Raw genomic sequence first — 72,089 nt, 5'->3', positions numbered from 1 at the left:
GGAAAGCGTTTCTGAAGAAGAAAAATTTGTTAACATCAAGTATAGATTTAAGTGTCAGGAAGTCGTTTCTGAAAGTATTTGTATGGAGTGTAGCCATGTACGGAAGTGAAACATGGACGATAAATAGTTTGGACAAGAAGAGAATAGAAGCTTTCGAAATGTGGTGCTACAGAAGAATGCTGAAGATTAGATGGATAGATCACATAACTAATGAGGAGGTATTGAATAGAATTGGGGAGAAGAGGAGCTTGTGGCACAAGTTAACTAGAAGAAGGGATCGGTTGGTAGGACATGTTCTGAGACATCGAGGGATCACCAATTTAGTATTGGAGGACAGCGTGGAGGGTAAAAATCGTAGAGGGAGACCAAGAGATGAATACACTAAGCAGATTCAGATGGATGTAGGCTGCAGTACGTACTGGGAGATGAAACTTGCACAGGATAGAGTAGCATGGAGAGCGGCATCAAACCAGTCTCAGGACTGAAGACCACAACAACAACAGATAAAACTACATTTTTAGAGAAAGCACTCATTTTTCCTGACTCAGAATTGTAATGGAGAGCGTGTATCGCACAAGAAGTGGGTAATATTGCTGAACTCCTGGCGTCAAGTCATCAAAGCAGTGCTCAATGTCAAGCTAAGTGCCTTCAATGAGGGATTCATTTGCACACTCCCTATGCACCAATAAAAACCTGGGACTGATGTCTTACTCACTCGACCAGCCTCACGGACAAAATATTGCCTATGTTGTGGACAGCGACTAACTTCGTCCTGATCAGTCCTGGCTAGGAACTACACTTACGGTATGTGCTTGCACCCTGGGAGCACAGTCGCACCCGACCAGTGTCTTCCCCCACCTCTGCACTGCATGGAGACGGCGTGAGAGTGAAATACACTGAGGTGACAGAATCCATAGGTTAGTGATACGTGTAACTACAGATGGCGGTAGTATAGCGTATAAGAGGGAAAGCGTTCGCAGAGCTGTCATTTGTACTCAGGAGAGTCATGTGAAACGTTTTACGACGTGACGTGGCAGTACCACGTGAATTATCAGACATTGAACGCGGAGTGACAGTTGGTGCTAGATGTATGAAACGCCCACTTCGGAAATCGTTGAGGAATGCATTATTCCGAGGTCCACATTGTCAAGAGAGAGCCGAGAAAAGGCATTACCTCTCAACACGGACAAAGCTGTGAACGACGGCCTTTGTGGCCGAGTGCCTTCGCTTATCGACCGAGAGCAGCGGCGTTTGCATAAAGGTGTCAGTTCTAACGGACAAGCAACTTTCCGTTGAAATGACCACAGAAATCAATGTGGGACGAACGGCAACGTATCAGTTAGGACCGTGCGCCCAAATTTAGCGTTAATGGGCTATGGTAGCAAACGGCCGATGCGAGTGCCTTTGCTAACAGCACGACATCGCCTGCAACGCCTCTACTCGACTGTTGACCATTCCGGTTGGACCCTAGATGACTGTAAAACCATGCCCTGATCAGATGAGTTTGATTTCACTTATTTGGAGCTGATGGTAAGTTTCGAATGTGGCGCAGGCTCCGCGAAATCATGCACCCAGGTTGTCAACAACACACTGTGCAAGCTGATGGTGGCATTATAATGGTGTGGGCTATGTTGACACGGAATGCACTGGGTCCTCTGGGCCAACTGATCCGATAATTTACTGGAAATGGTTGTGTCCGGCTTCTGGGAGATCATTTCCAGCCATTCATGGGCTTCAGTTTTATGCATGACTATGTGCAGTGTTAATGGGCCACGACTGATCGCGATTGGTTTAAAGAACATTCTGGACAGTTCGCACGAATGATTCGGCCATCCACATCACACGATATGGATCCCATCGAACATTTGTGGGGTACAATCAGGAGGTCAGTTCGTGCGGAAAATCCAACACCGGCAGTACTTTCGCAACTATGGATGGCTTTAGAAGCAGCATGGTTCAATACTTGTGCGGCAGACTTCCAACGACTTTTTAACTTCGTATCACTTCGACTTGCTGCACTATGCGGGGTACAGGAAATCTGATGCGATATTAGAAGGTATTTGATGACGTTTGAAACCTCAGTGTGGTTTTATGCTGAATGCTGCGGCAATCAGGAATCAGCGAAAGACATGCATACAACATAATCTCTACGTTTACAATCTCTACGTTTACTTAGGATCTCCAGTATCGTTTAGGGTGAACAGATTGCGCAGTACCACTGCTACTGGTTGGTTGTGTAAGCTGTCCGGTACCGACCACGGACAAGCGGATTTGAATGCCGGATTTGGGGCTCTACATTAGATTTTCGCTGCGTGTAATCGCTCTACTGCATTTAAGCCGTGATTACGGTACCAGGCTGATTCTTGAGTTTTAAATTCTTTGTAATTTGGCTGATGAGTTTTTGTTTAGAATGAAGGAAAGGAACAAATATTATACTCACCATGTAATTATTCTACTCTTTTATTGAACATAATGTGAGTTTATATTTATCGGATGGAAAGACAGACTCGAATACTGACATATTTCCTAAATCAACAAAATCAAACTGATTGCCAATAATCATGTATGCTTCATAGCTGGCTAATTTGTGAACTACTGTGAACGCCCTTTCCTTTGGTCGCAAACGCTCCCGTCCATAATCAATTGTTTGTGACAAAACATTCGCTAATTCTGATCACAGGAATAGGTTTGTGCCTTTACTCATTCACATTCTTCAAATTCATCACAACGATGTTCTCCAGAGATCATGTCACCCTAGTTTCCTTAGTATGCAGGTCAAGGTCGAATATAATAAAACAGTCTTTCTCCCAATAATAGGAGTGGATTAGGTTTTTGAACAATTTTCTTGATCGATCTCCTCGTCGATCTCATCCATTACGTAGTTACTGATTACCTCATTTCAACGTGCTGAGTAAGCTGGAACAGCTTATTTACAGTCACCAGAAAACCAATACTCTGATTAGGAGTAACATATAAACACGACAGTGGATCTCTGAACTCCAATTTAGAGTCTGATCTTTGAGGAACTTGCGTCGTAACTACTGCGGTTATGAATGTAGTTGAAGAAACCAATGAATTTCCCAGCCAAAAGGGTGTAAAACAAGGTGACTCTACATCTCCAAACTATTTTCAGCAGTCCTCGAAAAAGCAATGTCAAAATTGAACGGGAAAATAAAGGGAATTCAAAGGGAAACAGATTAAATAAATTGAGGTTCGTTGACGATAATGTATTATTTGCAAATAGTATAGAAGAACTTCAAATATTGGTTAGTGACATTTTTTCAGTCTGCTCTTAAGTTGGTCTAAATATAAATTACGATAAAAGCAACATCACGATGAATGAATGGACACCAGAGGAAACAAAACAGCATAGGGTCAGGTTGGTCAATTACTAAGTATGAAAGGACACCTAACACCAGAAATATTTCAACGTGTTAAATTAGGCTTGCAAGATTGTGGTAGATTCTCTCCAATTCTGAAGTCTAAGACGTCGGCCGAGCTGAAGAAAACAGTTTTTTACCAATGAATACTACCGGCAATGACTCATGCGTGTCAGATATGGACAATGAATGAGTTCATTGTTAGAAAGCAAACAGTATCCCAAGGAGGAATGGAAAGATCAATGTTGAGCTACACGAATAAAGACAGAAAGGAAGCGGTTGATATCAGACAATAAAGGTCAGTGACGTAATGGAAAGAGTGAATACTTGAAATGGCAGTGGGCTGGTCACGTCGCTCGAAGAAAAGATGGCACGTGGTCAAAACAAGTACCAGACTCGAGCTCATTTACACTGACTTCGACCAATGATTCTTTCTTTCAGTGTCGACGTACACCATGCCTGATCTCGAGTAAGGGGCTTATGGGTAGGTATCGCTTCATCAGTAGTGAGTAACAGGCTGGGAATTTGGGTCAAAAGGCAAGAGTGCTCGGATGACTTACGCAGTTAAGGCGACTGCTCGCTTAAAGCGAGAAATCGGGGTTGAGTCCCGGTCCGGCACAAATTTTCACCTGTTACCATAGGTACATTTCAGTGCCCAAATGCGCCAAACCTTTGAACGCAAGCAGCAGTATTGCAGAACGATATACTGCAGTCTAGATAGCAATGATTCTGTCACTGTCCAGTCTGCCACTGTCTAGTCCCCTCCTTACACGTGGTATTACACCATCTCCTCACAAACGAGCAACATTCAAATATAATTTCTGAAGGCCAATCTAGCTGCGTGATCTTTCCTTACACAGAATGTCCCAAAAGGAATGGGCAATATTCTTGGATATTACGAGAACGATCATTCGAAGCAAAATAATCTAATCTACAAGGGCTCTAAAACTCACACCTTAAGAGGTATGTGCACTTTTTCATCTTCAATAATGTGAAATAAAGCTCTTCTATTGCAAGCTGTTTCCTTTCCATTTTCTGAGAGGTGTTAGCATAGACCAAAACAAGAAAAAAGTCCAGTAAACGGGAGCTCGATAGTGCACACCTTATGAGCAATGTGCGCTTTCTCATCTTCGCTACTGTGAGATATTTCTGCTACTGAACAAATACTCATAGGCCTTAAGGTACGCATTTTACAGCGCATGTTTATGTACTTTTTGCTTCGTGTGAATGTTCCTACCATATTCCTGGATATTGACCATCCCTCCTTCGACACCCTTTATAAAGAATGTAGAAAGAGTTAATCGTAACTGATCTATGCGGTTGTGCTGAAATACTAATCATTTGCATCTACAAGTATGTAGTATATTTCGTGCAAAGTTGATGTTTGTTGCATGCCGCCTTCATGGTGCCACACTTTTCATGGCGAGCGACTCGCCGCTTCGCCGGAGTCGTTTCTCCAGTAAACAACGTTGTGCCACGTGCACTGTGGGCCGTGGTACCGCGATCGCATCAGCAGAGTGTGCAAACACTGTCGTCACGGAGCGAGCGCTGCCGCGGGCTCGTTACACGCGACATGTCAGTAGAGGTGGGCACTTCGTCTGCTGAAGACCCAGCCGCACCACAGGCATGACTGCCGACCACCAATCGGTAAGACATTCTCACTAACAGTAGCGGCTAAAACTAGCTAGTATTCATCACACGCAATAGTGGCATGACAGCTGTTCGCACTACATTGCTCACTACGTCTAAAAAAAATTTTAAAAAAGTAAAAACACTTGCATATCTATATATGAAGGTAGTATCTGTTCCAGAAAGAACAGATTCCATTGATGACCGTGCAGCTTTTCTAGAATGAAATGATAATTAAATCAACACCTTAGCTGCAAACAGGCGTTGATATACATCATTGGGGAGATGTTGAAAATGTGTGCTCTGACTGGGACTCGAACCCGGGATCTCCTGCTTACATGGCAGACGCTCTATCCACCTTTTTTTCCATATGTTGACAAATAGTGGCTGATTAGAAAATTAATTAATTAAGGAAATGAATAAAACTGAAAATGCCCTAATGAAAGACATGAAGGCATTGCGGATAGTACAAATACAAAAGAAACATGCTCCTGTAGCAATGAAATGAAATTCCTGTCGGGGGCGACACCTGCTCACGACCCGACGTTCGATAGCGCAAGAGAGCCATCTATCGACTTGTTCTCCAGACGTTGGTGTAAGACTGGGTCGTCTTCTCGAAATTAACTAAGGGTCCGTAAGTGTGATCGATGTCTATCTCGGCTTCTTCGTCTATCTCATCTCTCACCCGTCACACCCCATCTGGCTGGCAGGTCGGTAAATTTAAGTCGCAAGTAATTAGCGATGTCTTGCCCATATTTCTTATGCTGTTGCAGCTTCGTGTGTCCATCCAGGAGAAAATGCGAAAAATCAATTATGTCCTTTTCCGATTCGTTATACACGTAGCCCACCACCATTCCCCGTACCCATGTCACTGCATTGGTTTTTTGGACCGGAAAATAAGATTCTTGGGGGAAAAAAGGTGTGTCTGATGAAATTGTGTGAGGGGCGGAGCGTAACAGGAACGCCAATATCTGTTGTGCCAAGTGCCACACTGTAGCCGTCCCATTACATGCTAAACGATGTTCATCAGTGTCCACTGTTGCGCAGCCTAAACATAGTGGAGTGTCTGCCAAATAAATCGCGTGCCGCCGTTGATTCGTTGCGAACTTCCTATTTACCACCACATACCACGTTGAGCGTACCGACGTTGGGAGGTAAACGTTCCGTATAACGCGCCACATCTGTCGCCAGTTCTTGTCTGGGTACTTCTTTTCCAGGGTATTCCTGGGGCACCGGCGCAGTAAGAGTTGGATCTAGCGTCGTCGGTAGTAGTGTTGATGGGAAGGAATCTCTGACATAGCTAAGCTCCAAAAAAAAAGACTTGAAATGTGACAGCTTCGGTGAAATATGGCCCACATTGACGGGGGGCAGCATTGAAGTGGGCGCAAGTATATTGGCCAACGCACCCGAGATATTGCGAAATTGACCGCGCCACTGTCGGAAAATCGTACTGGCGAATAACGCCCGTGCCTTTTCATACACGTTCACTAGACCAAGTCCACCCTCTCCAGGTGGTAGCGTAAGCGTTGTGTATTGGATCTTAAACAGGTGTCCCACACTCACGTAGGTTCCGAAAGTTGCTTGTATCCGTGATGCCATTGTGCGCGTTAAAGGCAGGACATGCGCTACGTAAGTGAGTCTCGGTGCTAGGTATACGTTAACATAGGTAACCCTCTGAATCATATCCAACCCTCTTAATTTCTGTAACAGCACCGTTGTCCGCATCAGCTTCAATACGCGTCGGTAGCTATCCGCTGCTGTCCGCTGCACATCCGTGTGGAACGCAATACCTAGACATTTTATGGTCTTAACTAACATGAGCGGGCCTTCCTCTCCCGGTTGTAATCCTCGACCGACATTCATGCAGCGTGATTTCTGTAGATTAAGCACGCTTCCTGCCGCCATCCCGTATCGCTGTATCCATGCCAACGCCGTACGTACTTCTTCGCCTGTCCTTACCACCAGCATCACATCGTCAGCATAAGCGCGGCAATGAAAGGTCAGTTGTGGCAACGGCACTCCCTCCAACCGTCTTCGGAGACCATATAGGCAGGGTGCCAAAGCCATTGCAAACAAAGATATCGAAATGGGGCAACCTTGACGAACTGAGCTTGAAATAACAATGTAGTCAGTGCCCCGCCCATTCACCGAGACCTTTGATCGCACGCCGTGTAACAGTCACATGATCACTAGAATGAAGGCCTGTGGGATTCCCAATCTGCCCATCACCGCATTCAAAAAGGTATGATCCACTCTGTCGAAGGCATGATCGAAGTCAATAGCGACGAGTGCCCCACGCACTTGGCATGCCGCTGCTAATGCGATGATATCTCGGTAGTCACCGAGCGCCGTATGTACGTTACTCTTACCGCCGAAGCAAGTTTGATCTATGAGGAGTCTATCAGAAATTGAAGACCGCAGGCGATCCCCAAGGATGTGCGCGAAAATCTTATAGTCGCAGTTCAAGAGAGTGAGTGGTCTATAATCTCCTGGCCTTCTGCCACCGCATGGTTTGGGTATTGGGATGATGATACCCTCCGTAAATTCGGCAGGTATCTCCATCTGCGGTAACAGGAGTTCGTTGTACATCTGAATCCAGGTCCGTCCCATGAGGTATGCAAAGGCGCGGTAAAATTCAATTGGGAAGCCGTCCTGTCCTGGGGACTTGTTCGGAGCCCCCCTGGCAATGGCATCTGTCAGCTCGTCCTCTGTTATCGCTGTGATGAAAGTCTCTGCATCCAGTGGTGGTCCTCTATCTGGCATTTCCGAGATGACATCATGTAATGTATCGTGGTTCACTTGTACAGGTCCATATAACTGGCGGAAACAGTCAGTAAACACATGCGCAATATCACGCTGGTTTACAACTTGCTGGCCAGTTTCAGAGATTAGTTCCCTGATCAATGTCCTGCGTCGTCGTTGGCATTCACGTACTACGTGGTGCATGGAGGGGGTTTCGGCAGCAATTGTGTCCGCCAATCTCGCCAGGACCATTATACCTTCCATTCTTAGTCTCGTCAGCTGTAATAACTTGGCTTTTATCCTGCGCATGGCTGTGTGCCTTTCCGGCGATGGTTGTTGGGTCATCAGCTCCCTCAGGGCTGTAAAATAAAAATCAGTCGCCGTGTGGTTCCACTTCGATTTGTCCTGCCCGTATCGTATCAACGTTCTCCGTAACGTTGGTTTTGCGCATTTGATCCACCACTGGAGAATCGAGGTGTATGCTCGTTGGCGGCGAACGCAGGTCTCCCAGACCGCCTCTATCGACCGGCGACATGCAGCGTCACGTAAAAGTGCACTATTCATTTTCCAGTGGCCCTTACTCCGCCATATCTTCTGGCGCGTTAGTGAAATGGTACAGACGTACGCCATATGATCCGTAAAAGCCGATGGCCAGGTTTCGGCATCCAGTACCGCCGTCCGTAGAGCTCGTGTCACATACACTCTATCAAGTCTGCTCGCCGAGTGTCCCGTTACAAATATATAACCCGGTCTGTCGCCATGCTGCAGTTCCCAGGTATCCAGGAGCGCCATTTCGCTAATCAACGCACGCAGTTCCATGAATGGCACATAATGAGGTACTTGGTCCTTTTTGTCGACGACACAATTAAAGTCGCCGCCCACTATATAGTTATCATAGCGTCCAGCGAACAACGGTGGTATCTCTTCGGTGTAAAAGGTCGCCCTTTCTCTTCGTTTTGTGGAGCCAGATGGCGCGTATAAATTGATGAAACGAACGCCGTCGACAGTGATCGCTATGCCACGTGCCGAAGGGAGTGACATGACGTCCTCCAGTCCTATTCCTTCCCTGGTGAGAATCGCCACACCGCATCCACTTTCATCGTGCACTGAATAATGTGCCTCGTAGCCGCAGAACTCTGGCGGCGATGTGAAACGCACTTCTTGTAGGAGTACAATATCCACGTCCGCAGCGCATAACATATCTTTCAGCATTTGAATTTTAAGCGGTGTCCGAATGCCGTTAATGTTTATCGTTGCAATGCGGTACGCCTGGCGTGTGTTCATCAGTTGTAGGGCGGTGTCATTAAGCGTCTATCTGCACCCCCGGCGCTCCTCACCACACTAAGTTGTTCAACATTTCCCGATCCCTCCCGGCCTCTAGCCAGGGCTATACTCAATCGTCGCGTTCGTATTTTCATTCTGTTCCTGTTGGTCCATTTCTTGCACCCAGTCCCCCAGCATATTTCCGGAACTGGTCGAAGGATGGGAGGCAACGTTGTCACCGCTCTGATGTTGGACAGTTGTCATCTCCACTTCTGCCTTCCGGTCACCAGAAGGAGAGTTCAAGTTATCGTCGCTGTGTAATTCCTGCATCGTCATCTCGGTATCTGTTGAATCCAGTGGTCTCAGGTCGATACTGTCGTTGTCGTCCACTGTCCCCTCGGGACTATGGCTATCGTCAGCAGAAGTCAGTCGACGCTTCTTTCTTCTCTTCGGCGAACGCTGTTTCCGTTGCCTTGCTTCCACATCGGCTGTTTGGGTTGCGTATCCTCCGTCTTGGTCCTGGCCTATCACGCTCTCCGTGGAAGCACTGACAGCCACCACGGATGAGCCTGGAGCGGCCGTCAGCTGCATCTCTTGTGTGGTGGCCTGTGTGTGCTGTGGTGGAACCGGTGGTCGGAGTTCCAGTCCGTTGGTGTCCATGTTCTCTATAGGTGTCAGCTGCTGGTGCCCATCGGAAATCTCCCTCACGTCTCCTCTCAGGGCTTCCACAAAGGTCAACGGTAAGAAAGTCATCTGTTGTGGCGCCTGAACGTCATCCCGTGGTGTTTGCACTAAACGTCGCTGGATGCATTCCGAGCGGACGTGGCCTTCTTTCCCGCACCTCGAGCAAGTGCGAGGTTGCCCATCATAGATTATAATCGCTCGACAACGTCCTATGTACAAATAAGAGGGGACGTGCTTTCGCAGTTCTATCCGTATTTGTCTCACCCCATTTAAAACGGTGTACGTAGTAAAACTCGTCCATTTTTCGGCCACAAGGGATAGAACTGTACCGTATGGTCGAAAGGCGTCGTTAACAAGTTCAGACGGGACCTCAAACGGAAGTTTGAAGACTCGTATAGTGCGGATCCCCATTCGCGCGTGATCGACTGTAACCGCACCAACATTCCCGTCGGCATGACAGAAACGATACCCGTTGGGTGATCGTTGTAGAAGTCTTTCGCAAGCAGCCTCGTCAACAAGCTTGACATAGACGACGCTTGAAGCGATCGATAAACTGATTCCCACAATTTCCTGTGGATCGATTTTTACCTCTTCTCTTAAGAAGCGTTCAATCTCGTGTGCCTTTGGTCGTGTATAGTCGCTCGCAAAACTGAACTTCAAAGTCGTTTTTCTGTACGAGTGTGCCATCTCGTTCTAGACTCACAACACCGCACACGCGAAGCTGCTCCGGCGTAAACAAACAGGCGCGTGCACCACAGCGCGGCCGGCAGGCAACACAGTCCGCACTGTGTCACTGCCGAAGGCAGACTGCCTGAGCCACCGGGAGCACAGAGGGTACTGCGCTTGCAGGGACTTATCCCTCGCACGCTCCCCGTGAGACCCACATTCCCAACATATCCACACCACTACATTCGTAGTGCACCTAATAGATGTTTGACCTTCTAGTGCGAATGCACATGGTATGTCCCAACTCGTACGGGACTTGGTAGATTAACCAGCCACGAGTAATAATTGTGATGGGCAAACATCTATTAGGCGCACTACGAATGTAGTGGTGCGGACATGTTGGGAATGTGGGTCTCACGGGGAGGGTGCAAGGAATAAGTCCCTGCAGACGCACTATCCTATGTGCTCTTGGTGGCTCAGATGGATAGAGCGTCTGCCATGTAAGCAGGAGATCGCAGGTTCGACTCCCGGTATGGGCACACATTTTCAACATGTCCGCAATGATGTATATCAACGCATGTTTGCAGCTAGGGTGTCGATTTAATTATCATTTCACTTGCACATCTGCTAATCTATGTAGGTTAAGATTCTACGTGAGCAAACATTAAAAAAAGGCATTATAAATGTTAAAAAAGAAATAATATAAATGTAAGTAGGCTGTTTAAGTTTTCTTATGGGTAACGCCACCTCTGTATGAAAATCAATGGCTGTGCTGTGTGCAGTCTGTGGCTAGTTTGCATTGTTGTCTGCCATTGTAGTGTTGGGCAGCGGCAGCTGGATGTGAACAGCGCGTAGCGTTGCGCAGTTGGAGGTGAGCCGCCAGCAGTGGTGGATGTGGGGAGAGAGATGGCGGAATTTTGTAATTTGTCATGAACTGCTATATATATTATGACTATTAAGGTAAATACATTGTTTGTTCTCTATTAATATCTTTCATTTGCTAACTATCCCTATCAGTAGTTAGTGCCTTCCGTAGTTTGAATCTTTTATTTAGCTGGCAGTAGTGGCGCTCGCTGTATTGCAGTAGTTCGAGTAATGAAGATTTTTGTGAGGTAAGTGATTTCTGAAAGGTATAGTTTAATGTTACTCAGGGCCATTCTTTTGCAGGGATTTTTGAAAGTCAGATTGCGTTGCGCTAAAAATGTTGTATGTCAGTTTAAGCACAGTCATGTACAATTGTTCAAAGGGGACGTTTCATAAACACTAACCAAAAATAAAGGCAGTCTGTTTGAAAGTGAACATCTTTGCTGGTCGCTGTGGCCGAGCGGTTCTAGGCGCTTCAGTCCGCAACCGCGCTGCTGCTACGGTCGCAGGTTCGAATCCTGCCGCGGGCATGGATGTGTGTAATGTCCTTAGGTTAAGTTAGGTTTAAGTAGTTCTAATTCTAGGTTACTGATGACCCCAGCCGTTACGCCCCATAGTGCTTCGAGCAATCTGAACCATTTTGAACATCCCTGCATAACGGTGGAAACTTCATTTTAACATTATTCTATCATCCTCTGCTTCCTGTCCACAAGGTGGTTGAGACGTCACAACTCAAGCGTGTCCCACTCCTCCACGGCGACCATCCTGAGACTAAGCTTGTGGCGAATGCTCCAGCGACGACGTTCTGCTAATTTCAGTGTTACGAAGCGTGCTCATTTGGATTAATCTTAGCTGGTACCGCAGGCCATTCCATGCCCTTGAGCCTGCCTCCTGAGGGAAATCGTTCACTGGGTGGCGGGGCACGCCCATGCAGGACCTTCTTGAATATAGAATGCTGTAGCCAGAACGTTGAATTTAGAGCTGGTGAGTAGGGTGGAGAATCGGAGAATCTTGTCCGATAACATAGAGCTACCCTCGATAGCGATGGGATGCGTCCGCCGTCCTTGCTTAATATCGCCTCAAAAAACGATTGACAATATGGACTGCTGAACCGAAGTAGCCTCTTTCAGATTCTGAAGCGCGATCCTGGCACATAGCCCACCCCTCTTGAATTGCCGCAAAGAGAGCCGTTGAGCTTAAGGCCTTCATCATACTGATGGATCTCCATGATCAGTAACACGTGCCGTCATGCCGTGATGAGGTTTAAAACTTAATCCACTACTTCGACCCAAATTCTTATGACTAGGAACTTTACTCCTGCCCCTCTCCCTAGTTAATTACTGGCTGTGAACATTTACTCCGCCGCCAGGAATCGAACTAGCTACCTACAAATCTAGTGCCATCGATTGGACGAGCTTCTGTGACCCTTACTGTGGAGGATGGCCTCTATCTGGTAGTGACATGCAGTAAAGCATTTCTTCCAGTGCTCCATTCAACTGAAATTAATAACTAAAATCCACGTAAGTCCCCCATGATTATTATTAATACAGACAACACCTTCATTTTTTTTCGTAATAGACAATATCAGTTGGTTTGACCCAGACTCTACAGGGAAAGGAATGAGTAATTTCGAAACAGATAACTACAACAAATTTAGCTGTGGTCCAAAGTAAATCAGATCTATGGAAAAGAAACATTTCTGCAGCTGGAACAACTATTCCGTCTGTTTCTCCCTGATTTAAAATGCCACACAAGTCCATTCAATATAATTAATAACTGCATTTCATATCAATGAGTTGAATAATGTAATAAATCCTGCTCCATAATGGTAGCTTTCTCATATGCCATTAAATAAATGTACCGCCACAAGATGTAGACTTAGACATAAAAATACCATGCTAATGTGTCATGTAACTACAGGTACAGGGGGCGTAACCGCACAGCCAAACCTGCATCGAGAGCAGAACCCTTAACACACAGCACATCGGAAATTTGGGCAGTTAGTTAAAAATTACTTTTTTCTTTTTTTTTACTGATGTCACAGCTGTCTGTAAAATGACGCAGGAGATCCTGGTAAAGAAAATGTTTTCGGATGTCAAGAGTTATACTTTATTACTCTTCTAAACCGTACCATTAAAGTTTACATGAATTTCCTTTAACACAATTGCAGATAATAATCTTTAAATTGTTCCTATAATTGCAGGGAGGAGTTCTTCGTGGGAATGTGAAAACTAATGGATGGACTGCCATTCCATGGAAGTTCCTGAAAATGTTGAAAAATTACTGTCTAAATACTACTATTCATGGGTTACGATATTTTGTAGAAGAAGATCGTCATATTGTCGAGAGGTAAGTTATTTATTACATTGATTCGTAAAATTAATTGTTAAAAAATATTACCAGCAACATTTTCTAACAAGTGGATCCCACACAGCAGGATCTTTACAATCCTAACGACAGCAGTGATTAGCACACTGAAAGCATGCACCGTAGGAAAAGTCCTTCGATCCCTTTCCGATGATCCTGATTTATAGGTCAACAATTTCCCTGAAGCGAATTCAAGTACTTCTCCTTGCCGATCGCTGATTGATTTGCATCCGTAACTAACTCTATGCCTGTCGATGAAGTCTTTCGCGACGGCACTGTTGCGTAAAACATTCTCGGACTTCTTATCGCGTTAGTTACTGATTTTCAGTTGGTCCTGACGAAGGCGATGGAGGTAATCGTCGAAAGCTAGGGGTTTTACCCTGAACTAACACTGCGAGTGGCCTGAGAATCTTTCAGACAGTTTCCTCAACAGTTTATGTTGAAGTGAACAAAACTGTTAGGAAATGTTTTAGGAGGATGTAGAGAGATACAATGAAAGTTTGGTGAGGGAAACAACCGTGGAAAACAGTGCTATGAAGGAAGGCACAGTAGCAATACAGGGTGGTTGCAATTAAATTTTCGGTACTTGAGTCTGTGTACTCTGAAAACGATCTGCCATACGAGTGCTCAACTTCATAGGAATGATGCTCAGACTGTGCACTACAAAGTTTGCGTAGTCAGTGGTATTAGTGTCGTGACTCGCCGTTAGACGCTGGTAGTGGCAAGGCGACGCAGGGTTGAGACGCAAGCGTCAGTGTTCATTTAGACTTGTAGACAGTCAACTAGGTCTGGGCAACGAGAACACGGCTTTACTCGTATAGCTGTTTCACCATAACAAAAATGATTGTGTGAATTTGTAAGGGACCAAACTGCTTAGGTCATGGGTCCCTAGACTTACACACTACTTAATCTAACGTATGCTAAGAACAACACACACACACACACACACACACACACACACCCATGGCCGATGGAGGACTCGAACCTCCGGCGGTAGGGGCCGCGCAGTCAGTGACATGGCGCCTCTAAACGCGCGGCCCACCGTAAGAACGACAATAACACTGCTGTTCTCCGCAAGGGTCGACGTAATAAAGGGATACGGAAAGGTCCTCTTTGCGCACCCGTGGTTGGAGAATGTGATTCGGAAGTCTGAATTAACTGGCGTTTTGAGAACTGCTCCTGGGTGAGGCCGACAACCAGATGGTCATGGCTGAGAGTGGTGGATACAAAGGGCGATATTCTAGCAGTACGCGAGCTGTGTCGCGAACGCTCACCATTCCATGGTCCATCATTCGAAAAGTGCTGCAAACAATTGTAAAGTAGTATCCGTACAAACTTCTAGGCTGTCGTGGATGCAAACGGTCCCCACAGAGCAACGTTGTTAACCTGGAACGTAGAAGTGACACGCAGTTAACAAAATTTTACCCTCTCATATGAAAACTAAAATGTATTCGTTTCAAAGGTTTATTCTTTATTTCTCTTCCCAATTTCCTTGCAAATGCTCACATGGTTTCAATATCCTACGATCACTTGTTTTTCACGGGGTTCTACTTCACAATAAATGAGACATAAAGAAATATATAGACCTATCAACCTCTTCCGTACAACATAAATAGTAAATTGATAAAAAGGCTTGGAATACCTCCTGATATCGTGTCGGACTTCCTTTTGCCGGTGAAGAGCAGCACCTCTACTTGTCATGGGCTAAAAAAGTCTCTGGAAGTCCCCTGCAGAAACATTGCGCCTTGCTGCCTCTATAGACGACCATAATTGCGAAGTGTTGCCGGTGCAGGACTTTGTGCACGAAGTGACCTCTCGATTATGTCCCATAAATGTTGGATGGGAGTCATGTCGGGCGATCTGGGTGGCCAAATCATTCGCTGAAACGCTGAAACTATCCAGAGTGTTTTCCAAACCCATCGTGAAGAACTGTGGCCCAGTTTCATGGCACATTGTCATCCATAAAAATTCCGTCGTTGTTTCGGAACATGAAGTCCATGGATGGCTGTAAATGTTCTCCAAATAACCGAACATAACCATCTCCCGTCACACATCGGCTCAGTTGGACCAGAGGACCCAGTCCATTCCATGTACATACAGGCCATACCATTATGGAGCCACCACCAGCTTGTACAGTGTCTTGTTCACAACTTGGGTCCATGGCTTCGTGAGGGCTGCGCCACACCAGAACCCTACTATCAGGTCTTACCAGCTGTAATCGAGACTCATCTGACCAGACCACGGTCTTCCAGCCATCTCTGGTCCAACCGATGTGGTCACGATCCGAGGAGAGGCGCTGCAGGCTATGTCGTGCTGTTAGCAAAGGCTGCCATAGCCCATTACAGCTCTCGGTCGGTAAGTGAACGCCGTCGGCCACTGCGTTGTCCGTGGTGAGAGGTAATGCCTGAAATCTGGTACTCTCGGAACACTTTTAACACTGTGGATTTCGGAATACTAACTTCCATAACGTTTTCCGAAATGTCGAAATGTAGCTCCAACTACTATCCCGTCTACAAGGTCTGTAAATTGCGTCGTGCGGCCACGATCACGTCGGAAACCATTTCACATGACTCACATGAGTACAAATGACAGCTTCGCCAGTGCTACTCCCTTTTTTATCTTGAGTTCGCGATACTACCGCGTCTGTATACGCACACATCGCTATTCCATGACTTTTGTCACATCAGTGTATTGTCCAAAATTTGTTAAAAGTGACACTATATTTGTAGAAATCAGTGATCTAGGATTGGAAGTTCGATAAGTTGTTGCAAATTTCTATACAAAAATAGCAATACCAGAAGGCTGTAAGGAATTGCAGGAGGATCTGCATTCAGTCTGGAACCGCGCGACCCCTACGGTCGCAGGTTCGAGTCCTGCCTCGGGCATGGATGTGTGTGTTGTCCTTAGGTTAGTTAGGTTTAAGAAGTTCTAAGTTCTAGGGGACTTATGACCTCAGCAGTTGAGTCCCATAATGCTCAGAGCCATTTGAACCAACCATTGAGGATCTGCAGAGGATTGATGACTAACGCTGGGACTGGCAGCTGATCCTGAAAGTAAATAAATGCAACGTATTGCATAAAATAGACGAGGAAACCACCCACTGTTCGAATATACATCATTCATGACGAACCACTGGAACAGGAACAACAGTAGATAACCTTCCGGAGCAGTATAAAGTGAAATAACCACACACATTACAGGAAAATCAGATGCTAGGCTGAGAGCTTTTGTAAGAAAATGGAATTCATCCACAAAATAAGTGGCATACGAAATACTTGATAGACCGATTCTTGAGTATTGCTCCAGATACTGATCATCGCTATGGCACATTGCCGTTACAGAGGTGCCCAATAAAATCCACTTACAGACGCTGAAAGAGAGGCGTTATGCATCGCTGTTTACTGTTGACACACAGACAGAGAACGTTTCTGTGAGAGTTCGGCACTTGTCACTTCCTCTGACATGCATGTCACGAAATGACTATAACGAGAAAATCGGAGAAATTGGGCTAAAATGAAGGTTAACGAACACTCGTTTTTCCAAATGAATGGGGAAAGCGGAAAAATTTGTAGGATGCGATGTATGCTTCTCCAAACACCGTAAGGTTATTTGCAGATGCATACCAATGGACGTAGTTGGATTTAGAAGTGAATACAATACAGTAATCATTTCTTACATGCCTTTCTGAAAGAACAGACACTATTGACGATCCACACTCTAACAAAAATGTGTGTGAAATCTTATGGGACTTAGCTGCTAAGGTCATCAGTCCCTAAGCTTACACACTACTTAGCCGAAATTATCCTAAGGACAAACAGACACACCCATGCCCGAGGGAGGATTCGAACTTCCGCCGGGACCAGCCGCACAGTCCATGACTGAAATGGTTCAAATGGCTCTGAGCACTATGCGACTTAACTTCTGAGGTCATCAGTCGCCTAGAACTTAGAACTAATTGAACCTAACTTACCTAAGGACATCACACATATCCATGCCCGAGGCAGGATGCGAAACTGCGACCGTAGCGGTTGCTCGGTTCCAGACTGTAGCGCCTAGAACCGCACGGCCACTCCTGGCGGCCCAGTCCATGACTGCAGCTCCCCAGACCGCTCTGCTAATCCCGCGCGGCCACACTCTAACAAAGTAATTCGAAATTAATTCACTGAAGGTGAGTTTCTTGACATCAGGTGTATTAGGTATATATAGGGTGAGTCAGGAGGAAAGGTACATGCTTTTAGGGGTGAATCTGAACAAAAAACTTCGTATGGACGTGTGCCCTATTCCGAATGGTTTCCAAGATAGAACACATTTAATATCAGTTTTGTAGGTTTCTCTTGAATAACTCGAAAACCACATGTGGTTGGCAAGAGAGCCAACACCGTTTTACTAAAGGAGGCCGAAATGCACGCGATTTAGCTCACGCAGGCTGGCGTGAGGTCTGGAACATTACAAGGAAATTAGAATTTAGAAAAACGGTCGTAGCTGATGGAATACTTAACTTTAATCCATTAATGAAGAACGTCGGTCTTGACGGTACATGATTCACAATATCAATAGTAACTGATAATGGCGCCTTGCTAGGTCGTAGAAAATGACGTAGCTGAAGGCTATGCTAAACTATCGTCTCTGCAAATGAGAACGTAAGTAGGCAGTGAACCATCGCTAGCAAAGTCGGCTGTACAACTGGGGCGAGTGCTAAGGAGTCTCTCTAGACCTGCCGTGTGGCGGCGCTTGGTCTGCAATCACTGATAGTGGCGACACGCGGGTCCGACGTATACTACCGGACCGCGGCCGATTTAAAGGCTACCACCTAGCAAGTGTGGTGTCTGGCGGTGACACCACACCACATCCTTTAGCGAAAACGTGATGCAGTACAAAATTAAACTATATTAAATTTTGTATAAAATATGGCGTCTCTATTTTTTCTTTATAAGTAATTGTTTTTGCGAAGAGAGCGCGAGAATGTTGAAAATCTCGTTCGATGCCCATGCGCTGTAGCTTACGTAGTTTTTGTAGGCCTATTTGAGGTAGTTTCCCGATTTGATAGACTTCAAGTGTCTCGTATGAAACTGTTCGTCTCAACTTGCTACCTCAATATGCTACCTCAAACTGGCCTACAAAATCTACGTAAGCTACTGCGCATACGCGTCGAGCGAGTTATTCAACATTCTCGCGGTCTTCGCACAAACCATTACTTCTAAAGAAGAATATGAATAGGACCTTTTTTTGTAGGAAATTTAACATAGTGGTACGCTCTGTAACTACGCCACGGTGCTACTACTAATCGAAACTTCATAATCCATTCACTAAGACGTGCCATTTTTAACGCTCAGACCATACGCGGATCTTCGCTCGCAAACGAAAGATTAGATCGTAATGCTTTTTTTTTTATTCGGGGTGGTTCTTAGCTATACTATGTGATCAAAAGTATCCAGGCACCTGGCTGAAATGTTTGCCAGCGCGTTCTCTTGATATATGCCACGTAATACGTAAGAGCTACATTAGGTTATATAGTACTTATTGTGTCTCACTTTTTAGAGGCACAAAACGCGTGGGTGTTTTCAGCTCGTTGCTAAATGCAAATAAGTAGGAGGTCGAGTTGATAGGAGCTGAAGGAGTCCAGGTTGCAATAATATGCGGTACGGCACACTGTTACAGAGAAAGATTATTATTCAAGAAACACATAGTACAATGAAATTACTTATCTTCAGTAGTTTGTAGGACTGCAGCTGCGGCTATGAACTGACAATCTCGTAACATGGAATACCATGAACTAATACAACATATTCTCAGGGACTGAGCCTGATGGGCCCTCCTCAGAAAATCAATGCAAACATTGCAGAACTAGCTGAGGGCCGATTATGAAAGCGTGTCTGTCTAGGTTGAAATCTAGTTAAGAAGTGAACGAGGCACACTCCAGTTCCGTCGAGCTGCACAGCCCGCTAGAGTGCGCTGTGCTCGGCACACGACGGGCTGCCAACCTTGTGTTGGCGTGGCGTTGTAGTAGTATCTGTGGCGATGATACTACATTACTGGATTATAGAGCACAAAATAATATAAATAAAATCCGCAAGGACATATGTTTATCCTATGCGGTTGACCAACGATGATGATGTTTGTCTTCTGAAGTACCAGTGTCGGCACCTAAAAAGCAGAAAGATGGCGATTTTTTTGTAGCTGTTTTTGATGTCTGTAGTTCAGTACTAAATCAAATGATTCTGCCGTAAGAGTTTAGGGAGCCTATTGTAAGAGAGTGCAATTGCAGCCCATTTTATTCGGACTTGATTTATAATTATAGCCATTGCTCATTGCTTATGTTACCTAAATTAGCTAAATATATACAAAACGTAGTCAAATAATATATGTGTGAATTAAAAGCCGCGCGGGATTAGCCGAGCGGCCTACCGCGCTGCAGTCATGGACTGTGCGGCTGGTCCCGGTGGAGGTTCGAGTCCTCCCTCGGGCATGGGTGTGTGTGTTTGTCCTTAGGATACTTTAGGTTAAGTAGTGTGTAAGCTTCGGGACTGAGACCTTAGCAGTTAAGTCCCATATGATTTCACACACATTTGAATATTTTTTGAATTAAAGAAGAAAAACGTACTCGCATCTTAAATTCGTGTTTCGTCCCTGAAAGTATTTGTGTGAATGCGGGGCTAGAGTGTTGTGTTCATGTGCTTCGAAAAAGTTTCAATATAGACACAGCCGTCAACGACGGCTGCCCTCACGGGACAGCACGTTCGGGTCGCCGCATTTGGTCACGCCTGGCCGCATTCCACGCTCCGCGCGACTCGCGGTATAATGAGATGTGAGTTAGTGCGCTATCGTCAAACCGCTGTAGCACATCGCCTCGTAAGTTATATTAATGCGTGAAACTAAGTTTGTACGTGAATATGTAAAAATATGATGCAAAATAAATACACTCCTGGAAATTGAAATAAGAACACCGTGAATTCATTGTCCCAGGAAGGGGAAACTTTATTGACACATTCCTGGGGTCAGATACATCACATGATCACACTGACAGAACCACAGGCACATAGACACAGGCAACAGAGCATGCACAATCTCGGCACTAGTACAGTGTATATCCACCTTTCGCAGCAATGCAGGCTGCTATTCTCCCATGGAGACGATCGTAGAGATGCTGGATGTAGTCCTGTGGAACGGCTTGCCATGCCATTTCCACCTGGCGCCTCAGTTGGACCAGCGTTCGTGCTGGACGTGCAGACCGCGTGAGACGACGCTTCATCCAGTCCCAAACATGCTCAATGGGGGACAGATCCGGAGATCTTTCTGGCCAGGATAGTTGACTTACACCTTCTAGAGCACGTTGGGTGGCACGGGATACATGCGGACGTGCATTGTCCTGTTGGAACAGCAAGTTCCCTTGCCGGTCTAGGAATGGTAGAACGATGGGTTCGACGACGGTTTGGATGTACCGTGCACTATTCAGTGTCCCCTCGACGATCACCAGTGGTGTACGGCCAGTGTAGGAGATCGCTACCCACACCATGATGCCGGGTGTTGGCCCTGTGTGCCTCGGTCGTATGCAGTCCTGATTGTGGCGCTCACGTGCACGGCGCCAAACACGCATACGACCATCATTGGCACCAAGGCAGAAGCGACTCTCATCGCTGAAGACTACATGTCTCCATTCGTCCCTCCATTCACGCCTGTCGCGACACCACTGGAGGCGGGCTGCACGATGTTGGGGCGTGAGCGGAAGACGGCCTAACGGTGTGCGGGACCGTAGCCCAGCATCATGAAGACGGTTGCGAATGGTCCTCGCCGATACCCCAGGAGCAACAGTGTCCCTAATTTGCTGGGAAGTGGCGGTGCGGTCCCCTACGGCACTGCGTAGGATCCTACGGTCTTGGCGTGCATCCGTGCGTCGCTGCGGTCTGGTCCCAGGTCGACGGGCACGTGCACCTTCCGCCGACCACTGGCGACAACTGCACATACGGTTCACGTCCACGCTGTCGCGGCATGCTACCAGTGTTAAAGACTGCGATGGAGCTCCGTATGCCACGGCAAACTGGCTGACACTGACGGCGGCGGTGCACAAATGCTGCGCAGCTAGCGCCATTCGACGGCCAACACCGCGGTTCCTGGTGTGTCCGCTGTGCCGTGCGTGTGATCATTGCTTTTACAGCCCTCTCGCAGTGTCCAGAGCAAGTATGGTGGGTCTGACACACCGGTGTCAATGTGTTCTTTTTTCCATTTCCAGGAGTGTAGTTAACTCTGTTCCTTAACAATGTTGGGCTAATTAAGGACGGATTCAAATGGCTCTGAGCACTATGAGACTTAACATCTGCGGTCATCAGTCCCCTAGAACTTAGAACTACTTAAAACCTAACTAACCTAAGGACATCACACACATCCATGCCCGACGCAGGATTCGAACCTCCGACCGTATCGGTCACGCGGTTCCAGACTGAAGCGCCTAGAACCGCACGGCCACACCGGCCCGCTAAGGACGGATTCGTTTTCATGTTTTATATAATAAGTAACTGTAAATTCACTAGCTACTCTGAGGTGTGGATGCAGGACGCGCAGTCCTGGAGGAGACTTTCCCAAACAGAAGGGGCTTATACCTAGCAATAATGAAAGTTATGCTGTTCTAGAATGAATAGCTGCTGTTTACTTCTTTTATTTATTTTTTCTTTTTATTTACGTAGCGGTCTCCCAAAATGACGACGCATGGATCAAAATGTTACTGCTTACATTAGGAGATCAAAGGGGAAAACCACCGTTTGTTTTTTTTTTTTTTTAGTTTTTAGAGGGTTTTTGTGTCAGGATTCTTTTAAATGTTTAATTTAAATTGTATTCCGTATGCCCTGCAGTCTTCGTACAGCCGTCTTCTGAAATCTCTAAGCTACTTATCGATCATCCTGTATTTTGTGCCTGCAAAATGGCTGACTGTCACTAATTATTAAAGTAGAATAATCCTTTATTTCCAAAGTGAGCAAAAGCTAGTTTTACTCTGTCCAGACACGACTGGCATTAAGTCTGCAAGCACGTCGCTGCTCTCACGGTGCTGACTGACATCGTCTGCTGCTTGTCAGGGCCTTCTGGCTGGTGTGCGTGGCCGTATCGTGGGTGTGCGCCGTGCTGCTGGTGCAGGAGGCGTGGTACGCGTTCCGCTACAACCCCATCAACTTCGTGGTGCAGCCTGCCGAGCCCGGCTCCGCCACGCCGTTTCCCTCGGTAATCATCTGCCCAAGGGACAACAGGCCTGTCATAAAAAAATTTGCGAAAAGGTATTACATCAGTCACTACTTCTAAAATAGCCTAAATGTTAATCACGATACTACCTGTGTGAAATATTTGATCAGAATAATAAATAAGACAAACAGAAATTGAGGTTCAGTTTCTGAACAAGGTGTCATTTAGGTTACGAAACGAGGCAAAGTAACCACTAGGCGTATTACGTACATTAGAACCCAAACTACATCTGATTATTGTAAATTGATGCTATTCAGTACACACACACAGACACACACACACACATACACACACACACACACACACACAAACGCACCAAATGTTTATGTCAAATGCCATAGCATAATCACTACAGGGTTATTACAAATGATTGAAGCGATTTCACAGCTCAACAATAACTTTATGATTTGAGATATTTTCACAATGCTTTGCACACACACACAAAAACTCAAAAGGTTTTTTTAGGCATTCCCAAATGTTCGATATGTGCCCCTTTAGTGATTCGGCAGACATCAAGCCGATAATCAAGTTCCTCCCACACTCGGCGCAGCATGTCCCCATCAATGAGTTCGAAAGAATCGTTGATGCGAGCTCGCAGTTCTGGCACGTTTCTTGGTAGAGGAGGTTTAAACACTGAATCTTTCACATAACCCCACAGAAATAAATCGCATGGGGTTAAGTCGGGAGAGCGTGGAGGCCATGACATGAATTGCTGATCATGATCTCCACCACGACCGATCCATCGGTTTTCCAATCTCCTGTTTAAGAAATGCCGAACATCGTGATGGAAGTGCGGTGGAGCACCATCCTGTTCAAAGATGAAGTCGGCGCTGTCGGTCTCCAGTTGTGGCATGAGCGAATTTTCCAGCATGTCCAGATACACGTGTCCTGTAACGTTTTTTTCGCAGAAGAAAAAGGGGCCGTAAACTTTAAACCGAGAGATTGCACAAAACACGTAAACTTTGGTGAATTGCGAATTTGCTGCACGAATGCGTGAGGATTCTCTACCGCCCAGATTCGCACATTGTGTCTATTCACTTCACCATTAAGGAAAAATGTTGCTTCTTCACTGAAAACAAGTTTCGCACTGAACGCATCCTCTTTCATGAGCTGTTGCAACCGCGCCAAAAATTCAAAGCGTTTGATTTTGTCATCCGGTGTCAGGGCTTGTAGCAACTGTAAACGGTAAGGCTTCTGCTTTAGCCTTTTCCGTAAGATTTTCCAAACCGTCAGCTGTGGTACGTTTAGCTCCCTGCTTGCTTTATTCGTCGACTTCCGCGGGCTACGCGTGAAACATGCCCGCACGCGTTCAACCGTTTCTTCGCTCACTGCAGGCCGACCCGTTGATTTCGCCTTACAGAGGCATCCAGAAGCTTTAAACTGCGCATACCATCGCCGAATGGAGTTAGCAGTTGGTGGATCTTTGTTGAACTTCGTCCTGAAGTGTCGTTGCACTGTTATGACTGACTGATGTGACTGCATTTCAAGCACGACATACGCTTTCTCGGCTCCTGTCGCCATTTTGTCTCACTGCGCTCTCGAGCGCTCTGGCGGCAGAAACCTGAAGTGCGGCTTCAGCCGAACAAAACTTTATGAGTTTTTCTACGTATCTGTAGTATGTCGTGACCATATGTCAATGAATGGAGCTACAGCGAATTTATGAAATCGCTTCAATCATTTGTAATAGCCCTATATTCTTCATGAATGTTTGTTTATGCCAAGTCCTGTACTGCCTAATCATCAGTAAATATCACCTCTGTCTTTGTATATAATCCAGAGGGAATGGGAAAGTAGAAACATTCTGGAGGTAGCTAGATACTTTCTAGCTACCACAAGGGGTATGCAGAGTTTAAATTGTGTAAGTTTTTTTCCAATCAGTATTTACACAGGTTTGTAGATATTTCATTTTTTAACATTTTTTCACTCTATATTATTACTTCTGAATGCAACAATCAACCACTTCCTTATGCTGAAACAGAACACATTTTATGATTTCATACGCATTGGACAGCACGAATTTAATATACATCCTACTTCATCGTCAACAGTTTTAGAATATTATCTATTGTAAGCAGTAGGCTGTTACAATTTGAGTAAATATTTTAAATACCTCCACCACCCAGCAAAGTATTGACAGCTGTATCTGCTTTAATAAAACAGAAATGACAGCGCACTGGATTTTGTGGGCCTTAAAGCAACTATCAATCCGTTTGTTACACTGAAGCAGAACCACTTCAGTGTAACTGACACTTTTATACTTCTCATACACTTCAAAAGCAGTACAGTGCTCAGAATCTGTAAAGCAGTCCTTGAGACACTGCATATTTTCACATTCACTGCTGAAAAAGCATTTAGATCGGTACCAAATCCGATGACTGTATATGTGAGTACAAAATATTCTCAAAAATTAAACGCAGAGCCACCACAATATTCTTTTAGACATTGAACATTAATATCTCATTTAGCTGCACTGAGTGAAATGACAATTTTATGTACACTATTTTTGTACTACGCAGATATGTAAAAATAATGGTTCATATCACGGTTTTTTCGAAGCCAAATGTATCCCTGTTATTTACTCCTCCATGAAAGATCGTGCTCCTGTTGCCACTGCGGAGAATGTCGAGTACTCCATCACTGATAGTTGCAAAACTTGACTCTTGATATATGTTTTAGTCCTTCAGTTAAGCCGGCACTTACCGCTCCAGATTTGGTGTTGAAGTTATCTTGCACTCAAGATTGTGTACCGCTCGCTGAAACGCCTGGTTAAATCGCAGGACAGAACAGGTAGTTGGAATCGTGGAAAGGGACCAAAAATGACCGGCTGTCAGTAACACTCGAACACACATAATTTTATTTAGTTGCCCAACCGTTAAAGCACAAATTTCCGAGCTTAGCTACCGATTAAATATGTCACACAATCTTATGGCTTAAGGGCACAACCTCTTTAATTTTTAAAACGGCTGAAGGCCCATGATTTAAAACACAACTACAATAAATTTTTACAAGGAAGAAAGCCCAAGGCTTTATCCTTAAATAATTTTGAAAAAGGAGGCTGAAGGCTCAAACAAGGCCAGACTTGACAAGGAAGGAACTTTCAATTTTACACGGCCGAAGGGTCATTATTTAAAACACAACTAAAAGCATACCAATTCAAACCATCGGCTATGAGCCATTAAAATACACAATCAAACACCAATAAGAAAAAGCAGTACAGCCAGCGGCGCTCAGAAGTTTCCGGGGCTCGGTCTGCACTTGAAATCATAACGTTCGCTTAGGGGAGACAGGTAGTCGGCACAACTATATCCGATCCGCAGGCGACCCAACCAAGAGACAGTCAACGGACCCACCGATAAGACGACCTGCTACCCACCCGACCAGTACGCAAGGAACTCCAAAGCCAAAACGTAAAAGGCGTACCCGCCCACAACCAAGTATGCATAAGCTGTCAAAACTACACACAGCCGGCCGGAGTGGCCGTTCGATTCTAGATGCTACAGTCTGGAACCGAGCGACAGCTAAGGTAGCAGGTCCGACTCCTGCCTCGGGCATGGATGTGTGTGATGTCCTTAGGTTAGTTAGGTTTAATTAGTTCTAAGTTCTAGGTGACTGATGACCTCAGAAGTTAGGTCGCATAGTGCTCAGAGCCAACTACACACATGTGTTGGACAGCGACAACACGGTGAGGAAACGACACTGCCTGAATTTTATGTCAGCGGCCAGGGCAGGTAACTGGTACGCTAACGGCCACAAGGCAGAAAAGTCCGCTGGTGCACTTGGACTTCAAATAACCAAAATACAGTTAAACTCCACCGGATGGTGCCCAAACTTTTGCCAACTCGAACACTCACTGTTGCTCACGAGAATACCCACAACAGCCAAACATGAAAACCAATGGCACAATATGAACAGACTAGCTTCGGAAATTAAATCACCACTCAACTTTTATGTCCTGGACCGGTGAGCCACTAACCACGTAGCAATCGGAACAGCTCCAACACACTCCGACACTGCGTAGAGACCTCCATCGGGTCCGGCCCACTGCACCACGAGGAAATTTCCTGGATGATCCACACCAACCGACCGACTGTAGCACACCGCCTAGCCGGAAACTATAAGCACCAGACCAAAGATAGCACAATGTGCGAATATCGTTACACACCACTGTTGCCTCACGTAGAAAGAGGAAGAACCACGGCATAACCGCTATAACAGCGGGAAACCAAACACAGAGTAACAGTCAAGGTTTAAACCAAGGCATAAGCCGGGGCCAGCACGGCTCACTCCCCTACTACTCGAACGTCTAAAATCTTTCTGATCATATTGTGCTTCCACCATCACCCAAATGCTTGAAGGTCTGAAGCACGAAAGTAGCAGAATCCCTGGTTTCTTGAATTACAAGAAATAAATTATAGACAAAATAGTTAGTAGTAGGATTAGAGCATAATAGACTTAAACTTTTTCTATTTTGATGATGCACACACAGAGGACAACTGCAGCAACAATACCAATAACTTAATTCTCCTAGCAGTTGCTTGTATATATAAATACTCACCTGCTCACGCAGCAGCGGCTTCCGTCTCCTTCCGAAAGGTTCCGATAGGAAAAACTGCTTAGTGAACAAGTCAGTACGTCTCGCAGTCTCCTGGCGTGTTGCATCTCACCAACTTGACAAATCAGCACATGTTGTGGCCTGCAAAATACAACATCGTGATTTCTAACTCCTTCATCTGTATGCAGCGGCTGTTGTACAGCAGTTACATGTTTTATTTTGAGTATTTCTTGGGTATTTAGCCTGATGTCATTTTACAGAAAGCTTGATAGTACGGCAAGGCGATTTCTTCCCATCTTCAGGCGTTCCTGATGACTCGCTACCTTCATATGCTCTCCCATTCATCCACAGCCTCGTCTCTGGGCGGAGACCTAGTGCGAGGATGGGGAAACTGCGTCAACAGGGAACATTCCTACGCCCACATTCACTCTACCGCCAGCGTCGGATGAAGGTCTGTGCAGACGCAGCGAATATCCGGCCTTTTATTCTTCAGTTGCCATGACAGCGACGAATTTCCGCGTGTTGGATCTCAATCCTTTCTTATCTGAAAACTCATTTCTCTATTTATTAGTTCACCATGCAGTCCAATCTTTACAGCCTCTTTTAGAATACAGTCCGAGAAGGTACTGGACTGTTGCTACAACTTGCCCCCTCCCGTTATTCAAAACGTGTCTGTGACAAAAGTAGTGCTCTTCCACAGTGGACTTTGTCAGCTGTTAGTTGTATGTGTGGCGTTTATTTTCAGTGCATCTCTCCTGTACTGTGAGGGTAGTCTGGCGTACATGCATTTTGTCACACTAGCAAGGGATGTGGTAGGCTTCTAGTTTCCGAAGTGCTATATCATCCTTAATTGATCTCAACATGGATTTCGTCTTCGCTGAATCAGGTGGTGCAGAATGTCTTGTAGGTCAGATTACGGACCTATCATATGCATATCGAAAAAAGCACCAAGGCTTGTAGACTGCCAACTCCAGGGATTCTTCTTCACATGACCCAATAAACGTATTGGCCACCAGTGGTCATGGACAGCCCATCACCACTCTTGTAAGAAAATTAAATGCCTATAGCCGTTCTTGTGGTCTTATTTATTGTGTAGCTACCAGTTTTGGCACTTCAGCGCGCCACCTTCAGGCTGTAGTCGATACTGAAGTGATTATCGCGATCCATATATACATTGCATCAGTGGCTAACACAACTGGTTTGCACATACTATCTGTAACTGTGGCGTCACAACAATCAACTCCCAACTGACTGGAGACACATTCAGTATACAACATTCAAGAACATGTGTCGTTGATCTGTATTTCGAATGTTTCTCCAGTCATTTGGCAGTTGAGGGATGAAGTGGTGACACCACAGTTACAGACACTCTCCGTCAACCAGTTATGATGGCCAGTGATGCAGTGTATATATGGATCGTCATAATCCCTTCAGAATCAACTACGGCCTGAATATGGCTCAATGCAGAGCCGAAACTGGTAGCTATATGATAAATAAGGTCATAAGGAAGGCTGTAGGGGTTCATTTTCTTACAATGGTGAACGGCCGTGGCCACAAAGATCTCCAGTCAAAGGGATGGACATACAAAACATCAGCACTCTGCCTGTTCATTCATAGTAATTCCCATCAAAGAATTGGTAGACTGAAGTAAGCACGAATTAAAACATTTTTACGATATTGCAGCACGCTGCAGATAAAAAGAAGATCCGCAATTTGTTCTATAAATGAAATAAATGGTTGTAGCTCCTTTATAAGTTGTATTAGCAAGTACCTTTTTTTATTTCTTGGTGGTGACTAGTTTCTGGCGCCTATGTGCATTTTCAAACCTCGCGTCGAAGATAAAATGTTTGCTGACTAAACAATATATTGCCCGCCCAGCTATCTGCGCGGTCTAACACTGCTTCCCAAGCTGGAAGGCGTGCCGGTCCCGGGCACGAACCCGCCCAGTGGATTAGTGTGTCGGCCAGTCTGTGGATGGTTTTCAAGTCGGTTTTCCGTCTGCCTTGGCGAGTGCGGGCTGGTTCCCCTTATTCCGCCTCAGTTACACTATGTCAGCGATTATTGCGCAAACACTGTCTCCACGTACGGGTTCACCGTAATTGCACTACCACGCAAATATTGGGGCTACACTCGACTGGTATGAGACGTTCCCGGGGGGGGGGGGGGGGGGGGGGGGGAGGGAGCACTGGAGGCCGAACTACACTATAACTGTGTGTTCGGTGTGCGGCAGCTGTGGGGTGGGTGGACTGCTGTGGCCTGTTGTGGCATTGTGGGCCACTGTGGGCTACGGTAGGACAAAGCCTCTCCATCGTTTCTAGGTCGCCAGTGCAATACACAATACACACACAAACAATACATTCACCTTTCTTTCATTAACTTAATATAGTCTAGAAAACCCTACAACGCAAAGGTTTGTTTTTATGCGAAAACCATTCATTGGTCCCCAGTGAGTCGAATTACACCAAAGTGTTATGCATTACGTCATGACATGTCGCCATCTGCAGGAGACACTACAGTTTCGTGAGCTGCACTCAATACTGTCATGCATTACACATAATTTGCGCCCTGACCCCAAAATGTTACAAGTCTTTACAACAGCTCAAAATCAAAAAGAGCGCGAGCACCCCGTTCCAAAAATAAATTAACGTGCCAGTTTACAATAAGACTGTCTGCCAAGAAAATCATCTCAACAATAACACATTATTTTACATTGACTCCTCTAATGGAGAAAAGAAGCGTCTTACTTTAATATAGAATGTAGTACAACAGTTTCACATTCAGTGAGCAGAAATTGCATTTGACTATAATAACTTAAAATCGCAATATACTGCTCTGCACACAATTACTAAAAGGTAGAAACAAACAGCCAGCATACAGTAAATCACCGGCAGACAAGCCATTTGCAACGGAGTATTATTAAGCCACATAATAAGTTTAATCTGCTAAAAGAAAGGATTTGCTACTTTTATTATATACTTTAAAGATTTTTAAATACTTCAGTTTTTACTCATCTGGATTTTGTCAATCGACAGTTTATCGTAACCTAACTACATTTCAATACAGCAGTTTGCTCTCGCACCAGTTTGCGCTGAGAATCTAACATGAGTTGTATAACAAAAAGTTTACTCCTTAAAAAGAAGGATTTGTTATCTTTATGACATAATTTAAAACTTTTTAAGAAATCCAATTTGCGTATTTCTTACAGTCTTCGCCAATCGATGGTGCTTGTTGTTACACTACTGGATGTGCTGTGACATGGTTGCGCTATGCATTTAACAACAGAACTGTACATTTTGCTCGTTAGAGCACAATATATAAAATTAAGAACATCTGTGATAAATGGCTTGCCTGTGTATGATTTACTGCATGCTGATTATTTGTTTGCACTTTTTGGTCTTTGTGATTAATACTGCGTGTTGTGATATTATTATTAAATGTACACTCCTGGAAATGGAAAAAAGAACACATTGACACCGGTGTGTCAGACCCACCATACTTGCTCCGGACACTGCGAGAGGGCTGTACAAGCAATGATCACACGCACGGCACAGCGGACACACCAGGAACCGCGGTGTTGGCCGTCGAATGGCGCTAGCTGCGCAGCATTTGTGCACCGCCGCCGTCAGTGTCAGCCAGTTTGCCGTGGCATACGGAGCTCCATCGCAGTCTGTAACACTGGTAGCATGCCGCGAAAGCGTGGACGTGAACCGTATGTGCAGTTGACGGACTTTGAGCGAGGGCGTATAGTGGGCATGCGGGAGCCGGGTGGACGTACCGCCGAATTGCTCAACACGTGGGGCGTGAGGTCTCCACAGTACATCGATGTTGTCGCCAGTGGTCGGCGGAAAGTGCACGTGCCCGTCGACCTGGGACCGGACCGCAGCGACGCACGGATGCACGCCAAGACCGTAGGTCCTACGCAGTGCCGTAGGGGACCGAACCGCCACTTCCCAGCAAATTAGGGACACTGTTGCTCCTGGGGTATCGGCGAGGACCATTCGCAACCGTCTCCATGAAGTTGGGCTACGGTCCCGCACACCGTTAGGCCGTCTTCCGCTCAAGCCCCAACATCGTGCAGCCCGCCTCCAGTGGTGTCGCGACACGCGTGAATGGAGGGACGAATGGAGACGTGTCGTCTTCAGCGATGAGAGTCGCTTCTGCCTTGGTGCCAATGATGGTTGTATGCGTGTTTGGCGCCGTGCAGGTGAGCGCCACAATCAGGACTGCATACGACCGAGGCACACAGGGCCAACACCCGGCATCATGGTGTGGGGAGCGATCTCCTACACTGGCCGTACACCACTGGTGATCGTCGAGGGGACACTGAATAGTGCACGGTACATCCAAACCGTCATCGAACCCATCGTTCTACCATTCGTAGACCGGAAAGGGAACTTGCTGTTCCAACAGGACAATGCACGTCCGCATGTATCCCGTGCCACCCAACGTGCTCTAGAAGGTGTAAGTCAACTACCCTGGCCAGCAAGATCTCCGGATCTGTCCCCCATTGAGCATGTTTGGGACTGGATGAAGCGTCGTCTCACGCGGTCGGCACGTCCAGCACGAACGCTGGTCCAACTGAGGCGCCAGGTGGAAATGGCATGGCAAGCCGTTCCACAGAACTACATCCAGCATCTCTACGATCGTCTCCATGGGAGAATAGCAGCCTGCATTGCTGCGAAAGGTGGATATACACTGTACTAGTGCCGACATTGTGCATGCTCTGTTGCCTGTGTCTATGTGCCTGTGGTTCTGTCAGTGTGATCATGTGATGTATCTGACCCCAGGAATGCGTCAATAAAGTTTCCCCTTCCTGGGACAATGAATTCACGGTGTTCTTATTTCAATTTCCAGGAGTGTAGTTTTTGGTCTCTGTATGTAGAACTGTTTTACTACATTCTGTATGAAATAACTCATTTCTCGTAACCACTGAGGACTGAATACAGACCATTGGATTCCTGTTGAGATGATCTGCTCAGCGGGCAGTATTCTTGTAAATTGGCAGATTAATTTATTTGTTTTGGAGTGGAGGCTGCCACATTTCCTGGTTTTGAATTGTAGTGAAGACATGCAATTTTGTTTCATTCTTTATTGTAATTTCATGTCCCTGCCTCATTTGGGCAGGGAGGCAGTGTCACAGGCAGTGTCACAGTCAGCCACTCTTCAGCCAAGTGGCTTTGCAACAAATATAAAAAGAGGAACTTATACATAAAAAGGGAGAAAAAAAGGGGGACATGAAAACACAGTAAATGGAGATAATGAAAATAAAATATACACTAATACGGGGACATTCACTGGGGGACAGTTAAAAAGTCGACATAAAGTTAAAAGAACACAGCTGGCAATTCGTGGGGAACTTAAACTACACTGGAGTCAAACACAAGTTAAAAGCCGGCCATAGTATAAAAAAACACGCACAGCGAGACGCTTAATAACCACTGTAAACGACACTTAAAAAACTACTGTAAACAACAGCGTACACGTGAAGAATAAAAACCACTGGTACAGACCTGCCAAGGGATGGGTTGCCGGAGAGGAGGGAAAAAGAAGGGAGGAAGGTGGGGCGGGAGAGGGACTGGGGAGTGGGAGGAAGAGGAAAAAGAAGGAGGCAGGTGGTGCACCAAGAGGCAGGAGACGGCCAGGGCGGGAGATGAAGAGGGGAGGCAGGAGGGAGCACAGGGACACAGAAGGGGGACACAGAAAAATAAGTGGTGAGACAAACCGCCCAGAGGAAGGGTAGGGGAGAGAGAGCCCTGAGGAGTAGTGGGGAGGAAGGTGAGGTTAGAGTTGGTAGGAGAGGTGGTGGGGGGGGGGGGGGTGGAGATGGAGAGATGGCAGGACACAATCGTAAAGACACAGCAATGGGGTGGGGTGGAGTGGAATGGGGACACCAGGGGGTGAGGAGGATGGAGTCAACAGACGATGTACAGGGTGTAGATGTGTTCAAGGAAAAGAAGATAGTACAGCAAGGGGGTTAGGTTGTAGAGGATGCACATGGGGCCCAGAAGGCAGATATGGAAGGCGAGGCAGACTGCATGGCATTCCAGGATGTGGAGGGCCTTTAGAATCTGGGAGGGGCGGAAATCCAAGCGACACTGGCATAACAAAGGATGTGGCAGATCAAGGATTTGTGGGTGTGAAGGATGGTGCAAGGACACATTCTCCATGTCTGGCTGGGCAGGCGTCTCAGAAGTCAGAGTTTATTGTGGGCTTTGTTTTGGATCATAAGGGGTTGGGGAGTCCAGGTGAAGTGGTAGTCAAGGGTAAGGCCAAGGTATGTCAGGATAGGAGTGAGAACCGTAGGTAGAAATCACTGGAGATGGAAGGAGCGGATGGTGCGGCCTATGATGATTGCCTGGGTCTTGTAGGGGTTGCAACAAGTGGTGAACTGGTCATGGTGGGTTTGGAGGGTACGTTGGGACCTTGAAGGGTAGGATAGAGTGCTAGGAAAGTGGTGTCATCAGCAAATTGGTGGAGATAAACAGGTGGGAGAGAAACTTCCTGGCAGATTAAAACTGTGTGCTGGACCGAGACTCGAACTCGGGATCTCTGCCTTTCTCGGGCAAGTGGTAGAGCACAGTTTTAACCTGCCAGGAAGTTTCATATCAGCGCACACTCCGCTGCAGAGTGGAAATCTCATTCTGGAAACATCCCCCTGGCTGTGGCTAAGCCATGTCTCTGCAACATCCTTTCTTTCAGGAGTGCTAGTTCTGCAAGGTTCGCAGGAGAGCTTCTGTAAAGTTGGGAAGGTAGGAGACGAGGTACTGGCAGAAGTAAAACTGTGAGGACGGGGCGTGAGTCGTGCTTGGGTAGCTCAGCTGGTAGAGCACTTGCCGCAAAAGGCAAAGGTCCCGAGTTCGAGTCTCGGTCCGGCACACAGTTTTAATCTGCCAGGAAGTTTCGTATCAGCGCACACTCCGCTGCAGAGTGGATATCTCATTCTGGGAGCCGGCCCGGGTGGCCGAGCGGTTCTAGGCGCTACAGTCTGGAACCGCGCGACCTCTACGGTCGCAGGTTCGAATCCTGCCTCGGACATGGATGTGTGTGATGTCCTTAGGTTAGTTAGGTTTAAGTAGTTCTAAGTTCTATGGGACTGATGACCTCAAAAGTTGAGTCCCATAGTGCTCAGAGCCATTTGAACCATTTTTTTCTCATTCTGGAAACATCCCACAGGCTGTGGCTAAGCCATGTCTCCGCAATATTCTTTCTTTCAGGAGTGCTAGTTCTGCAAGGTTCGCAGGAGAGCTTCTGTAAAGTATGGAAGGTAGGAGACGAGGTACTGGCAGAAGTAAAGCTGTAAGGACAGGGCGTGAGTCGTGCTCGGGCAGCTCAGCTGGTAGAGCACTTGGCCGCGAAAGGCAAAGATCCCGAGTTCGAGTCTCGGTCCGGCACACAGTTTTAATCTGCCAGGAAGTTTCATATCAGCGCACACTCCGCTGCAGAGTGGAAATCTCATTCAGGTGGGGGAGGTTTGTGCATATCGGCAGTAAGACATGCAACTTGTTACGGACTGCGTTTACGGTATGTGTAATGTGTTACCTACTGAGCCTAGCTCATGAAATTGTAGGTTTTGTACAGGTAATGTCATATCATGATGTAACAGAAAAAATAGTTTTCAAGCATACAGTAATGAAAGAAAAAAGAACGTATTGTTCAGTCAACAAACCTTTATGTTCAAAGCGCGCTGGTGTCAGCGGCCTCTAGGATTTTCCTGGTAACCACTGGTGTCTCAGTACACCTTTTCTCCAATGTATGTCCTATATGGTCTGTTTATTGTTGCTGCGTGGGATTAGCTGAGCGGTCTAAGGCGCTGCAGTCATGGACTGTGCGGCTGGTCCCGGCGAAGGTTCGAGTCCTCCCTGCGGCGGGTATGGGTGTGTGTGTGTGTGTGTGTGTGTGTGTGTGTGTGTGTGTGTTTGTCCTTAGGATAATTTAGGTTAATTAGTGTGTAAGAAGTTTAGGGACTGATGACCTTAGCAGTTAAGTCCCATAAGATTTCACACACATTTGAACATTTTTGTTTACTGCTTACTGTTTTTGTACATACACTTCCGCCTCTGTTGTCAAACTTATGATACGCTATGCAGCTGCTAAGACAACTCAAAAACCTAAAAATCGTGACAAGTTTGTGTACTTTTGATCTATATTAGTGTAATATAATACTACTGCAAATATATATGCCTCGTTTGTATAAAATCGTAATGCCTAGTTCTCTTTGCTGAATGGTTTGAAAATGGACGTGAGTGTCCGAACCTAGTCACCATCAAGAATTCAAAAACATGCTTCCTAAAGCAACTTATGACGTAGCTACAACCATTTATTTCAAATAGTTGTGTTTGCGCTGGCACAATCTTTTCTCTTTTGAGGCTTACGGAGTGTCTTATGGATACTCTTGTAAAGAGAGAGACCATCATATCGAGGCTCATCCTGAGGTCTTTTTAGCCCAGTCGGAGGTTCTGATAGTTCTGCACGGAACGTGCCGAATTTCTTATGTTATGCATTTGCCCATAAAGGGTCTGAGCATTGGCTGTCATCTGTTTTGCTAATTTATACGTTGGTATGCCAATTTTGCTAACAATTGGGTGGAGTGGCATTTCTTCTTTGTGGTCTTAACTTAATCTGCAAGTAAAAAATAAATTCATCCTGCAGCTACGTAATTTCCGACTAAACCGAGAAGACCTTATAGGAAGCTCGGACGTAGCATCTTTCATTACAAGAGTATCTCTAAGGAACTCCATAAGCCTCCTAGGAGGGAAGTTTGGGTCAGCATTCAAGAATCAGACTGATATTTGAATTAAATACAGTCTTGATTGAAGTTTGTTCATTTATTGGCTACGCATTTCGCCTTCGTGGGATATCTTCGGATTATCTTAAAACTTCCCTCATGATTTTCTTAAGGTCTGACAGAGTCGATCTCTTTCGACGTGTACTTCAGTTTAGCACAGAGCTGAATAATGTTTTTTTTTTTTTAATATAAAAGGAAAAGGTCTCTGCGGGTTCACCTGAATCGACACGTGCTTCAGTCTAGCACAGAGACATTTTACGGTTTTTGATACAGTGTAAATGGAAAATTGTAAGATAATCTGAAGATGTGCCACAAAGCTGACACGTGTCGTTAATAAGGGAATAAGCTGCAACCAACACTGTCTTCAATTCACATATTCTACATACAGTTGCTGTATCAAATGGCATAATGGAGTGGAAAATATTTTACACAACCATCATTAATACCTACACTTCGACACCCGTCTCTCAGTCTTTCTATACAGCCTAATCACCCATGGCCATTGCATATGTAGTGATGAGCGGTCCCTCTCGAAATATACCGAAGCCTTCAACCTTCTACAGAAACAGACCTCCCATACTTTATCTCTCCAGTTTCACGCCACCAACCTAAGTTACACTATCCAGGCCACTAAGGAGCGTTCCCCTCATGACTCGGTACCACCCAGGACTGAAGCAACTGAATCACATTCTCCACGAGGATTTCGACTACCTCTCATCATCCCTAAAGTGAGGGATGTCCTACCCACTATCTTTCCCATCCCACCCACAATGGTAATTCGCTTCCCAACGAACCTACACAATATCCTCTTCCAGCCCCAGTCCACCCCTGCTCCCAACCCCTTGCCTCATTGCTTGTATAGTTGTTACAGACGTAGATGCAAGACCTCTCTCATACATCCTCTCATCACCATCTACTCCAGTCCATCCACAAGCATCACCTTTCCCATCAAAGACAGGGCTACCTCTGAAAGCAGTCAAGTGATCTATATGCTAAGCTCCAACCACTGTGCTTCGCTCTACATGGACATGACACCAAACAAACTGTCATGCCAAAAACCAGATGGACCACCCAGTTGGTGAGAACATTGCCCATCACAACGTCCTTTACTTTAATGACTGTCTCACAGTCTGCACCATCTGCATTCATCCTACCAACAACAGATTTATTGAATTGCCCTGGCAATCTTCCTTAGTCACTGTTCTTTATCCACCTATACCTTTCCCTGTTTCCACTCCAGCACTATACAGCCTTCTGTTCTACCCCTGCACCCACAGTCTTTTTACTTCTCACCTTTCTTGCTACCTCCCTTATCCTGCCCTCCATCTAACCTCCCGACAGCATGTAGCTGTCTTACCCTCTCCCCAAGATATCCCTGTATGATCCCACAAGCAGCACTTTACCGTCCCACACCCCTAACCTTCTATCCCTCCCCTTCCCAATCCCAGCCTCCTACTTACCCCCACTACCCAGAATACTTCTCCTATTATGCACAGCTGCTTGTAGTCCAGCCTCGGTAGCCAGACACATTGGTCATATGTGTGTGAGCTGTGTGTGCATGTATGTTTGTGTGTATGTTGTCTCGTTCAGAAGGAAGCATTTTGGCTGAAAGCCTACTTGTTTAACAGTCTTCTTGTTGTGCCTGACGGCGACTCGACACCTCCACTATATGGTGAGTAACAATCTGTCCTTTTCATAATATTGTCATTACTGTATCCTTGATTTTCCATTGGTTAATTCTGACAAATAGCTTGCCTTCCATCCCAAAGCTCATTGCTGTTTTCCTTTGATACTATTTTCAAGCGCATTACCTTACTCAGTGTCCGCCATATTGTTTCATTTCTTTCCTATCTTTTATATGTCGCCTTCTAAACTGTACCACACACTCTGGCTTATGAGTCACACTGTGTCACCCGTCTCACTCGCGCACAACACACTTTTATGTGACCACTTTGATTGTTGGTGCAGCATCTCATAGTCCATATTACTCCCTCTGAAATCATAAATCCTAGACCTTGAAACAGGTCACTCTTCCTGCGTCACTCTCGCGAATTTCCTCGAGTTATTTTCCGTACCTTCCTGTGCCACCTAACCTTTACCTCGTCCTACCAGCCCCCTCAACCAAAACTCTTTCTCCTCTCTTGTTTCACTATGCGCTTACTAACCTCACCTAAGATAGTCGCATCTGCTGTCCCCTTCTTCATACTTACGTCTGTGCTCACCGACGTGTAACCCCCAATATAATCTGTTTATTCATTTTTTTCTTTGTTCTCGTTGAGTTTCCACGTCGATTTCTGTTCGTTTTCACCTTTCATAATCGGCCCCTCTCCCTCAGGTTTCATCATGTCTCCCCATACTTCATTCATTCCGCCCTTTTTGTGGTTTTTCCCACGTAGTTTTGCATAATTTTGTTAATTTTTTCACACATATTTTTACGCTATTTACGTATTTTTACGTATTGCACCAAATTCGATCATGTTGGACTTGTTAAAGACCTTCATTCCTTCTCCCATTCCCAACAGTGGAACACTTTTTCACCACCAGCCCTATCAGTCAGACTCAAACCAAAAACTATGTTGAGCACTGCTTGATTCAGTTCACTCGTCCATCCAACTGTGATCTACCCCCACTGCTTCCACATCACCCTCTGTTAACTTTCTAGAATTTCTTAACGTCGAACCTTATCTCACCATCATTCGCCAAATCTCTCAACATGCAAGATAACCTTACATCCTCAGAAAAACCGCAATCCCTAACTTAATAATTCTACCTGCTGACAAAGGCTCTATCACTGTGCCTTTGAACTGCAAGGATTACCTGGCGAAAGGACTTTGCCAACTGTCAGATTCTTACACCTACAAACACTGCCACAGTGACCCCATTCCAGATATTCAGTGAGATATCCAGTCTCTTCTCAAATCCTTGCTCCCATCCCAGAACCACTCTCCTAACTCTCTCTCCTCATCCCTACCCCTCCCTGCACTGCTACCTTCTACATGCTTCCTAAAGTCCACACAGTGGCCCCATTGTGGTCAGTTACTCTACCACCACTGAGAACATCTCTGCTTTCATAGACCAACATCTCCAGCCTATAACCTGAAGTTTGCCCTCCTTCGATTCTGTTCCTGTTCCTTTACTACATGGTGAAGTGCTCATCATTATCGATGCCATCTGCCTTTACATTAACAACCCAAATGCCCATAGTGTCACTGCCACTGAACACTCTCTTTCCCTAAGCTGGATGGACCTAAAACCTGACCACCATGACCACCTATATCCTCACCCACAATTATTTCACTTTTGAAGGCATCAAATGCAATAAAATCCATGGTACAGCAATGGGCACTTGTAGAGCATCATCCTATCGAATATGTTCATGGGCCATCTATATGAATCCCTCCTAAGCAGCTGGAATCCTAAACCTCTCACCTGCTTCAGATTCATTGATGACACCTTCATGATCTGGATCGTTCCTCCAGAACCTCAATACCTTCTCCCCCAGTCACTTCATCTGGTCCTCCTCAACCAAACAAAACTCCTTCCCCAATGTTGACTTCCTCTTCAAAGATGGCCACAAATGAGCATTCTCCCCATGACACAGTATCACCTGGGAGTGGAGGAACTGAATCACATTCTCTTCCCGGTTTTCGATTACGTCTTGTTGTACCCTGAAATGTAGAATGACCTGCCCATTATCCTTCCCAACTCTCCCACAGTCGTATTCCGCTGATCAACAAACCTAAACAGTATCCTCTTCCATCCCACTCCACCCTTACTCCCTGCTCATTTCCTCATAGTTCTTATGCCTGCGACGAACTCTTAGCCCTGTAATGGACCTAGATACAGGACTTGTCCCATACATCCTCCCATCACCATCTACTCCACTCCAGCCACAAGTATGAGCTATTCCATCAATGGCAGGGCTTCCATTGAAAGCAGTCAAGTGATCTACAAGCTAAGCTGCAAGCACTGTGTCGCATTCTATGTGGGCATGACACCCAATGTGCTGTTTGTCTACATGTTGGTCACCAACAAACTGTGGACAAGGAACATCTGGACCACACAGTTGCTGACCCAACCAAGGAATGTCTGTACCATCCAGTTGCTGAGCACGCTGCACAACACAATTTTCTTCACTTTAGTGATTGCTTCACACTCTGTGCCACATTGATCCTTCCTTCCGACATAATATTTTCTGAACTGCTCAGGTGGGAATTCTCATAGCAATTTACCCTATGTTCCCATAACCACTTGACCTCAATCTTTGTTAGTCATTGTCCTTCATGCAACTACCCCTCCCATGTTCCCTCTCCAGGAGTAAAAAGCATTCTATTCGACCAATGTACCTACAGTCTTTTTATTTCTCCCGTTTTTCTCTCGTTTTCCGCCCCTTCCTCCCCACCACCACCTACCTCTGTAACCATCCTACGACACCAAGCAACCTTACCATCTCCACCACATCCCGGTATTATCCCACAAGCGGCAGTTTACCATCTCTCACCCCTACCCTGCTAGCCCTCTCCCTCTAACCTAAGCCTCCTCCTTTGCTCAGTCACCCAGAATGCTTCTTCCAACATACACAGTTGCTGGCCTCCGCAGCCAAAGACAGTGGTCATATATGTGTGAGTTGTGTTTGTTTGAATGTATGTTTATATGTTGTGTACTTCAAAAGATGGCCTTCTGGCCGAAAGCGTACTTGTATGATAGTCTTCTTGTTGTACTTGTCTGCGACACACCGTCTTCAGTATATGGTAAAGAATCAATTAACAATGAATTGCTTTAGCCCACTTTAGCTGTGGTTGTATTTTGTGTTTTTGTCTCTTTTAATCAAACCAGTCTCATAGATATTTTAGTATAGGCACTAGATGCCTGAATGTCATTGGCAACATCATCATCAAGGCTCTAAAACTGTCATTTACACAAAAAATGAGTTGTTCTTCGAGAAATGTCGTGCCATGAAACCTATATTTTATACCTTACAAAAAAAAGTATGATATCCCACAGAATTACTGATTATCCTTCCTCATTGTGAACAAAAACTCTGTACTCCAGATTGCATGTTGGTGAGGGTGGGAGCGTGTGGTGCACAAGTGTTCCCTCTTGCCCTCAACCCCTCAACCCATTATGGCCACCTATACCAACAGGAATATGATGTTAATATATACACACATCAATAAAAAATTTCCATCACCTCGGTTCCGAAAGTTACGGAACCTGTACAGAAAATTGAATACGCAGAGATCAACATAAACATTATTTCCGCCCTTTTTATTGCTCATGAAAACCACACATTGCATGTTGTACCACAATACAGCGAGACGTTCAGAGGTGGTGGTCCAGATTTCTGTACACGCTATCTACATCTACATCTACATACATGCTCCGCAATCCACCATACGGTGCGTGGCGGAGGGTACCTCGTACCACAACTAGCATCTTCCCTCCCTGTTCCAATCCCAAACAGAACGAGGGAAAAATGACTGCCTATATGCCTCTGTACGAGCCTTAATATCTCGTATCTTATCTTTGTGGTCTTTCCGCGAAATGTAAGTTGGTGGCAGTAAAATTGTGCTGCAGTCAGCCTCAAATGCTGGTTCTCTAAATTTCCTCAGTAGCGATTCACGAAAAGAACGCCTCCTTTCCTCTAGGGACTCCCACCCGAGTTCCTGAAGCATTCCCGTAACACTCGCGTGATGATCAAACCTACGAGTAACAAATCTAGCAGCCCGCCTCTGAATTGCTTCTACGTCCTCCCTCAGTCCGACCTGATAGGGATCCCAAACGCTAGAGCAGAACTCAAGAATAGGTCGTATTATTGTTTTATAAGAGGTCTTCTTTACAGATGAACCACATCTTCCCAAAATTCTACCAATGAACCGAAGACGACTATCCGCCTTCCCCACAACTGCCAATACATGCTTGTCCCACTTCATATCGCTCTGCAATTATACGCCCAAATATTTAATCGACGTGACTGTGTCAAGCGCTACACTACTAATGGAGTATTCAAACATTACAGGATTCTTTTTCCTACTCATCTGCATTAATTTACATTTATCTATATTTAGAGCTATCTGCCATTCTTTACACCAATCACAAATCCTGTCCAAGTCATCTTGTATCCTCCTACAGTCACTGAACAACGACGCCTTCCCGTACACCACAGCATCATCAACAAACAGCCGCACATTGCTTTCCACCCTATCCAAAAGATCATTTATATAGATAGAAAACAACAACGGACCTACCACACTTCCCTGGGGCACTCCAGATGGTACCCTCACCTCCGATGAACACTCACCATAGAGGACAACGTACTGGGGTCTATTACTTAAGAAGTCTTCGAGCCACTCACATACTTGGGAACCAATCCCATATGCTCGTACCTTAGTTAGGAGTCTGCAGTGGAGTACCGAGTCAAATGCTTTCCGGAAGTCAAGGAATATGGCATCCGTCTGATACCCCTCATCCATGGTTCGCAAGATATCATGTGAAAAAAGGGCGAGTTGCGTTTCCCAGGAGCGATGCTTTCTAAAGCCTTGCTGATGCATGGAGAGCAACTTCTCTGTCTCAAGGAAATTCATTATATTCGAACTGAGAATATGTTCGAGAATCCTGCAACAAACCGATGTTAAGGATATTGGTCTGTAATTTTCTTCTTATATACAGGCGTCACCTTCGCTTTTTTCCAGGCGCTCGGGACTTAACGTTGGGCAAGAGATTCACGATAAATGCAAGCTGAGTAAGGAACCGATGCAGTAGAGTACTCTCTGTAAAACCGCATTGGAATCCCATCAGGACCTGGCGATTTATTTATTTTCAACCCATTCAGCTGCTTCACAACCCCAGGGATGTCTATCACTATGTCCTCCATACGGGAATCTGTACGAGACTCAAACGGCGGTATGTTCGTACGATCTTCCTGCGTGAAAGATTTCTCAAATGCTAAATTTAAAATTTCAGCTTTCGTTTTGCTGTCTTCCGTTGCCAGGCCAGACTGATCAGTGAGTGACTGGATGGAAGCCTTCGACCCGCTTACTGATTTTACGTAAGACCAGCATTTCCTTGGGTTTTCAGCAAGATCTTTTGCTAAGGTATGACGATGGTAGTGGTTGAATACTTCGTGCATCGCTCTTTTTACAGCAGCACGAATCTCTACTAACTTTTGTCTGTCCTCATTCTCCCGATCTTTCTTGTAAGGCTAGTGCAACTGCCTTTGCTTCCTGAGCATTCTCCCAATTGCGCTGTTAAACCACGGTGGGTCTTTTCCGTCCATAACCCACTTTTTCGGCACATACTTGTCCAATGCGTGATTTACAATGTGTTTAAAATTTGCCCATAATTCTTCCACGTCCATCGTACCTCTAATACCCAGTAGCACGTCCTCTTGCATTGATGCATGCCTGTTTTCGTAGTGGCATACTATCCACAAGTTCATCAAGGCACTGTTGGTCCCGATTCTCCTACTCCTCAACGGCTATTCGGCATACATCCCTCAGAGCGGTTGCTGGGTCACATCGTCCATAAACAGCCCTTTTCAATCTAACCCAGGCATGTCCGATAGTCAATAATTCAAGAACAGTCTTAATCACATTTATTATTGTTATAATACCGCCAACCGGTTTCAACCCGACGTAGGGGTCATCTTCTGGGCGTTCACACCATTGGTCGACTGCTGGTGGTGTCACTCCTGTCTACATAACGGCAGGAAACTATGTAGACAGGAGTGACACCACCAGCAGTCGACCAATGGTGTAAACGCCCAGAACATGACCCATACGTCGGGTTGAAACTGGTTGGCGGTATTATAACAATAATAAATGCGATTAAGACTGTTCTTGAATTATTGATTAATCATACTAATCGCTGCTTCTCTCCACAACCATGTTGCCAAAAATCAATGTTCGATAGTGTTCTTGTCTGGAGAACATGTTGGCCACTCTAGTCGAGCGATGTCGTTATCCTGAAGGAAGTCATTCACAAGATGTGAAGAGGAATGCCTCTCCAATATGCTGCCGATATGGCTGCACTATCGGTCGGAGGACGGAATTTACGTATCGTACAGTCGTGGCCACCAGCGGTGTACATCGGCCCCACATTATGCCACCCCAAAACAGCAGGGAAACTTCACCTTGCTGTACTCGCTGGACAGTGTATCTAAGGCTTTCAGCCTGGTCAGGTTGCCTCCAAATACGTCTCCGATTATTGTCTCGTTGAAGGCATATGCGACACTCATCGGTGAGCGGTCCATTCGGCATGTTGCTGGGCCCATCTGTACCGCGCTGCATGGTGTCGTGGTTTCAAAGATGGACCTCGCCATGGACGTCGGGAGTGAAGTTGCGCATCATGCAGCCTACTGTGCACAGTTTGAATCGTAAGACGACGTCCTGTGGCTGCAAGAGAACAATTATTCAACTTGGTGGCGTTACTGTCAGGGTTCCTCCGAGCCATAATCCGTAGGTACCCGTCATCCACTGCAGTAGTAGCCCTTGAGAGGCCTGAGCGAGGCGCGTCATCGACAGTTCCTGTCTCTCTGTATCTCCTCCATGTCCGAAGAACATCGCTTTGGTTCACTCCGAGACGCCTTCACACTTCCCTTGTTAAGATCCCTTCCTGGCATAAAGTAACAATTCGGACGCGATCGAACCGCGATATTGACCGTCTAGGCATGGTTGAACTACAGACAACACATGCCGTGTACCTCCTCCTTCCCGGTGGAATGACAGGTTCTGATCAGCAGTCGGACCCCCTCAGTCTAGTAGGCGCTGCTCATGCATGGTGCCGGCCGGTTTGGCCGAGCGGTTCTAGGCGCTTTAGTCTGGAACCATGCGACCGCTACGGTCTCAGGTTCGAATTCTGCCTCGGGCATGGATGTGGATGGGGTCCTTAGGTTAGTTAGGTTTAAGTAGTTCTAAGTTGTAGGGGACTGATGACCTCAGATGTTAAGTCCCATAGTGCTCAGAGCCATTTTTTTCATGCATGGTTGTTTACATCTTTCGGCGGCCTTAGTGACATCTCTAAATAGCCAAAGGAACTGTGTCTATGATACAATATCCACAGTCATTGTCTATCTTCAGGAATTCGGGGAACTGGGTGATGCAAAACTTTTTTTGATGTGTGTATTTTTAAGATATATTTCTTAAACTTCTGTGACAAAAGATGTTACAATGTGCAAAGGTCATCTATAGAAATGGCTAAATAGCTTTAAATTTTTCAGTTCATGTGAAGATATGATGAGCTCATGTCTCTTATATGATGGAGAAGTTCAACTTTATCACGATTGTTCTGCTTCGTGATGCCCAATCTACCGTTCCTGATATCTCTGCTGAGTGTTACCATTGTGTGTGTAGTTATTTGACAGCATAGTTTCTTTCCTCTTTTTGGAAACTTTCATTCAGAATAAACGTAAATGAAAATGTTTAAGTTGAAAGTATTGGACCACCTGTTCCTACACTGATTACACCCCTTTGTAAATGAGTGAAGCAACTAATATCTTCCCAGTGCGATGCGATCTTAAGAGGTGTGACGCATCAGTGAGAAACACGATGTGCTAAGTGACACGTTAAGTTTTGTTTTTACACGTTTCACAGAACGCATCAACAAGTGCTTGCGGCAGCGCTCAAAGAGTCCGCCTGTTTAGCTGGGTGGCAACGTGCTTGCCTCCTATGCACTGAGCCCGAGTTCGATTCCCTGCCATGTTGGAGATTTTCTCCGCTCGAGGACTGGGTGTTATGATGTCCTCATCACCATTTCCTTCTCATCACCGGCCGCAAGTCACCCAATGTGGCGCCGACTGAAATAAGACTTGCACTTGGCGGCCGATCCCGACTGGAGCATCCCGGCCAACAATGCCATACGATCATTCCATTTCAGCGCTCAGGGAGTCATACAAATTTCCCATTTGTGTGTACGGAAGAGAAATGTGGAAAAATACGAGAAACAACTGGCTGTATTTGAAAAGCGTTGTTACAGAACGATGTTAAAAATGAGTTAGACACTGAAACTACTTAACAGAAAAGCACAGGGGCCATACCGAATGTAATGAGAAACAATTTTTAATTTTTTTTAAATTTTTACTTTTTAGAGAAACTTAGTAAATCATCTCAATAGAACCAGTGTAAATCACTTTCCAGCATAGTCTTTATTTAACTTCCTGGCAGATTAAAACTGTGTGCCGGACCGAGACTCGAACTCAGGATCTTTGCCTTTCGCTGGCAAGTGCTCTACAAACTGAGCTACCCAAGCACGACTCACACCCCGTCCTCGCAGCTTTACTTCTGCTCAGTTGGTAGAGCACTTGCCCGCGAAAGGCAAAGGTCCCGAGTTCGAGTCTCGGTCCGGCACACAGTTTTAATCTGCCAGGAAGTTTCATATCAGCGCACACTCCGCTGCAGAGAGGAAATCTCATTCTGGATAGTCTTTATTTCTTTGCGCACAATTTCTCAATTTCCCCATCATTCTCCAAGACTTAAAACACACTTACACTAGAATTCCGTTCTAGCTTCCCGAAGACACCGACACATTGCTGGCCAAACATCCTCTATCACCTCGCATTGTTGACCTCACTTCTGTTCCTTAACAGAACTGAGAAGACAGTACTCGGAGGGTTTCTCACCCAAATGTTCTGACCTTCTCCGCAGTGGCACGAGCAGTGTTGCAAGTAATACTGTATTCCTGACGAAAACAGTGTGAGAGGGGGGGGGGGGGGGGGGGCTCACCTGGAGAAGATTCCATACGTTGGAGCATCGCGCAGTCTGCTGCACATGTAGATTAACCTTGCTGCACTGATTGGCCTCGGCATGCAAATGTGTTCTGATCCACACTTTGCTGTAATCCTCGGGGTTCCACAGATGCAGCGGAGACCCCACAACTGAAATAAAGGGAAAGATTGCAAACAGAAAGCGGATTCCACAATGTTTATAACTAAGTCCATTGTGCTGGTGCCTCTTTAACAGTCTAATGTGCGAATAGAGAGTTTCTCATCACAAACAATTCTAATTCCAGGACTTGAAGAAAATAAATACAGACAGCCGTAATTTTACTGATTATCTTATTTAACTACAAGTTTCCGTGTCTGATTGGCACTATCTTCAGGCTCATGAATGAACGGACACAACCAAACTTACAATAGACAAATGTGATATGCAACACCAGTTGTCACTATTTAAAATAAATTAACCACATATATGGGTTAGTAAAAAGTATGAGAAGAGAGATCATAGAAATCCAGACGGTAAAGTAAAATGCATGACGTACAGCGTTGGTCACAGTATTCTCATGTATCCATTAACTGTATCAATAAAAACCGTTTAAAGTACAATGATACCATAATATTGCACAATAAAAAGTAAAGGTTCTCATATTTTAGTAATTAGAGCAACCTTCATTGAAAAATACTCTATTACACGCACTATAAGGCATTTAAATTACAGGTACATACTCCAAAAAAAAAAAAAAATACGCTTTCGACCTTGGACTCTTACTTTGACCTAAACGCATGGTTACTTTCAGGTTGTATGGTTTTTCTAACGGTTATCGTATTCTTTCATACTTCAAATACAGTGCTAGAGTTCGTTTTCCTTACTCCTTTCTCGCGTTTTATGCCTTCATTATTCCTGCTCCTTATTTTTCGATATTTAAATATTGAGACAGATTCTTTGTATTCAGGACGTTTAAGTACGACCACTGTTTGTACGAGATTATTCCGTGTATTCTTCAATTAAGGTTTCTCTAATTACTACAGTATGAGAACGTCTACTTTATTTCGTAAGTTACGTTAGCATCGTGTTTTAAGCGGTTTTTACTAATACAGTTAATGGGTACGTTATAATTCTGTGACCAATGTCGTGTGTAATGCATTATAATTTACCGTCTTGGTGTATTGATCTCTCTTCTTATACTTTTTACAAGTGCATGTGTATGGTTAATTTATTTTAAATAATGAGAACTGATATTGCATATCAGAATTGTCTATTGTAAGCCTGATTTTACCGATTTATGCAGGGGTCTGAAGACGGTGCCAATAAGGCACCGGAACTGTTTGTCAAATTAGATAATTTATAAAATTACGGCTTTCCGTTTTTATTTTCTTCGAGTCTTCGACAAGCTGCAATCCCATTGTATTTACGCAAAGTGGAACTACAGTTGATTTTACGTTTTCAAGAATGTACTCTCCACTGTTATCAAAAATAACCTCTGAAACAGGCTCTTACATTTAGAAAAGCGATCATATATTTTTCTTTGATTATTTCTCTCTTCAGGCATTCAGCTTACAATGTCACAAGCCATTTTTTACTCTTTAGTATATCAGTCTCTTTCATGAAGTGTCTGATTTCTTCACTGTCATTCTAAATTAACGTTTGCTTCAAATTGTCACTAAGGATCTGACAGAACTGTTTCCTAGCAATTTGGTTAGTCATTCTGCTTGACTCTCTTCTGGGAACCAATGAAACGTCTCTAAAGCACACTTCTGAAATAGCTTTATTTACTTCATTCATGCAAGCACCACTGATTTCCTTCAGTTGTTCAGTAACGCTTACTGACCTCGAAATGTTTCTAAATGATGAGCGCATGTTGGCCCTGTCCTTTGGGAGGTACTGTGACAGGATATTACTGTCTTCAAGAACGCCACAAAGCAGTGCAAGTTTACATAGGAACTTTCGAGATGATAGTGTTTTCTGCAACCCCTTATGAGCGGATACTATTCTCTTCAAGAGCGTCACAGTACAGCGCAATGTTTCATACGAACTCACGACTTGATAGAGTTTTTCGTAACCACTTCAAATATTCCCTTACATTTAGTTTTCTTGTTATGTCATTAGAATGTGCATCCAAAGCCTGGTAAGTCTTCCATGCTGCTTGCGCTGATCTAAAGCTTGAGGCCACCCAGTGCGCTGAGAATACTTCGGGTATCTTCAAAGTTCTTCACCTGACTCTTGTGCAACAACTGACAGTTCATGTTGCATAATGATGGCATCATGCATACAGCTTATTAAGAAATTGTTGATATGATTCAAACCCAGAACCTGTTCAACTTGATCAGCAATCTCTAATCCAAATCGGTAGCACAAACAACGCCATTTGAGCAGTTTGTTACTTGTTCCTGAGTCGTTCTAAAACACCTGAATTCCTAGCTAGTATTACACCATCACTACAGGTTCCAATCAAACTGTCATTCAAGTAGTTCGAAGACAAATATTCTGCGACAGATATTTTATAAGTTCAGCCTCTGTTTTTTTACGTTTCCTTTTTAATGTTCAGTAACATCCGGGTAGAAGGCGTTTCCTTTACCATCCCTAACTTCTAACCTTAAATACACTATTCAAATAGACTGTGAAGCCACCGTTGTAGACTCATCAATGAATGCAGAGGTTTTGTAATTCTTCGATATTATGGATCATAGCGTACGCAATGCAGTCTGTGATGTTCGCACAACTGAGTTTACTATGCAGTGTTTCGTCCATGTGGAGACAATTTTGAATTTGCAAATCCACAAGCTTGTGAAAGACTAAATATGGTTTGTTTCTCCTTGCTTCAAAATATGCTGTGCGAAACACTCTCCTTACACTTCGAAAAATGGCATTATCCTGCTCAGTTACTCGTCTTTTCAGAACACTGTCGCGTCTCGTTTTTCCTTGTCTGGAAGCAGTTAAATGGGTTTCGGAATACCTGTGTTTATTATTCTTTTCTCTCAATGATATTTGGGATTGATCACTTCCACAAACTGGACCCACCGAAATACTACTCCGTTCTTTAGAAATGCACATTTCCTATGAGTTACTCATCTTTATATTCTGCACTGAGCACCCCAACTTATCTTACCTAAACTTCACCCAAGCGTATTTCGTCTTAAATTCCCTCCACGTACTATTATTCCAGGAAACAGGATTACGAATTGCGTTTTGAAAATTCAAATAACAATGAATTGCATCACATGATTGCATTTTATCTTCAGCAATGCCCTTTCCGATGTTACTATTCTTACACGATGTAGATGGGTCCGTATCAGTTTCACATCATTTCGAACCACGCAGAACATCTTCTGTAGCTGAAAACCTGGATCTAGATTTACCGAAATAATCTGCTATACTAATCTACTGTACAAGGTTTCATACTTGAAAGAGACGTCTTTCAATTGCTAGCACAATTTATAGACTTCTCGTAAAACATAATACACTGGGCATTAAAAGAGCGAAGTTACATTTAGAATCGCAGAAGTCAACAGAACTGTCTGCTACAATGCCTATAACTTCACTGAGAAGAAACGTAAACCTCTATAAGTTCTATAAGTAACGAAAGTGGTGTTCTGTAATAAGAAAATGTTCTCCATATGAAGTAGTGTAGGGATGATGTATCCATCGGGAAAAAGTTGTGGGGACGGCAGTAGCCCTCCAATACGGCCCTGGTTGCAGGGCAGCACTTACTGTCTGTGCAGGTTCAAAAAAATCTGAATCTTTCCTTGTTACATTCCGTGGATGCAGTTGGAGGGCGACCGCTACTAGGCTTATCATGGGTACTTGTGTTTCCATCTGTGAAATACTTCACTCATCTTGCAGGTGGTCATCTTCATAGGTACAGTAATGTCTGAGGTGAATTTCAGCAGCTCATTGTCCTCTTTCACAAGGGATTCAATGAAACCACCCTGCCAAGAACAAACAATGATGTCTGTCATTTTGGAATTATTGCCTGTCATCACGTAACGGACGGTAATGACGTTGCAATATGGCATCATGTTGTGTGAAGTCAGTAGTTTGTGATCCTGCAGTCGTTTTTGTTACATTGCTGGAATTTTAATTTTAACTCAGGGTTGCTCACAGCTTCCAGCATGGCCTTCACAGGATAATGAATGAACCAGCAAATAAGTTACAAGCAAATTTTATGTGAAGAGACGTGTTGGTGTGACTTATACTAAGACGTTTTGCAGTAGTCAAGTAGACTTTTCAAGGAGCAATAGAGAGGATTGGCTGCGGGATCAAAGATACGCAAAACGTTATTGAGCATGTTTTACATGGTGCTCTAGTTTGTATACCTGCACGATGATCACAAGACTGGAAGCTGTAGAGGGCAGCAGAAGGATGGTAGAACGTAGATAACAGGAAAAAGTATGATATGTATGAAAAAGTATGATAGACGATACAATTTTCATCCAGGAAGTTCCTTAAGAACTGGAAAATAAAACATTGCATAGTTAAACATGGGTAACTTTTACAAATTTGATATATGAGTATAATTTGGAGAAATATTTCAAAATGATTTTTGTTTGTTTTGTTGGCAGGTACCTTAAAACAAAATCAAAAATGGATATATTCCAGTTTGGTGATGCTCTTAAAGAAGTGGTGTACTTCACTGGGCGTCTAGCCAGCTATAAAGCAGTTTGCATGAAGGAGAATGTTTTTGACCCTGAATCCAAGTGTTTTAGAAACAACTTTACGCATCTGGTATATTCAGTAAGTATTCCGAAGAAACATACAGAACTGTCAAATTAAGTAAACTAATTTCTTCGTGAGATTCAGATACTTTATTGTATGGGTAAACTTATTCAATAAGTTTTGAATCTAAATTAATTCTATAGACATTGTGTTGAGGAAAAGACGTGGTAGTTGACTATCGTCCGAACATCTCTTAATTTTCCGATCAGTCCTAAGGATATCAAAAAGTATGATCGGTTTCTGTTGCATACAATAAGCATCTTCAAATGTACTATAGACTGAGATCCGTGTAAGCAATGTAGCTGGAAAATCAAATCTATAAAAATTATAGGATTTTCCTTCTTTGGGAAGAATTTTATATAATCGTCTACATCAATATTCTCCCCTTCAAAATTGTCGCTTGTTTTCCGATTATGCCAGTCCTTTTCGCTATCCCTGGAACACATCTGGACCTCATCTTAGGAAATAGCTTTAGCTACCTCAGTGATGCCTTTTTAACTTTGTATATGCTTGTACATCGACGTCGCTTTATTTTTTTACCAGAGAAAAGTCAAGTGGGGCCATGTCTGGCGAGTATAGAGGCTGACGCTGAATTACGGTATTTTTTTGGCCAAAGGTTCACGAAGATGCAGCGAAGTGTAGGCAGGCGCATTGTGGTGCTGCAAAAGCCATGATTTGTTTCGCCGTAAATGTGGGAGGTTCTTTTTCTTCGGACTGCTTCACGCAAACGGCGTTTATGTTATGAGTAGTACTCCTTCCCGATCATTCGACCTTGCGGCGACAGCTCAGGTGTATTAAGTCGTTAGAATCTAAGTTCACACTGAGCATAACCTTTGCATCTTACCGCAATTATGAAGCCTTTCTCGATCTTGAGTCCTAGTTTCGGCGTCATATCCGTAAACCCACGGTTCACCACGTGTTATGACATCTTTCAGTTGTTTAACATCGTTGCTGACTTCATGCAAAGACTCCTGAGTGAAGTGCTCTCGCAGCTGCTTTGTTCGGAATTCTTTAAACTGTTGGCACAAATTTTGCTGTCACTCGTTTCATACCCATAACATCGGCAAAATTCCGTGGCAGGAGACAACTGACACATCAGCCTCATTAGTGAATTCTCCGATCGTGATTCGACGATCGTTTATAATCATTTATTTCACTTTTTTCACGAGATCAACGGTTTTCGATGTTCTGGTGCGTCCAGGATACTGATCATCATCATCATCATCATCATTATCTTCAAAGTCATCTTAGAAACGCTTATAGCACTCGTAAAATCCTGTTTAATCATGGAGGACTCATGAAAAGCACTATTTAATACTTCCAAAACTTTGCTATACTGTATTCCATTCATACGGCAAAACTTGAAATAACGACCGCTACTACTAAAAAACATGTAACTTTTTTCCGGCTGACAGCAGAATAAATATCCGATGTAGCTACCAATATACAGACACAGTGGCGTAGCTTAGCCCGGCTAACTGGAGAGTGTGTGACTCCCCCTCCCTCAGCACACAAACACTTCTACTAACTACGCATACTCACGGTCCGTGCTTACCTCCTCTCGACAGCGCAACGGCGCATTTAAATTGACATTGCCACCCATATCTTTTCTCACCAAAATTTTAATTGCAGGTGCTTGAAAATGGTGATAAAGCCGAAACAGTCTTTCGTAAATAAAGATCACTTATTATAAGCAGCTATTTGATATATCTACTATAATAATTAAATTTTTTGATACAGTCATGCAGTTTGTTATAAATTTGTTCATAAAAACTGTAAAAGTAATTAATCCAGAGTTTGAACTTCATCAGATCAATAATTAATTCGTTTCCAGCATACGAGGCATGTTTATACACTGATGCAGGTTCTTCAGCACAATTTTCACTTTCAATAAAATGCCAGCAGCAGTTGCAATTTTCATTTTACACAACACGTTTCGTTCCCCACCGCCATTGACCAGTGATTCTTTACATTTTATCGAGAAACAAAGTACACAGTGGAATTATTCATGTAGAGAAGAACGTAGCAAAATGTATCATCAAGTGTAATACAATGATGTTGAAGAACAACACGTCCACGAACTTCACCATACCAATATAATAACATAAATAATCTGATATAAAAACTATTAAGGAAATAGATACAGGTAATGTAAACAAAATAATGTTGAAAACATCTCTGCTACAAACGTTATTAAGCTAGCATTATAACATAAATAATGTTGTAAAAATTGATGCACAATATGAGAAATCGGTGTATGTAACGTGACCTACCATGTCGTAAGCCCTGAAAACAGGGAACGATTGATGAGAACTGCAAGGAAGTTGGAGGGGCAAGTTACAGGGGGGCCTGCAGAGGGCCGAGAGGTAAGCAGGGTGTGCAGGTAATAATAAGAATATAGGTGCAATGCTATAAATGTAAACGTGATATCCACCCACTGGCCATGACGGGTCCATCTGTTCATGTCATCATGATGGAGAGCTTTTATATCATTCTTCCTGTTAACTGGTGATAAACCATCTAGCTTCTCGTGTCTTTCAGTGATGGTATTCTATTGTGCCAATACATAGCATACACTACATTCATAAATGTAATCAAATTGAAGAGGAGTCAATAGTTTACAGAGTTGCAACATAGGGTTCAAAAGATCGTGGATGCAAGGTGGAGGAGCGTTGGACAACGTTATAAAAATAAAGTACTGGCTTATTTGGTATTTACCGTATTAACGTAGCTACATAAAAAAATACTGTGATATTATGAAAAGAATAAGGACAACAGACGACACTCAGAGAATATAAGTCGAATGAAGAGTCGATCATGGAAACCAGTGATGGGAAACAGGTGGAAACAGCAAAGCGTATCTCTGCGCAGAAGCACGATATTTGTAAAACACTCAGCCTGAAGGACTCTTGTAGGTGTCTGTGTAACAAAAAACGATCTTTTGAACCCTAAGTTGTATGAAGCCCGTTTGCAACTCTGTAAACTATTGACTCCTTTTCAGTTTGATTACATTTATGAATGTAGTGTCTGCTGTATATTGGCACAATAGAATACCATCACTGAAAGACACAAGAGGATAGATGGTTTATCACCAGTTAACAGGAAGAATGATACAAAAGCTCCCCATCATGATGGCGGTGGTCTGGAGACCAACATAGGGCTTAACTTTCTTAACACAGTCCTCAGCAGAACCAGTACAGCTATACCAAACATGGAACTGACATGCTAGGTAAAGGAATGGAATATAGTCTTCATAGCAAACCAGCACAATCCTACGCCACACATCTTGTTTAGCTACTGACAAAATTAAAGCTAGTAAAAGTCAGTAAATTAAGCTTGCAGTCACAGCTGATAAAATCTTCTCCAGTGATTTTAATACTAAGTGATTTCTTAATCATGAACATGCAATCTCCAGTAGAATAAATCCTAAATTATCACTCAGGAATTCCCTAATACGAAAGCAAGTAGGTAGAAGACAGTGGTTGTTAGTCATGAAACAGAATATATTTCTAAGACAATTGTTTTGCAGAATATAACATCATAGAGATAACGTCCATTCCCATCACTACCTTTAAAACCCACATTCCAAAGGCTAGATTTTTCCTTAACGAATTTGAAAAAATGTTTCTAAAATAATGAATATATTGACTGCAGGACTGAGGACACAGTTTAAAATATATTAAGAAAATGTGCCAATAAGACTGATTGTTTATGCGGTTGACAGTACAGACAATAGACACTTCATCATGCAGCTGACGCATTTGGCTATGAAGCAGTTGAGAAACAACTTTTTCACTGAATAATTTCTTTAAAATATTTTCAGAAAGGTTGTAGTGCAGCCAGCATGTGCACACCCCCATTCCCGCGGTGTAGCCGTGGTGGGAAACGAGTGTCTCGTTCATAACAGATGAAACACACAGCTAGTAGGCGACAGCAAAGTGAGGCAGCCCACGTCCGTTCCTTTGGAACAGAGGGGTGGACTCGCCCATTGCTGAGAACGAGAATGCGATTCTGCGCACATAACAAGTAGTCTTGTGCAAGCTGTATCACACATCGCACGTTACTATCCCCCTTTGTACTAGGGCGTAGGATGGTAGAAAACTGAAAATCTCCACCCACCAGGCGTCTTACAGTGATGATCTTGTTCCTACACAGAAGTAGCACTTATCAGACACCGAAGTTTTCTTTTTTTAATTCCATGTAAGATAGCCATGACCACACCTCTCAAATACATCACACTAGCTATTAATAATTTTGGCCCCATATAGCTGTAACGTAGTGGCATCTGATACACCAGTGGGGCTACGGTAATCGTAGTCGGTTAATTATTATTACTTTTTATCGTGATATGAGCTAAGTGCATTGCATTCCCCGTAAATCTTTCCTTAACTTGGGAGACAGTGTGATATTTAGTATGAGATATGCTGGTGCAATGTGCTCCTCAACTACAAATTAGACATTTTTAACTTCAAGAAACGTTATGTAGCATTGAACAGTAAGACTTCTGTAATACACGTCTATTGCTCTAGCAATATCTCTGCTTCAGAAATATCGATGCACAGACGTTTGAGCGCATGACTGCACAACAAGAATAATTTCAATGTTTAAAACTGACCTCCCCTCATGAACCATGGACATTGGCTTTGGTGGGGAGGCTTGCGTGCCTCAGCGATACATATAGCCGTACCATAGGTGTAACCACAACGGAGGGGTATATGTTGAGAGGCAGACAAATTTGTGGTTCGTGAAGAAGGGCATCAGCCTTTTCAGTAGTTGCAGGGGCCACAATCTGGATGATTGACTGATCTAGCCTAGTAAGCTAACCAAAACGGTCTTGTTGTGCTGGTACTGCGAACGGCTGAAAGCAAGGGGAAATTACAGTCGTAATTTTTCCCGAGGGCATCAGCTTTACTGTATGGCTAAATGATGATGGCGTCCTCTTGGGTAAAATATTCCGGAGGTAAAATAGAAACGATCACAATTGTGATCGTTTCTTATTTTTCGTTACTGATAATAACTTGATATCAGTGCCTATGAGTTTAATTTGTACACCACAGCACTGAAGATGATCACTATGTGATTGAAAATCGATTTTTCTATCAATGAACTATCAATATCACGCCCAACGCTGACCTTCCTTTTAATTTCGTAGAAATGTTGGAACACATGAGGCAATACTGACCCTACGACTTATCTCAGAAAATAGATTAAGGAAAGGCAAACCTACGTTTCTAGCATTTGTAAACTTAGAGAAAGCTTTTGACAATGTTGGCAGGAATACTCTCTTTCAAATTCTGAAGGTGGAAGGGGTAAAACACAGCGAGCGAAAGGATATTTACAATTTGTACAGAAACCAGGTGGCAGTTATAAGAGTCGAGGTGCATGAAAAGGAAGCAGTAGCTGGGAAGGGAGTGAAACAGGGTTGTAACCTATGCCCGATGTTATTCAATCTGTATATTGAGCAAACAGTAAAGGAAACAAAAGAAGAATTCGGAGTAGGAATTAAAATCCGTGGAGAAGAAATAAAAACTTTGAGGTTCGCCGATAACATTGTAATTCTGTCAGACACAGCAAAGGACCTGGAAGAGCAGTTGAACGGAATGGACAGTGTCTGGAAAAGTGGATAGAAGATGAACATCAACAAAAGCAAAACGAGGATAATGGAATATAGTCGAATTAAATCGGGTGATGTGAGGGTATTTGATTATGAAGTGAAACGCTTAAAGTAGTTAATGAGTTTTGCTATTTGGGGAGCAAAATCACTGCTAATAGTCGAAGTAGAGAGGATATAAAATGTAGACTGGCAGTGGCAAGGAAAACGTTCCTGAAGAAGAGAAATTTGTTAACATCGAGTATAGATTTAAGTGTCAAGAAGTCGTTTCTGAAAGTATTTGTATGGAGTGTAGCCATGTGTGGAAGTCAAACGTGGACAATAAATAGTTTAGACAAGAAAAGAATAGAAGCTTTCGAAATGTTGAGCTACAGAAGAATGCTGAAGATTAGATGGGTAGATCACATAAGGAGGTGTTGAATAGAATCGGAGAGAAGAGAACTTTGTGGCACAACTTGACTAGAAAGAGGGATCGGGTGGTAGGGCATATTCTGAGCCATCAAGGGATCACCAATTTAGTATTTGAGGGCAGCGTGGAGGGTAAAAATCGTAGAGGGAGACCAAAAGATAAATACACTAAGCAGATTCAGAAGGATATAGGTTGCAGTAGGTACTAGTAGATGAAGAAGCTTGCACAGGATAGAGTAGCATGGAGGGCTGCCTCAAACAAGTCTATGGACTGAAGCCCACAATTACAAAACTGATATGCATCTGACTCTGTAATTGCTTGATCTATAACTGTTTTTCAGTCTTCCAAAAATTATAACAAATAAAAAGGCACTGAAAGCGCATTGGTAATAATGTTCATTGCTTTTACTAGGGTAAATGCCGAACATGGGATAATGAACCTGTGTTTTCTTTTCATTCAGCAAAATTTGTATGTTGATTGACAATATAGTTGGGTCAAAACAAGTGTCATATTACCCCACTGTACAAACTAAGCTTGCTCATCACAAAAATAAAACAAAAACCAGAGCTATCTGCAGCTGACACCGCCACTTCCCAGCCTACCAAACAAAAACAGACAGTTTCCTCTTAAGGCACTGTCACCTATCTATCATCAAAAACTCTCTCAATATTAATCTACACAGTATTTTGTCAATCCTGCTCAAAGGCCATGTCTGGCTTGAGAATTAATACAGGTTTGTTTACTATCTTCCAGGATATTAATATAGGCGTACACAGAATAGGGTAGGATGGGGAGATGTGCCAAATGATTCTTTGGACGGAAAACCGCAGCAACAACATACAGTATTATCAGTCACCAAATTCGAATCGCTGGCTTTGAATTCATACTCACAATAAAACTCACATTTATAATTTTCGACTCACAAATAAGCGTCTTTTAATGCTTTACAATCCTTATAATAATAGTAGCCTTCTCCGTCGGTGGACGTAGCACTCCAGACTGACATCTTTGGGGCTCAGCACCATCTGTAGTCTGGGTTATCGCTAAGCCACTGAAATCAGGAGAATAAAGTGGTCTCTCACATGCCGCCACTCTTCCGCCCTCAGAATGTCAAGCAACGCCCTTTTCATAACAATACAACAATATTTTTTGCATAATAAACAAAGATATTTTCAAAAATAAGGGCAATAACTCAGTATTCTTTGTTTGTATTCTATAGCTCTATTCTATAAGGACAGATTTTCATATTATCATTTTCCATTCTACAAGTAACCCCAAATGGAGGATAAGGGCTACAACTTTTACTTCTAGAAGCTATTCTTCAAAACTCTATTTCAAGTTCAACCTCAATTTTTTTTATTATATAGAAATAACACTACCATCATCGTACAACTTTCTAACAACTCTTCAATGATCGTTTTATCTGATGTCTTAATTTACATCTTTGCCAAGTCCATTTGCATTTTCAGGAGAATAAGAGGCTACAGATGCTACGAAAGAGGCGTTGTGTATCACAGAGAGGTTTTAAATTGAAATTTCGAGAGAGTACTTTCCGGGAAAAGTTGTACAACATATTGCTTCCTTCCACATACGTATCGTCGCTACGAGAAAACGGGAGATATTAGTTCCAATACAAAGGCTTACTGACAATCATTCTTCCCATGCACCATTCGCGAATGAAGCGGGGAAAGAAGGATCGGTTTGTGGTACCGGAAGTACCCTAGGCCACACATAGTCAGGTGGCTTGCGCAGTACTGATATTGACGTAGATATAGAAATGTTTCTCATTTTCACCACTTCATAAGACATTTATTCTAACACTCTCATGAATGGTTGCTTATATCAATGAATCTGCAAGCATCAGGTATTTCAGTCAAAAGCTGAAAACGATTATATTCATCAATATAATTATACGTTCATTTACGGATTCTTTTTCTTTTCTGTCCAGTACTCTGTCAGCAAAATGCAATTCAAATTAGAATCAGCTTCCGCCTAAATACTTCAGTTTCCATCGTCAGCTCGTCATCTTGACGACACAACAACAATACAGGTTGTTCATTTTACCTTAAGACTTTGAAATATCTCGAAAACTACACATAGTATCAAAAACGTTATAGTTGAAATTTGTTTGTTTCCGACGGGGACATCCAATGACACCACACTCGACCCTTTCCCCATCCCACCCCGTGCGTGGATGGCCAGGGACAACTTTGAAATCTTCAATCGAAACCCTCGTTTCTTATTTCAGATTACGATTTTGCGGCAAAATCTGCATCCGCTTTGTCTGAAGCATTTTCTTCGTTTCGCCAAAGATGGCGCTGTAATCGGAGAAACGACACGCTACTCAATGGACCTTGAACATCCAGTGGCTTGTGACCCCACCTCCACGCTGCGAGGGTAGGGCACGCCAATATTTCATAGCCTCTAGTTGGAAATCGCATTCGCAACGATGTATTCCTCCGACATATCGAAAAGGGAGTACTGGTTGCACCACTCGATGCACTCGAGGCGAACGCTACTCAGCTTTTCCAATTAGAGTAACTGTTCAGACACCAACTTCAATCAACTTAGTGATACGCTTTTCAAATTACCGTACACGGGACAGAAGCATATCTACTGGAATGTCAGCACAAGCGTTTCTGATACCGTCGACTAAGTCTTCGCGGCCCGTTGGCGCTTGCTGGTACACCTTATCTTTTAAATATCCCCACAGAAAGGAGTACGGCGACATCAAATCCAAATTAATAGGGCCACCTTTACCATTCCACTGACTATGTAAATGCTGTCTAATACCTCCCGTTCTTAAGTTGCGAGATGCGCTGTGCAACCGTCATGTTGAAATCAAATACGTTGTCGGACGTCCAGGGCAACATCCTGCAGTAGTACCGGTAGCTCCTGTCCCAAAAACTTTCGATATCTGCGCCCATTCAACGTGGTGTCGATGAAATACGGACCATTGAGTTTGTTCCCCCCCCCCCCTTATGCCTTACCATACGTTAAGAGGCCAAGGACGTTGATGGCCATCTCAACGTAAACAGTGGGGATTGCCTACGCTCCAGTAATGTATGTTATGCCGGTTAGCGCTGCCATGGTTTGTCAACGCATACTCAATGGAAAATAGTATCGCGGCAAAGAACATGGGCGTCGTTTGCACCACCCGGTTATGAAAATCGGCGCCTTGAAGTTCTTGATGCAGTGACGCTTGGTATGGATCACACTAACGACGACGCAGTATTGTGACATATCGGAATCGCAGGGTAACTGCCGTGCGTTTACCGGTGGGTTCTGGTGCGCTGCCGCTACTACAGCTATTTCATTAGTTTCTGCTGTAACACGTTTCCTTCTTTTCCTTTTGCCGGTCTGCACGCTGCTGTCAGACATAAAGGCGTTCACAACCTTGTAAGAGCGAGCTTTCTCAGGAAAACGCTCGGCGCACAAGGCAACAACTGCCCCAACACATCTACATTCTCCGTAAATCAGGAGCACTTCAATTTTTTGTTCTGTGGTTGCAACATTTACCGTCCACATTCACTTCTCTCCTCCAAACGATAGGTAGGTGTGCAGGCAATACACACTGTGCAAGTATTGTAATGTTTAGTGCCGCTATCTGTTCTACGCCAGTAAGGGGACTACTTCTTTTTCCAAAAAATCAAAAAATAAACATATATGTCGGTGATATTTTTTCCACCGATATACCCCGATTAATCGATATCAAAACGGTAATATCGAAAGTCTATATTTTTGTTTTATATTTTTTTAGCAATTTTCGGTAAATATTTGAAGTTGTTCTTTTGAAACTATAGTAGAACATAATTTTACTTTCACTGTGTGAAGGAGTGTTACTACTTTTTGAGCTTTCATCACGTCCAATCCTTCTCTTGACTGTGTGGAGCAGGTATAAGTGGCACGAAAGAAGAAGTCCGACTGCACTGGCGGTAAATGATGGCGGTATGATTTGAATAACAAGATCTGCAGTGTGAAGAAGTAGCATCCAGTCGCGTTAAAAAACAATTTTTAACGCAACTCGTGTGCTGTTTCTTCACAATGGTATTCTTCAAAAACAGTTGCTGAAAATGACGAACAAAAATTTATATGACAAGGATGGTCTTTACACTGGGCGGAGACATGTGAGGGGCAATACTGACGTAATCAGCGCTTGGCGCTACCAGTAGAAACTGAAATGTTTAGATTCGCCAGTCAGGCGTCATGGCGATACATTAAAGCGTGTTCCATCTTTTTGTCATAGATCCAGCACCCAGCATTATGCTGGAAATAATTATGTAACTTCCAGAAACCATCTGAAGATGAACCTGAAAAGGTTCGAAAACCGGTTCATGGAATAAAACATAATTATTCAAAAAAGTGACTGCTTGCAGTTGTATATAAATTAATTACATTCGATTAACAGTCACGGGTCTAAAAGATCCGTAATGGATAAGCATAATGAACGTCTGGAAACCTCGTTGCCAGTTTTGTAAGGGACTCGTCGCTGTTGCTGTGGAGGACGAGTTGCAGTCATTGTTGAAACGTCCCATTAGAAAAATTTATTAATGACTGTGCTGATAAACCTCTGATGTTATTTCATTTTCAAACATCTGAGCAAAACTGAACGTACTCAGACATTTCTCTCTTTACTTATTCTGATCATCACTAAACCGACACACAATATTTTTTTGCGCAACGCAATCTGACTTTCAGTAATCCCTACAAAAGATTGGCCCTGACTAACAATAACCTATACCTTTCATGAATCACTTACCTCAGAAAATCTTCGTTACTCGAACTACTGCCATCCAGCGAGCGCCAATACTGCCACCTAAATGATTCTACTAACTACTGATAGGCATAGTTAGCAAATAAAAGATTTTGATAGAGAACAAACAATGTATTTACCTCAATAGTGTTCAAGAGTCATCATATATATATTTATCAATTCATGACATCCATTTTTACAAACTTCCTTTTTCTGGCGGAAACACGTCCAGATCGCTTATAGCAACTTATCAAAACTCTGCCATCTCTCTCTCCACATCCACCACCGCTGGCGGCTCACTTCCAACTGCACAACACTACGCGCTGTTCACTTCCAACAACCCAACACTACAATAGCGAATATTCCAACAATGTCAACCGGCCACAGACTGCACACAGCACAGTCAGTGATCAGAGCGCTACGTGGCGTTACTAACATAAAAACCTAAACAGCCTACTTACATTGTTAAGGTAGAAAAAAATTGGTGATTTCGTGAAACGGCTTCTGCTGCAGTACACCGCTAAGTTAATTGTTCCCTACCGCTATTACATACCTGTGCCCCAAGTCAGTTAACAGCATAGGAGAACGAAGGTCGTACAACACTCCAACAGTTAGTAACAAGTGAGTTGAGGTTTACTTACCTTTGTGACTTGTCGAATAGTGAAGTCTGCAACACAGCATGTAATATAACAGAAAATAGGCTCTCAGTGGCCAAGTGTAAATAATAGTAGGTGAATTTCTCAGTACATAGGAAATGCAATTTACAACAACTGTCTGTTCACTTATAAGAGTTCACTAAACGACGTTCCCTGTCTAAGTCAGCACTGGACGATGATCTATAAGCGTGTGGGCGAGAGCTCCTCTTCTATCTTCCGAATAGCCTTCTGCCCGTTGTCATCCGGTCATTGGCTAATTGTACTCGGCCGGCAATTGGCCGAGGTGAAGTCGATATCTTCATCATCCTCATCGCCGCCCGTCGTGCTGGTGGAACTCGCGATAGTGCTGAGCCTCTATGGCACCGGCTCCGGCTCGCATCTTTGCGCCTGTGGTGCTTTTGTCCTGACCGTGTCTTGTTCGGACGACTCAGCAGAGATCATTTATTAAATCACACATTGTTACAGAGACTGCGGCCTAATACGCGCTGTACCATGCACCCACAGTGCCGTAGCATGTTCTCTCTCATACCTTCACATCGGCCAGCCTGCATCCGAACAGAGTCAAAGGCAGCAAGAATAAGCTGCTCCAGAACCTCCCCATCTGAAATGGGCGCTGCATACAAGGTACTTTTGAGATAACCAGAAATCGCACGGGCTGAGAACCGTTGAGCGAGCAGGACATACAACTGGACCCCTTAGGGGAAGACACGGTTGAGATGCGTAGCGACATTAGCGGTGAAGTGGCCTGGAGCACCATCATTTATCGTCCAAGGGCTTCCTGTTCCCAAACAACGGTAAAGTCTTTATAGATGACAGTGCTCTGTGCCACCGGTACACGGTTGCTCGTCTTTGCTTTGAAGAACATTCTGGATAATTCGAGCGAATGATTTGGCAACACAGATCGCCATACATGAATCCCATTGAATATTTAAGGGGCATAATCGAGGGGGCAGTTAGTGTACAAAATCCTGCACCGTAATTATGGGCGGCTTTAGAGGTAGTATGGCTCAATATTTCTGCAGGCGACTTCCAGCGACTTGTTGAGCCCTTGAACGTCGAGTTGGTGCAATACGCCGGGCAAAAGATAGGTCTGACATGGAGTCAGGATATATCACATGACTTTTGTCACCTCAGTGTAAAGTTACACGAAAAACGTGCTGTCCTTAGCACACCTACACAAGCACCAGTTCTTCAACGAACATTTTATAGTCATGTAAGACACACAATCTATTTGGTTTCTGAAACACTGCCTTGACGAGGCCTGGTCATGAATCAGAAACAACACCTAAACGAAACGGATCTGCCCCGCAACGATCGTAACCGCGACTATCACACTGCCTAAGAAACCACGCTGTTTGAATGTAACTCGCCAGGTCGTAAAATAAATAACCGCATTACCTTGAGTTGCAGAATAGGTGCATAGAGAGGAGCTGTATATCCTAATTAAAATCACTTCGTCATTACAAGTTCATTACTACTTCCACGAATGGTTTCCTCTTTTTCTCTCAGTTGTATGTTAAGGGAGCAAAGCTCGCAAGCGCACATATCAGCACGAGCAAAACATCCTTCACTCCAGGGCAGCCGAAATGAAATAGATTGACGCAGAACGCTTTGTTTTCCTTCCAAACTGTAAAGCCATCAATGGTGACCATGCCCTCCCTAGACACTGGCCGACGCGTCGATTATCTCAGGCAGATACAATCGTGTATCAGAAGCAGCCGTGAATTGGCAGAAGTCGATCAATGTGCCACAGATATAACAGCAAAGCTCGCTGTGAGAGGAAGATACGTAAAAACAGAACATACTGAAGACTGCCGTCCATAACAGACACCTTTCCGGTGGAAAGTTCGAAGTAACATTTGTCTTAATTATATTTTTAATATAGTATTGTCGTACTACAAAAATTTATGTAAGTTAACTTGACATGCTATCAACGCTCTCAAATTATATTGCTTATCAGTTGCAGATGAAGTGCAAAGATTTATTCGATACCTGTCACTGGAGAGGTGAAGAGATAAACTGCTGTGACAATTTTTTGCCACTCCACTCAGACAGAGGGATTTGCTACGCCATCAACAATATAAATACATGGTGAGTGTCAGTCATTATTTTTCATTGTAAGTACAATCAGGAGACAAATAGTGTCTTTGTTGGTGAGTCCAAACTGAAGTAACAACACTCATCTTGTAAACTTGTTACAAAGAAATTTCCAAGCTCTGTCTCTTCTCACTCTTCCTCTCTCTCTCTTTCTCGCTCTCACTCACACACACACACACACACACACACACAAACGCACTACCCTACAATAAAGTTTTGATTTTGAAATATGAAATTAAGTCAATCAATGGACTCACAAAAAATGAAGAGGTTGGCCACAGAATCGGCGAGGAAAGGAATACGTGGTACCGAATGACTGGAGGAAGGAAGAGGCATCTTGTGTGAGTGTTAAGACACGATGGGGTAACTTCGATGATACTAGAAGGGTAAAAACTGTTATGGGAAGAAGACAGAAACATAACTACCAAACAATCGAGGACGTTGAATATGACGCTATAAATACCGAAACGGTGAGTATTATAATAGATGGTTCACCTGAGGAAGAAGGAATCTCCCTAACAATGGTAATCATGGAATTTGGGCCGACAAATATTGCTATAAGAAGGATAACTACGAATAAACTTTGGGTTATTATGCAGTTCATCGACGAAAGAAGGAAAGTTAGTAATATTTAGCAATATGAATGAATAGAGCAATATAAATTACTCAGGATGAAATAAATTGCAAATTCAAGGAAGTTAGACAAAATGGATGCACAAAAAATTTGAAGATATCTAAAGTAAAATGCCAACAGAAAGACATTCAACATTAGGAAAATCTAAACCGCTTCCTGAGACTTTAAAACCAAAGGCTTCCACATTAAGTACGCACACTTAATTTAACAAGAGAACTTAATAAAACCACCTTTTTAAATTTGGAAATTTGTGGTAAGTTCCTATGAGACCAAACTGCTGAGGTCATCGGTCCCTAGGCGTAATCTAACTTAAACTAACTTACGCTAAGGACAACACACACACCCATGCCCGAGGAAGGACTCGAACGTCCGACGGGGGGAGCCGCGTGAACCGTGGCAAGACGCTTCAAACCGCACGGCTACCCTGCGCGGCACACCTTTTTAGAATGGAGCACGACAGAATACCGAAGTTTGCCAGTAGATGCCATCCTGCTGAAAGACGAGAAGTTGGTCGACTCATGAAGAGGTGGCAAGAATACTGAGAACAGACTAATAGTCTTGATCCTACAAATTGAAGTAAGTGGAAAGAGTGCTACTGGACGGAGGAACAGCTTGCCAACATAAGTAGGATAGCTGCAGCAGTACAAGGACAGATAACGGTCTTATCTCAAGGTCACTTCTCTTTCTGATTTTACACCTGAGACAGTTGGGCCTGTTATCTTCAAGGTTACCTCCCTGCCCCATGGGAATCCCCACAACTCGGGCACTACTGTGTGGTACTTTCAGAACCATCGTCCTCCACTGATCTCGTTCAGTAGGTTGGCAGGAGCCTCTGGGCCAAAGGAACACATTAAAAAGCCTGGAAACCCATCCTCTTCTATCTGTTGTCTGTAGTTGGCAGTTGCACGAGCTTCGCCATTAAAGGTCTATACGCTGTTGCGAGAGGACCATTAGCAGCAGAGCTATCCTACTCGAAAAACGGAGGCAAATATTAACATAATTTATGGATTAAGAGACTTTCACATTATAATGTGTGGCTGACTTACTATAACGGAGGCCCGGGATAGCGGCCTCTACAGTAGTTGGGATAGTGTCGTGGTCTGCAGATCTGCTAACCTATTTCCGGGCTATTACCGTGTACGTCGGAGACGACACCCATTAAAGGCGCGAAGGCTTACATCACGGTCTCTCTGCAGCACAACGGCCTGTGACATCAGGGTACGTCTTGAGTTCGAATCAAGATGTTGGTTGATCAGCTCGCCAGGAACCCATCAGTGAGGTCCGCAGGTGGCTGGTTTTATGAGGCACCAAATTCTTTCCATCAGCATAGGCGAGGATGAGGCAGCAGCAACTCTCGTTAGCAGAGTGAATCAGATCTTGTTGGCGTTGAGTGTTAGGTGTATGTTAAGCTGTTTAGGAAACCTCTAAGACGCTATAGATTTTATCCCCGGTGACGTGCAGGGAAGGGAAACTACCCACAAGATAACGCAAATGTACAAGAAATAAAATAGCGCGAAGATTAGTGTCTAAGTTGAATTCACTAATAGTAACCCAGTCCTGTACCACGCCTCACACGGACATGTTAATGAAAGGAGCCATCAAATCAGTAAACGAAACTAGTGGTCACTATAAAAATATGGTTTATTGCCATAACACGTCTCACAGAATGATTTGCCCGCTAAATCAACTACTTAAACATCTGATAAGTGTACGACAGATTATAAATATGAACCAAAGCCTTAGTACTGGTGGATGGACACGTAAATAAACAAAGTGAAACTGTGTCGCAAGTACGCCCAATGATTCCTAAAAAAGTTAGTGATTTTAAAAAAAGGTTTATTTGAATACATGATGTATGTCCTTTCGGAGATGTCCAAAAGAACAGACACCATGCTTTCATATTATTGATTCGCCTGAATGGGCAATGGGTCCACTTTCTTCATTGCGGTTACACAAGTAGGTCCTACCTCTGAGGGGAATCTCAGAGTAGCGAGCATGGAAGAAATGGACAGGGACTGCGGACAGGTGACGATCCGTGGGAATGTGGGTCAGCCGCGAGGGGTACCGACGCATTTGCGATAAACACTGCGTCTTAGCTGATGCAGCGGTTAACGGAACTGGGTCATAAGCAAGATCTCGTACGATCGAATCCCGGTCCGGCACATATTTTCGCTCGTCGCCACTTTTCGCTCGTCGCCACTCATGTCGCACAAACTCCTGATGAAGATGATATCACAAATCTCTTCCATTTCCTTTTTCCTCCCTCCTTCTTCAATTAAATCATAAGGTAAGTCCTGGAAAAGCATGAAAGATGGTCTATAGTTTTTCTGTAGCACACCATGGGTACAACTAACTGGCTGCGTACGTTAGATCTGCTAAATGAAAGTCTGATGCAAATAAATTAACTTCGTCCTCCCCTCGTGTCAGTGGGTGCAGGACGGGCCTTAATATCCCGCACACTGACACTGGGCCGTAATTGACGTCTGAACTGGTCCCACACATGTTCTCTTGGAGACAGTACTGGGGATCTTGCTTGCCATTTGAGAACCTCGGTACAATAACACACAGTTAAAAGAGGCTAATGCCGTGTGTTGAATGACATTGTACTGTTGAAAAATGTCAACAAAGTCCATGAGACGTGACACGTAAGGACGCAGGATGTCTGTGATGTACCGTTGTGCTGTCAGAGTTCCCACGATCACTACCAGCCTTGACGTGGAGTCATATATGGCGACTTCACCCACCATGACGGCAGGCTAAAACTGCTGTGCCTTTCTAAGACATCTGAAGAATGGAACCTGTCACCAGGTAACCATCACGCCAACTACAGTCATCTAGGATAGTGCAGAACTGCGATTCATAGCTGAACACAATGTGGTGCCGTTCATCAGCAGTCCATGCTTCCCGGTGGCCGGGGAACGCCACTTCAAACGCAGCACTTGGTGTTGCATTAATCGCGGGCTACGCATGAGATGACGATTGCCCAGTTTGGCTACTGATAGTCTCCGATGAATCATGTGTGACCGCACAGAATGTTGTAGGTAGTCCATTACTTGTTCTGCAGATGTGAAGGGGTTACAATGTGCTTGGTTCTTAATACAGTGATACTCTCTTGTAGTCGTTGGACGGGGTTGACTGGAATCATGACTTGCCTGCTCCCATGATCCCGCGCATTCCAAATCGGTCTGTTGCCATATACAAATGCACCACAAATCTGGATACTGCACGATTCGATCAGCAGCCTAGTGGAAATCAACAATGAGGACACTGTGAAACTCTGTCAGGTACTAATAATGCTGTGTCACTCTAGTTCGCAGCATCTCCATGTCCTTCACTCAACATCTGATGCTGTTCATGAGTACTTATACGCGCTTGAAATTTCTAAGTTTTTACTTAAACTGCTTACTTAACTTTCTAAAACTGCTGAGTGAAATTTCTTAGACTTAACCACGAGATGAAATTGCTGAATGCAACTGAATTTGCTTAAACTGCTGAATGCTTTACTTTCTTTTATCATTTTAACACTGGCCTATAGAATTTTCCCTGACAAATACAACTCAAATTTAACTTATTTATTTATTACCCACAATATACATCATCTACCTCAAACGTGCTTCAAAAGTCATGATCTCATTAAATATACATCACTCGAAGCTCTCGCAGTTTCACAGTGGTTCCGAAAATCTAAGTGAACAGATCCCAAAAGGCAGACAAAGTACGATGTTATAAATGCAAAGTAATCCAACTGTGTAATTACATAGATAAGTGTCAGAGACGTCGTAAAAAAATGTTTATTTCTTTCAGTTAAATGACCAGATAGCTGTGTAATTCTGTGTTAGAGAAATATGGTACCGATGTGTAAAACTGAATAAGCAAATACCATATTAGCTACGGCTCTTTGCACTTACCACACGCATGGTACACAAAGTAGGCTACCCCCCCCCCCCCCCCCTGGCTACTGTGCAGACATAAAACAGATTCAGCGCAAAAGCAAGAACATTACCTCAGATGTTACAGATTAAACTGTGGAACGAAAGGTATCACCAGAATCCTTCTTTGTATCATTGCAGTTCAAAAATATTTCTAAAAATATTGCAAGTACAAAAAGTAATCACTCAAATGCCTGTCCTGTGGGCTAAACTATACTTCTTGTTGTAAGAATATTTCTGTAATCGCTCAGCGGTAAAAATGTGCCAAGTTTCGTAGTTATCGTCGTCCATAAGCAAAGGTCTCCAAAAATCGATGGTAAAAATGTGCCAACTGTCGTAGTTATCGTCGTCTATAAGCAAAGGTCTGCCAAAATCGATGTACTTAACTTATCATAAACAAAAGTAAAGAGCTATGTGTATAAATGTCCTAGTTATTACGTTCATTGCCGTGACCTTCAAAGTACTACACTGTAATGTTTTCTTGTGTTACAAAAATAACTGTCTCATTGTAGCTATGCCTCAAAAGTCATTACCAAAGCGTGTTTTACTTTTCAGAAGAACGCAGAAAAACTGTGCAGACATAAAACAGATTCAGCGCAAAAGCAAGAATAAAAATTGTGTCACTCGTTAGTAGTGTCGTAATGTAATTGTACAGCTGTCAGACAAACCAAACATCGTGTCATCGATGACCTCTCTGAAAGCATTTTAAATAAAAACAAATGTTTCTTCAAGTAAACCGAAATGTTGCAATAGAACCTCACTAGCAGTGTATGCTCAAAGAATCTGAACCTTATAGTCGTTATGTAACCGTGCAACTAACAAGCAAAAATGTACAATTGAGAGAATGGTAATGACGCGAAACCTGAATGTACGGTATTTTCAAGATTCCATCCTGTTATTTCGCACTCCTGAGGCGAACAGCTACTAACAGATCGATAGACAATATTTCCCTGTTCACTGATTGTTTCCATTTCCACACCGTTATTTACTGCCTGTTCCATATCCCTATGCCCAGTTACCAAATTATTGTCTTGAATATTTGTCTCTTCGTTACTAGGTGCTGCTAAAACAGCTACTCTCGCCGTCGCTGTCATTTCTCAATTTACTTTTAGCATAATGTTACGCTTGTGACACGCCTTGATTATCACAGTATTTCACAGGGTAACACACAAAAAAACAATTTGAAAAGCAAAAATAGGAAAATGGACTAAAACTGCACTTAAAATAATCAATATCGTATTAGCTGAAAAAGCGACTACAAGATACTTAGTGCAAATTCACATGCATGACACAACTGCTTTGCTCATTACAATATAGTACAACAATAAGAGACTACAACTGCAAAGCAAATTCCATATACAGTTACGCGCTAGCAGTACACAATATCAAATTTCTCGTCATGCACTAATTATTCAAACTGAAAGAAAGTGAGAAGATTCCAGTGAGTATTCTCGGCTAAGGGTCGACAGATGAAACTTCTAAGTATGTTTTTACTTAAACTGAAATAACTGAGAAGGTGAAAATTCTACGTTTTTACTTAAATAGCTGAATACTTACGTAACCTTCTTAAACTGCTGAGTGGAAATTCTTAGTCTTTACCGCGAGATGAAATTGCTGAACAAGTTCGAGTCTCGGTCCGGCACAAAGTTTTAATCCGCCAGGAAGTTTCATATCAGCGCACACTCCGCTGCAGAGTGAAAATCTCATTCTGGAAACATCCCCCAGGCTGTGGCTAAGCCATGTCTCCGCAATATCCTTCCTTCCAGGAGTGCTAATTCTGCAAGGTATGCAGCAGAGCTTCTGTGAATTTTGGAAGGTAGGAGACGAGGTACTGTCGGAATTAAAGCTGTGAGTACGGGTCGTGAGTCGTGCTTGGGTAGCTCAGTAGGTAGAGCACTTGCCCTCGAAAGGCAAATGGTGCCGAGTTCGAGTCTCGGTCCGGTACACAGTTTTAATCTGCCAGGAAGTTTCGAAACTGAACGTGCTTAAACTGTTGAATGCTTTACTCGTTTTTATTATTTCGACACTGGCCTGTAGAATTTTCCCCGACAAATACAACTGACACTTAACCTATTCGTTTTTTATCCACAATATACAAGAATAACGCAATCTGACTGCTCAAATAATTAACACAAAAGAATGGCCCTGAATTACAAGAAATTATAATAATAACGTGCACTTTTTCATAATTCAGTTACCTCACAGCAAATCTTCCTCACACGAATTACAGCAATAACAGCAAGCAGGAACTGCAGCCAGCTGAATAAAAGATTCTAACTACTGTAGGCCCTAACCACAAATAGGCATGTGGCTAGCAAAGGAATGATTTTGTGGCAGAGCAAACAATGCCTTCAACAGATTTTACCTTAAAATGTGTCATCCAGTTCCAAAATTACACTATTGGCCATTAAAATT

General features: G+C 43.9%; 1 protein-coding gene across 1 annotated transcript; it reads left to right on the top strand.

The window, feature by feature from the left end:
- Positions 1-13,283: 13,283 nt before the first annotated feature.
- LOC124805627 lies at positions 13,284-54,814 on the top strand. The gene is made up of 5 exons (XM_047266195.1): positions 13,284-13,301; positions 13,432-13,577; positions 22,661-22,855; positions 51,432-51,603; positions 54,635-54,814. Exons 1-5 carry the CDS (start codon positions 13,284-13,286, stop codon positions 54,812-54,814), a joined length of 711 nt encoding a protein of 236 aa, XP_047122151.1.
- The last annotated feature ends 17,275 nt before the right edge of the window (positions 54,815-72,089 follow it).

The sequence above is a fragment of the Schistocerca piceifrons genome, chromosome 7 (genome assembly GCF_021461385.2).
Source record: "Schistocerca piceifrons isolate TAMUIC-IGC-003096 chromosome 7, iqSchPice1.1, whole genome shotgun sequence".
In the NCBI taxonomy this organism is placed as follows: Eukaryota; Metazoa; Arthropoda; class Insecta; order Orthoptera; family Acrididae; genus Schistocerca; species Schistocerca piceifrons.
The sequence above is the reverse complement of the archived record's forward strand: the minus strand, read 5'-3'. Positions and strand labels throughout refer to the sequence as shown.

Coding starts and splice junctions, on each gene's coding strand:
- LOC124805627 (XM_047266195.1), top strand. Junction 22,856..51,431: donor ATAAAAAAATTTGCGAAAAG/GTATTACATCAG, acceptor TTTTGTTGGCAG/GTACCTTAAAACAAAATCAA. Junction 51,604..54,634: donor TTACGCATCTGGTATATTCA/GTAAGTATTCCG, acceptor TTGGCACAATAG/AATACCATCACTGAAAGACA.